Genomic DNA, 72089 nt, shown 5'->3' on the forward strand with positions numbered 1-72089 from the left:
AAGTGTTATGTTTTAATTGTTCTACTCAAGAAAGACAGTTATTGTATCCCAACATTTAACTTTTGTGTTGTGAGTAGGTGGTAAAAGATCTCCAAATGTCACATGTGTATTTTTTAGTTAAACAAGGAGATTCTTACAATTCAGTCTCGATTTTAAAGCAGTTTCATAAACATGGGACGTAGAGCAGTACCTGTACAGGTAGATTTTAAATTTTCGTATATTTTCTCATTTATTCAGTTTTCAAAGTTATTTTATATTTAAGATTATGGAAAAAAAAATCAAAGTAAACCGTGAGTCATGTCACATGTGCCAAAAAAATTCGAATTTAAAGGATAAAACAACTGGGGAAGTAACCTTTAACACTCCTACCCATACAAAAAAAAATGATAGTAATGAAATGAAAGATATATATTTATATATAAATATATATAATTTATTTTGTATCATAACTTGTGTTTTTTTTTAAAAAAAGTTTTTTTCGAAATGTTTACGCGAACATCTTAAAAAACCTTTTTAAAAAATAAGTTGGGTGTTGGCTGATCTGCACTTTGTATATGTATGTATGTATGTATGTATGCATGCATGTATAATCTTGTACTAATTATATATTAGTATCATAATGTATTGACCCGTCTTGGATTGCCTACTGATTAAAATCCTAAGCATGATATTAAATAACTTAAGCAAACGATAAAAGCAACGGAAACTGAAATCGAGTTTACAAAGAAAACCAGCATAATACAACCGGCACAAAAAATCCAAAGTGAAAAGTATTATACAACTATATCGAATAACTGTATCAAATACACTGAACAACAACAACAACTCACTGCAAACATCGGCCTGCTCTCAACCCTGTCTCAAACCTCCAGCCTCATCCAACCTCAGACCTGCCAAGTCAAATAAGGTATCGAAAAGATAACAATAAGAAAGTGACCGAATAACGCTTAGAACGTAAAGTACGAGTATATCAACCAATATGATGCATGAAAATTACTGGGTACTGGTCAACTATCAAGTCTTGCTCAGTTTAGGCGCCAATAAGTGTGTAGTACCATCTGAGGTTTACTCCTTTCGGTAAACTCCCCCACTCTTCGGGATCACCGTAGCGTCAGTCTTCATGGAATCTCCCGATTTTCGACCATATAACAAGTGTGGAGGGCGGATCGACCCACTCGAAAGGTTGTCTCGAAGGAGATGCGTCTCAACATGAATATATGCACATGCGACATAATATAATAAAGTACTAAAACATGGATCATGACACATAAAATTAAACATAAAGCATGCATACGCGTTGGCAATCTCAGTCAGTAATTACGTATCTTTCTAAGATAGTTATAACAATACAAGTCTAGGGTCCAAGCCTAAAAGCCAATATTTACCAAATCACTAAAACTAATGTAAAATTATTATCTAAGCTAATAGATACTCCTAAATTCTAATAGGGATCTCGGAATATACATGTGTCCGTCGTCATATTTTTGCTTTCGAAGGCTCCAACTCTTGGGAATGGCCCCGTTGTTACCCCAGAAGTGCCTCGCTAGTGCCCGACCCTTGTTTATAGGTTGGAAACACCTAAGAAACAACAATTTTTGAGAGATAGTTGTGAATTTTCAAGTCCGAAGTAAGCCTCGGATGGCCTATTTATAGGCAAAGTTCGGACCTTTCGAACCATGCTTTGGACGTTCCAAACTGCGTATGCATGCCACGTTCTGAACTGTTCTGATCGGAATGTTCGAACTTTCCTTTGGACGTTACAATCTCATGCATGAATTGATGTATCTTGTGAGTCGTGAAACCTATGGCAGAACCATGACTAGAGGTATGCGCTTGTTTCAAAGTACTTTTTCTTTCCTACCAATGATCTTGAGCAGCCTCTACGCGTATGGCAGATCCTACTCTATCTGAACTTCAATCAGAAGCAACATATGGGAATCATTAGCTATATATTGTCTGAGAAAAGATACTTGGAAAAGATCGTGGATACTGGAGAGATAGGGCGTAAATCCAAATGGTAAGCTATATCCCCAACTTTCTTGGGAATCTCAAATGGCCCGTTGAACCTCGGTGATAATTTACCCTTTAGTCCAAACCTCATCACCTTTCAGAAAGGTGAAACTTTTAGGGAAAAAAATTGCTCTCCAAGCTAAAACTGTATAGGTCTGTACTGCATGTTGGCATAACTAGCCTTTCTATCTGGAACAACTTTAACACTTTGTCTGATCAAATCTACTTTATCCGAGATCTGCTGAACCAACTCTAGTCCCTCTACCAGACGCTCACCAACCTCTTCCAAAACAGATGTGTATGACAACAGCGTCCATACAAAGCCTCAAAGACCAATGTTGCGATGGTAACTGTTATTATACGCAAATTCCACCTAAGGAAAATGATATTGTCAAGCTGGACCAAAATTCATCACAGAAGATCTGAGCAATTCCTCAAGAGTACGAATCGTCCTCTCAAGCTGGCTGTCAGTCCCCGGGTGATAATTTGTACTCAGACACAAAGAAGTACCCAGGGCACACTGAAACTATCCCAAAAACTCAAGGTAAACCTCGGATATTGGTCATTGATCATGATGCTCAAAGGGATTCCATGGAGTCTTACAATATCATGAATGTACAATCACGCCAATACGAACAAATGTGAAATACTGATTATACGAAAGAAAATGTGTTGACTTAGACAAGTAGTCTACAATAACCCAGATCACATCACTATTCCTGGAAGACATCGGCAAGTGGGTGACAAAATCCATCGTCGCGTGCTCCCATTTCCACTTAGGAACCTCTAAACTCTAAAGCAATCCTCTGGGTCGTCGGTACTCTACCTTGAACTCCTGACGAACAAGGAACCTTGATACAAACTGGTAAGCAATGTGCTTCAATCCATTCCACTAGAACCTCGTATGCAGAGCCTTATACATCTTCATGATACCTTGGTGAAAAGAGAATCTACTATGGTATGCCTGTGACAAGATCTTGTTTCTCAAAGATGAATCATCAGGGACAACCACTCGTCCGGATAGAAACAATGATCCATCTGCCAGAAGGTGAAAACCAGAGGTAATGTCTCCCTGTGCTAATCGAGCTAATTTCCGAGTTTTCGGATCCAAATACTGTGCTCCTTGATTTGAGTATACAAAGCTGGCTCCGCAAGTACTGAAAAGACCTGAATCCTCTATTGTTCTTCTTATGATGGAAAGTATATCCCAAAGAACAACACTCATGTACCACTCAAGAAGTTGAACTGGTACGAAGAGAACCAACATGATTAAGGGAAACCATGGTAGAACATAAACACCACTACCCTTCGGACGATCCGATCTCATGCACGCAATCACGTGCCTTGTGAGTTTTGACACCTAAGATAAATCCTAAGTTCGAACCTTCGGATCTCTAGTTCGGATCTTTCAAACTCCTATATGTCCATATATGGTTGACACCTGACACTCTGCATGTCCTAACACTAATCGGACTTTCCGAACCTCCCTTTGCTTCCAAACTTCATAAAGGGTACTTTGGTTCTTTTGAACTGGAACCGAACTCTTCGATGGTTCCGACCCTTGTTTTCTTATTACTGATCCGGTTAAACACTTGGTTAATTAGAATAATGATTCTTTAATCATTTTTAACCATTTAATATCATAAAACGAAGTGCGGGTTATACACTTGAGTATACGATTCGTGCCTAAAAAATGTAAAAATTTTATAATTTGTTAAAATAAAAATTATGTAGATTATTTTTATGTTTTTGAGGGATTTATAACAACCATGCGATAAATTATGAAAATATATTTTTTTTAAAATAATGAATGTGAAATAAAATCAGTGGATAAAATGACGGATAATGACAATAAAGAATCTCAAGTTTAATAATATAATAATATAATAAAAAAAGTATAGATATATTATACTTGCGTCTAAGAGCATGTCCAAGGGCCAAGGAAGACACACGAAGAAGTGGGATTCCTTGAGCCATTTCCTCCCTCCCTCGCCCCATCGAAGAGGAAAAGATTTCGTACAGAGATGTTATTTTTTCATGCTAGGATGTGGTGGGTCTCGCACGGAGACTCTCCTTATGGTGAAGCTCACCAATAAATTTTATTTTATTTTTAAATATTTGAATGGCCAGATTTTCTGGCCATTTGATATTAAAATAATTAGAAAATCTGGAGATTTTTAACTTTTAAAAAATAAAAAATAAAAAAAATAATGGCTAGGATTTTCTGGCCGTTGAAAAATATGAATTCTGAAAAAGTACCAACAACCATATTTTAAAAATCCAAGCATTCTATTGTAAATTAACCTCAATACACCTAAAAAAAAACTTGAATTTCTACAATTTTAATTCCAAAAACTCAAGATTATTCAATTTTCATTTCATTTTTCATCCAATTTCGAAACATAGATTTATGAAAAAAATAAGAATCTCAATAATCTTTCACCAAATACATTTTCACAGACGAGAAATGCTGAGTTTTATGTTCAACCAAAATCAGTTCTCTCAAAATCCCATCGGAGTTTCTCCTCCTAATTTTGAAATCTCATCTACTAAATCTATAAGGAAAGAGAAGAACATTTTTTGCTGGTGATGGGGTGATGATTCAAAAGAAAGGCTTGGACAAAGGCTGAAGATTAACATCTCGCAAAGGCATGGTGCAACACTTTCCCAAATTCGGCACTCGGAAATGATCAAAGCAACACACTATTTTTTGGAAAATATTGGTTTGAAATGAATATAACAAAATGTTTCCAAGTAGATGGAAACTATGCTCACCACACAACATGCTGCAACATTTCAATGATGTTGCAAGACAGGTGTTCGCATTAAAGCACTCAAAAAAATCAGATCTGCATATATGAAGGTATGAATACATAATTTTTTTGTTTTAAATTCAAAAAATTTAGAACTCGTTTTTTTAGTATGCTCAAACTCAGATGATGTTCGAGTAAGATCATAAGAATTCATGGTCCGATGAGAAATCTAGGTTAATGCTAAGGGATCAAACAAAATTTAAGATATGGTCATTCAAAAAGTTCATAAAAGGTTCAAAAAATGATATGAAGAAGCTGACGAGTGCTGGTGAATCCTCACTATCTCTATGAGAACCCGATATTTTTAATAAGAAAGGCCCATACAAATCGGGATAATGAAACCTAAGAATTTAACAAATTCGACCCATGAAAACTTATTTATTGCGGTCCAAATTTCAAAACTTGTCGGTCAAGAAATTAGAATTTGGAATGAGAATCAACCAAATATTTTGGCCTCGTGATGGCCAAATTCTAGGGAAGAGAATCAACTAAGATTTGGGAAAGATCATGCAGAATAATTTCAGCCCTTATTAGCCAAATTAAGGATGATTTATGCCTTATAAAATCTGCAAATTCGTTCCCTCTAACCCTATACTTACATGTCCAAAAGTTGCAGAAGAAACACACCAAAAAGACCACATAACAGAACTTCTGTTCGTCACTTTTACTAACATTAAAATTTGATCTCCACCGTTCATAATATTCCACACTATTTTTATACATCTTGTACAAATTTCAGTCCAATCCAATGGTTAAATTTTCCAAAAACACCTTCACAATAGGACTGTATAGATTTCACATGAGAAACCAACAGCTTCTGTTCGTCGTTGTTTTTCTGCTTCAAATGACATCCAAACCAATTGACAATCAAGATCACTCTCTCCTAAATGTGCTGAACAAATTTCATATCGATCCAACAGTTCAAATGGTTTCCGACGTTTCTGAAATGTAAATGATTTTTGGACCCCTGCAAATCCAAGAATTCCTTCCACTCTCCTTATTGTATTCTTTTTATGACCTGCGTCATATCAACTAGGAACACCCTTCATAATTTACTAGACTTTTGGGCCTAGGATTTTCCATTCTAAAGCAATATTGCTACCCAAAGTACTGTCTCATGTTTGAGCTGCCATTCTTCAACGAGGAGCTCCTGTGAAAAAGGAAATTTTGACCATCTAGGATCCTCCCTCATTTTCATACCAAAAAACTGTAAGTGGGCTTATGTATGCGTTTTAAAATCTTATGTATTTGCTTTAAAACTTTGATCGTACACCATGTGATTTATGTATTGCTATGTATAAGATTCATTCCATTCCATGTGATTCCTCATTATGATAATGTTTGCGTTAAAAGAGTAGATCGTAAATCAATTGATATAAGTCCTCTGGTAGGTATATGTTCAGCCACTCTTTTTATTCGTTTGTCATGATTTGAGTTTTTTAAACGGCACTGTTATGATTTGATTTTAAAGTGGAAATAAATATGATATGTTATGGCCCTGTACGGTGGTTATAAAATCGTACTTATGGACCTGTACGGTAGGTATAAAATTGTACTTATGGCCCCCTTTGGTGGGTATAAAACCGAAACAATGGCCTCGCCCCTGGAGTAACATATAGGGGGATAGAAAATGAACCATGAATAATGAAATGAATTTTTAGTGTCATCTATATGTTTATGTTTTGTTTCTGATATGATTTGATGCTCCGTTTTTAATTCTGTTTCTGTCATGTTTTGACTCATGTCGTGACACGTCCTAAGACATACATCCAAAATCATATTTATATGTATATGACTGTTATGAACAGTGATATGAATTCCAGAATCATGTCTATACATTCATGTTTTGTCTCTAGTATGTTTTAATGTTTCGTTTGAGTATTGTACCTATCCTGTCTTGACTCGTGTTGTGACATGTTCAGAGACATGTTACATTCGAAACCATTTTCATATATATGTATCGTCATCATTCGTTAGCCCCCTAATGTCGAAGGGCCCAAGTCTTGTGCAAAGCTTCGCTAAGATCCCAGAAGAGCTTCGCTATCGTCTGAACCGCGAGTATAAGACTAAAACACTCGAAATATACACTAATAAAATTAACCCAAACACAAAAAACACATACTAACTATGAGGATTTCTTGGCCTATTTATAGGTGGAGATCATATGGTCCACTCTAGGGTTCGAACAATCCAATCCTGCATAGCATGACACGTCTCTGGAAACCTGTCTTAGAAAGCTTATATCCTGACTTGAGAAGGTTTGATCATCTTCGGACGATCCAATCATGCACTTCAGACGTTCCGATCTCACACAAATCCCACGTGTCAGCAACACTTTGGCACCTCACTAATAGTTTTCGTTCAGACAGTCTGATCTTGCCATGTGTCAACCTCCTTTTGAAAACTCACTAGTGTACGTCTTACACAAATTTTGTAAGCTCTAAAATCTTTTAGGAATATCCCATCGCATCCTCGACTTCCGAACTAGTTCAGTTGGATCCGAACTACTGGGGTACCTAGTGGACTGTAGTGACCCGCACCGTGATCACCTACTAATCAGAACTTAAGCATGCAATTAATCAATAAAATAATCTTAATCAGACTAACTACGAAATACAAAGTAAGTCAAATACCTTGTAGCAAAATTTTAGTGGACAACTCTGCTATCCAGCCTTGGTCACCACCTAATCTTCCTGTCCTCAGGAGAACTACCTGCAACTGCCCATGGAAAAATAGGGCATCCAGCCAAAAAAAACAACCGGAAGTGAGCCTAACATGCTCAGTACAAGAGTATGAGTATATGGTATTATATGTGCATCAATGCAAATGAACTGGGTACCAAGACATGAGGTCAAGAAACTAGCTCATAGACCGGGCCCAGGGTATATAGCACGCTGCGCCGTCGCCTCAGGAGGGGGCTCATATACCTAGTGGATAATGGTGACCTAATACTAGTACATGTGTCCAACCATCACGGTGACCTAACACAAGACTTACGTATTTAACCATCCACAAACTCGTAGGGTGAGCACCCTACTACAGGATATCTCTAAGGTAAAGGCTCAATATGCTCATGTATGAAACATACAGTCATGACATGCTCTATATAAAGGCATATAAAAGATAAAATCATATAATCCATGCAAACACATAATATATGCATACTCAATATGGATATCTCGAATAATACTTCCGTACATTTCTAAGGCAGATTCTAGAAGCTCCCTCTCTAGGTCCAAACCTATCATGCAGCACTACAACATAAATAATCATGCATTACCTAGCATGCCAAACATCATCTACTAGGCTCTAAAAGCCTTAATTAAACTATAGCCTACTCCCTATTTACTATAGGGAACCAAAACCATACCTTCGTCCGTTGTCAGCCCGCTGATGTCGCATGCCCTAGAGCCTGGACATAGCCTATCTATGAACCCAGGATGCCTCGCCAGAGCTCCGCCGCCTGGATGCTATTGCGGACACTGTCCGCTATAAAAATACTATTTCCTACTCCAACTCTTAAATAAAGAGTCCCGAAGCCCTTAAAATAGAGCCATTACCGGGAGAGGAGAGGAAACTGGATATTCAAATGAGAGCCTCGGACCCCTTTTTATATGTCTGGGATCAGGCGGTCCGAACTGGGTTCGGAGGCTCCGATCTTGGCATGAATTCCACGTGTAGAGTGCATTTTGACACCTCAATCTCGCGGGGAGTTCGGACGGTCCGAACTGGGATCGGATGGTCCGAACTGCCACCTGTCCGATCCTCTTAGACACTTGGGCCCTGTTGAGTTCGGACGGTCCAAACTGGGTTCGGACGGTCCGAACTTGTTTGCATGCTCCGAACTGCTTCGGGCCTTCCGAACTCGTTTGGATGTTTTTGGACTGTCTGAGACCCCCGGGACCCGTCCTACCATTTTTGGACGTTTCGGATCTGATTTTCCATTTATTTTTACTAAATAATGACTCCTTAAACATGTTTTGATACTTTTAAAATTATATGTAATTTTTTAACATGTTTAAAATTACTTAATCTTGTAAAATAGAACCGGACTACTACATTCTCCCCCTACTTAAGATATTTCGTCCTCGAAAAATCTTAAGTATTTAATGCAGTTAACACTGAATAAACATTTTTTATTCAGGCTGAACATTTTACAAGATACATTGAACTGCAACGATTTCAAAGTAACTCTGGACAATCCTTACGCATACTGTTCTCATGTTCCTATGTGGCTTCTTTAGTGCCTTGATACAGCCACTGAAATTAGAACAAGAGGAATGATCTTGTTGCGTAACATCTTATCATCGTGACCAATAATATGCAAAGGTCTTTCCACATATGTCAAATCTGTATCCAACTGTACCTCACACGGCTATAAGATTTGAGACTCATCTACCACATACCGTCGTAACAGTGAAACATGGAACACGTCGTGGATACTCAAAAAATACGGCGGTAAAGTCAACCTGTAAGCCAAATCTCTAACACTTTCCAGGATCTCAAACGGACCGATGTATATAGGAGATAGCTTACCCTTGAGACCGAATATCAAAATCCTGCGAAATGGGGAGACTTTCAGGAACACTTTCTCTCCCACTTCAAATTTAAAAGGTCTGCGTCTGACATTTGCATAGCTAGTCTGTTGATCCTGCGTAATCTTGATTTTATTTTTGATCTGTCCAACAAAGTCAACAACCTACTGGACTAATTCTGGTTCCTCTACTTGTCGCTCCCCCATTTCCTCCCAGAATAGTGGAGTACGACACCGTTGCCCGTGCAACGCCTCAAACGGAGCCATCCCAATATTGCGATGGTAACTGTTGTTGTACACGAACTCAATCAATGACAACTAATCTTGCCAAACTGGACCAAAATCCATAGTACATGCTCGCAACATGTCTTCAAGAGTACGAATCGTGTGCTCTGACTGTCCGTCAGTCTCTGGGTGCTAAGCTGTACTCAAATTAGAGTAGTACCGATAGTGCGCTGAAAATTTCCCCAGAACCTGGAAGTAAATCTGGGGTCTCAATCGCTAACTATGCTCACAGGCACTCCGTGAAATCTATTGGATGTACAAATGTGTCATCCTGTCAAAACTATAGTCCCGGTTATAAGGAATGAAATATGCAGACTTGGTGAGTCGGTCCACCACAATCCAGATAGCATCATAATTCCTCAAGCTCATCACTAAATGGGTCACGAAGTCCATTGCGATCAACTCTCTTTTCCACCAGAACCTAGTATGCAGTCCTTTTATACCGAAAGGATTTTCATACTTAATGACTAACACTTTTCATAACACATGTGACAACATCGTTGTCCACAATTTCCGATTTCCTGAACCCTTTTATGTTCTTTTCTTGGAAATATTTCCTCTATTGATTCAAAAGTCAATTAGTACAATCCCTAGTACTAATATAATGATATCTATCTCACAACATGAGATAACACCTGAAAATGATAATACTGATTATCCTGCCACAGATAATAATAATTCCTTGCAGAATTCTGACTTGCGCCACTAGATAAACAAAACTGTTTCATTCCTCTTTGGAAAAGCTCTTAAAACAATTTAGCTAACCCCTGACTCGATCTCATCGAATCAAATTTATCAACGTCCTAACACATCCATTAGACATCCAGAAAATCATAGATAAAAATTCCGCTAGACCTGGTAACTTTAGATCTTAGCATCTGTGCTTTTTCCATGTCTAAACAATTGATGATATCCTATTAATATCCGTTGAAATTTAAACACTTGCTAGTTCAATCTCTAAAAATGAAGTCCTTGAAATATTGCAAAAACGTTTCTGAGAACTGAGTACCTGAGCATTGTACTCATTCTATCGGTTTCTTATCACCAAAAGATCTAGTATCCTTTCAAAGTTATGAAACTGACACCAAATTATACTTTAACGTAACTGTTGCAATGATCTCTAAACTGAGTAAATTTTTCATTCCTTCTGAAGTACAAAAGACTTTCAAAATATCATTGGAATTATACTCCCCTATGTCTAGTATCGATCATAGTTCACGTCTCCCAATATAAGTCATCCCAGTTTCCTGATAAAACTCATCTTTGCTTGACAACCCATCGATCAAATTCCAATTCTTACATGGAAACTTACTTAAGTAAATTCATCACTTAGAATTTCTTGTTCATCTAGTAATCAAGACTTTGATCATTAGTTATGCCTATGATAGAATCGGACAATACTGGTCAAATCTCCTGGTTCTCCCCTAGTATCACATGTGGAAGCTAACTGTCCAGATTAAACACTCGTCAAGGAATTCTTTCCAAGACTAATCCACTAAACCAAAATCCATATCTATGATGAAGTTAGATAATAACTCATCACATCCCTCGGCACTAACCCAGCACCAAGTATAATCCCAAAAGACTCAAATAAATTCTGAATATCCTCCTGATAGTTATACCCATTGCTATGACTGTACATACATTGAGACTGAGGTAAGTCTTCCTGTAATGACAAACTAGAAGAATCCTTCCAGAGTACACCAGAATAAGGTCGCATTTACTATACCATCTCAAAACCCGACAGTCATTAGCATCCTGGCATAACTTATCCCTGAGTCTCTGATAAATCATTACCGAGTAATATTCCTATCCGGACCAAAATCATTGGTCAAGGAAAACTTGCTTAACTTTACAGAAGCACAACTCAAATTTCGAGTCTGCAAACATCTGAAAAACAAACCAGTTGAATATCAATTCAACTAAACTCTTGGATTAAATCCCGTAATCCCAAATCAAAATTGAAACTTATTGGCTCAGAACGATTACTAGTCAATGAAAATCCCTCTCAAGACTAATTCTGACGCAGAACATTTGTATCTCTAACGAAAAATAGACAATAACTAAACCTTGATACCACACTTGGTATCTATCCAATCCAAGGTCATACCTTGTTGTGACTGTTGCCAAATCCCCAGACTAAGTAGCCTTCTCTATATAGACCCTGGAGCACAAAGGCTTCCAAAAAATCTCTGAAATACCTTCAGAGCAATACCGACTAAGGGTCACACTTTCTCACGTCTAGTTCTGGTCACAGTCCACAACTCTTGGTATTACTTAGTCTGGCATTCCGATGAAAATCCATCACCACACGGAAGCCACCTAAAGAGGTCAAAACAACCAATTGTTCTCAGGAAACACTCCTAGAACAAACACTCAAGCCCCTTGATAAATCGCATCACCCATGGCACTATTCATAGTCATGGATAATTTAATCTTAATTATATACAATTTAAAACAAATGACCGATCATTTATTCAATACAATTAAAATAATCCAAAAGATAACAATACTTGAACCATCAATCCAGGTTTTAATACAATCTTTATTACAATCCCATGTAATACATAAGTTAATCAAAAGATTACACTGAAAGATGTACAATACAACAATAATAGAGTATGTCAAATAACAGAAATCTTTAATACATCTGTTTACAACTGAAAAACTGTTTACAACAAAATACAGTATTAAAACTTCTGCGGAAATCTTTCATTTTGTATATTGATCTTGAACATAAAGTTTTTCGTCTACTACTCATGTCAGCAGGACTTCTTCATCGCAAGATCTAAAAGATTAAATCTCGCTAATCTAAGAGATCCTTCCAATATTGTTGGGTTTTTAATATGGTATATGAGACAAGATTCTTCTGAAAATCTCTCCAACTACTAGTGAAGAGTCTTCTAGGGTGGCTTCCTTGGTCGAAGTCGAATGGATGACTACATGTCACACATTCCATTCAACCCTGAGAAGCACCTAGAGATGAAAACTGGATCTTCTTTTCCAGCTACATCCTGCTGGGATCCACATAATACGAACTTCTGCTGCCAACCTTGGCAATGACGATCTTGGAAAAGCCTAGATATCCCGCTATTTCAATTCCTGATACTGCTATCGTCATTGAATCCAACTTATAATCCTACAAAGGATAACCCAAAATCAATACTAATTCCCAAGAAATCTTATTGCATGCTCTGAAACCATAAATGTAGTGACCTGCACCGTGATCACCTACTAATCAAAACATAAGCATAAAATTAATCAATAAAATAATCTTAATCAGAGTAATTGCGGAATTAAAGTAAGTCAAATACCATGTATCATAATCCTAGTGTTCAACTCTCCTATCCAGCCTTGGTCACCACCTAACCTCCCTGTCCCCAGGAGAACTACCTGTAACTGCCCATGGAAAAATAGGGCATCCAGCCAACAGAAAACAACCGGAAGTGAGCCTAATATGCTCAGTGCGAGAGTATGAGTATATGGTATTATATGTGCATGAATGAAAATAAACTGGGTACCAAGACATGAGGTCAAGAAACTAGCTCATAGACCGGGCCCAGGGTATATAGCACGCTGCACCGTCGCCTCAAGAGGTTGCTCATATAACCAGTGGATAATGGTGACCTGATACTAGTACATGTGTCCAACCATCACGGTGACCTGACACAAGACTTACGTATCTAACCATCCATAAACTCGTAAGGTGAGCACCCTACTATATGATAACTCTAAGGTAAAATCTCAATATGCTCATGTATACAACATACAGTCAGGACATGATGTATATAAAGGCATATAAAACATGCAATCATATAATCCATGCAAACGCATAATACATGCATACTCAATCTGGATATCTCGAATAATACTTCCGTACCTTTCTAAAGCAGATCCTAGAAGCTCCCCCTCTAGGTCCAAACCTACCATGCATCACTACAACATAAATAACCATGCATTACCTAGCATGTCAAACATCATCTACTAGGCTCTAAAAGGCTTAATTAAACTATAGCCTACTCCCTATTTACTATAGAGAACCAAAGCCATACCTTCGTCCGTCGTCAGCCCGCTGATGTTGCATGTCCTAGAGCCTGGGCATAGCCTAGCTACGACCCCTGGACGCCTCGCCAGAGCTCCGTCACCTAGCTGTTACTACGGACACTGTCCGCTATAAAAATACTATTTTCTACTCCAAATCTTAAATAAAGAGTACCGAAGCCCTTAAAATAGCACTACAACAAAAATGCTCAAACACAACACTTAAAAGACAACACTTTTTGTAAAAAGCGTTTCCTTTTTTTAAATTACAACGCTTTTAGTGAAAAGCGTTGTCTTTATATATTTTATATTAATCAAAGACAACGTTTTTTTAAAAAAGCGTTGTCTAAACGCTTTTTTTAGGTCAAAGACAACGCTTTTAAAAAGCGTTGTCTTTGAGCATTTTTTTTTCATGTACAACAACACTTTTTAAAAAGTGTTGTAGATAAATTGTTTTTTTATTTTAAATTAAATAAAACTTAAAATAAATATATACCTTACCCTTAACGTACGTTTGAAAAAATAAAGCCAAAATCCCGTAACCCTTAGCGATTTCTCTCCTTCTTTTTGCTCTCTTTCGATGCCAAAATCCCCTAACCCTTCGCGGATTTCTCTCCTTCGTTTTTGCTCTATTTTGATTCCGAATCTGCTTTTCCATCGTCGATTTCTGCTGATCTTTTAATTGACGAGATTCTTCACAGATGGATTACCTTTCACGTTTGAAAAAATAAACCCAAAATCCCCAAACCCTTGTCGCGATTTCTCCCTCTCGTTTTTGCTCTCTTTCGATTCCAACTCTGCTTTTCCATCATTCGTTGATTTTTGCTGCTCGGGTACTTGGCGACTCCGGCGACGAGGCAGTAGCAGTAAGTTCGGTCGCTTGTTCCTATCCACAGGCCGCACACTTGTTTAATTAAAATGATGAATGATGTTTTGAGGTAAAAATTATTCAGAGTGGAGAAATGTAATTCACGTTCTATTTTCTCTATATAATCTTCGTTATCACTAATGAGAGAAATCCGATTGTGCTTTTTTTTTGTTCCTTGTATTGCGATTTTTGATTTTATTTTCTTTACTTTAAGGTCATGTTCTTGTGGGTGAGCTTCGATGATTGTAAGTGATAAGGGGCTGTATTATTGATTTGCAGTAACCACAAGACCCATGCCAAAGCCAATGTTTAATACATACCCGCCTCCAGAGTATATAGCTTTTGAATGAGCCTCCGTGAGTGGCTTCTCCCAAGCCATCATATCTGCCTTGCTTTCTTTGTCCATCACCTTATCCTCAGTAAAAGTAACACAGTAGTCCAGGTAATTTTTGTTAGAGTTAGCCTTTGCATTGTCTTTTCCAGCAATTGATCCAAGAATTAATTCCACAAAATACGGGCAGTTGTTGGCTTTGGAATGTGAAATGTTCACATTTACTCTTTATAGTACTGAAGAACCTTGTCATTGTCTCTTGAATATTGAAATATGGATTTAAGCATTTAACCTTGTCATCCCTCCACTTCTCTTGCAGTACCATTGATTCTTCCTTCATGTAGCCCCACTAATTTCACGGTACTGTTTTTTTTTTGTTGGTTGCCAATTTTGTATATGTGCTACTATAGTATTTATTGAAGGATTTTCTTGACATAGGTGTGGGGGCTTCACTGCTAGGGAAGAGATCATCGATGTCATTTTCGACTGGAATGGACGTCTGTGATGATATGAACATGAGAGAGGATGAGTTATCGGACGACGAATCGCAGCTAGGGGAGAGAGAGAGGAGGCTGAACATGGAGCAAGTGAAGACTCTGGAGAAGAACTTTGAGAAAGGGAACAAGCTGGAGCCCGAAAGGAAGCTGTAGCTGGCCCGAGCCCTCGGGCTTCAGCCCAAACAGATTGCCATTTGGTTTCAAAACAAGCTCGATAAGCAATTGGAGGAAGATTACGAAATTCTCAAGAGACAATTTGAAGCTCTCAAGAAAGAGAACGATTCCCTTTAATCACATAATCAGAAACTTCATTCTCAGGTAATTTATAATTTTTCAACTTCATTTTTAATTTGTATATTGCATATTCATTTTCAGTTATTAGACTATACTGAAAATTTCTTACTCTTGAAGCATACACTAGTTAAACTTGGGCATTGCACAATTAACATAAAATAACAGTTCTTTTAATGACATAAATGATCTATTTTGGTTAGAATATATATCACATTTTGAACAGTTTCGAGAATAATTTGCAGATATTGACGCTGAAGAATTGATCTGTTTGCTCTTATGCTTTGACAGTAGGTTTAGCGCGCATGTTGCTCAGAAATTGAGTTGAATGAACTTAAATAGTAAAGATTCTGAATCTGCATTATGAATAAAACTTTTAGTGCTCTGTGTTGTCTTTGATTTGGCATTAGAAACAGGTCATTTAAATTAAAATTTAAAGAGATATGCCCATTTTTTTGAAACTGCATTGTATGAAGAATAATTTCTTGCACCTACTGTCATTTCGAAATCTGGTATTGATCAAAGCATATTTTGAGGTTGAAATTCACATAAAACTTGTAGATCATTGTGTTTTACTTGATTTGCCACAAGTTATAACTCACTTGGATGTAAAATGAATTTTATATGAATTTTCTACTGAACTTACTCCAATCTGCGAAAAACATAATGTCCGAGTTTTAGGTGTGTTCTTGCAGATAGATTTAGGCTTATTAGATGATTTTATTTGGAAAATCTTTAAGAAGATGAAATGTAGAAAAATGAGTTAGATTTCATTTCCAATTTATAGAACTATTTTTGAATTAGAACTGAATTAAATATGATTTTTACACTATCAGTTGACGCATCTGGAATTTGGTTTCGACCTTCTTGAATGTAATGCAACTCTGGAATTTGGTTTCGACCTTCTTGAATGTAATGTATGTAGAAGTTATCTTCTGCATAAACTTAGATCAAACATTCAAGTAATCATTTTCATCACAATTTTATCCTTTGATATCAATAGCAACAAATTTTGCCAAGGAGAATGAACCTTGTTAAACCTTGATTATGTGTAACATGTATTTTCCCGGAATACCAACAACCTTTTTTTTGCGGAACATGAACCCTTAAATCTTTCTTTCAATACAACTACAAATGTTTGTATGTGTACAGATTTGATGGTTCATCTTTCAGCTGGCCGTGTAAAGTACTTTCAGCTATATCCTTCTGTTTCTGCGAGCTATGGTTATTATTCTATGTTAGAGGCTGTGATGATTTATTTTTGTTTTGTTCAGCTAATGGGTCGGGCTTGGGATTATCCGACCTGTATCTTGGCTGGGCGGTCCCGAACGGCGGTGCGATGGGATGGGCTCCACTCATCTTCGCACGCAACCGGTGATCTGCAACCATGGAATGGTTGTGTTTCCTCTGCCCTCTTTTCCAAGATCTGAGCCTCCCATTTTTATTATGTTTTCTTAACATTTTTTAAAAGTTTGGTGAAATAATAATAAATATCAGAAAGATTGGTGTTTTTAAAGAAGAATAATGTTGAGCAAAAACTATATATTGGTGTTGTTTGGTTATGTATGGGGTCGAAAATTTGGCTTACTTTGAGTGTGTTGGTATTTTTTGGTTGTGTAGCTAGCATTTGTGTGAGACCTCGGTTCTAAACGACAATTAAAGGAGTAATTCAATAAGTAAGCAATTAAAAGCCAAGAGCAAATTTTTTTTTTTTTAAAGGGGACGCGCGGGCGCGCAGCTTGAGGCGCGGGCGCGCATGGTGTCCTGCCCAAGCCCTCGCGCGGGCGCGCCTGAAGCTCTGCCCAAAACTTCCAAAACGAAGTGTGGGACGCGCGGGCGCGCCACCCTAGGCGCGGGCGCGCATGGCCTGCTGAATTGGCTCAAAACAAGCCTCCAAAAGTGCAATAACATAACCCAAAAGAACTCTAACATGATCCAACAAATATATATCCAACAACGTAGCATTTAAATACATAAAAGTGAAGAACACGCATCGATGCTAGCTATTACAAGCCGAATACAGAATACAAGAGTTCTAACCACAAGCAAGACCACTTCCAATCCAAGTTCAAGTTCTTAACATGCTTCAAAACATAAACTAGATTGTCATGCTAACAAGACTTCTAAACCGAGTCTCACTTCTACATCATTCCCTCAAAGCTAACCATGCCTCTTCTGACTTGATCCTGCCCCACCTGTTGCCAAGTACACATACAAAACAAAGCAACAATCGGATAACCGGTGAGAATGATAATCCCAGTAAAAGCAACATACAAGTAATACAACAACAAACATGCTTTCAAAACAACAACGAAATCAATAACAACGTAATGAAATGCATGTCTTTAAACCGGGATATCAAATCTGATAAACGAGGGATTGCTGCTGTGCTTTTGGGATCCCGAGGGTGAGATTACGTAACGACTCACCGACTCACCCAATCGAGGTGGTGCCACGTATCCCACTCCTCTAGACTTTGAGCAACTATAATGAGTATGCTAGCACTAGGCGAAACGACTACGACCTAGGCCACTCAATCATAGTTCCCAAACGTCTAAACAAAAAGGGCGGTTCTGCCCGCTGAAAACAAGATTGGCTCAAGATGAATGCATAACAGAAACATAAACATAGCCATATAACAAAAGCTCAATCAAAACAACAGAACACAAGTTCCTCATGCTAGAACGAGTGTAGATGCAAGTATGTGCTTTTAAGGGAAACTCGAGAACCAACTTTCCCGAGTATGCTATCCCGCTATCGATGACTGCTTTTACCTTTCAATGTCGTAGATCCAACTCCGGACAAGCTACAACAAAATATTGTATCAACAACTATACAACCTAAACAACAAACAACGGTTCAAGGAAATATCTTTACCGATCTTCGTCCAACTCTTGACGAACAATGCTGCTAACACGGGCTTGACAAACTCCAAACGAATCTGTTCAGATACAAATCAAAGATCAATTACCATGATCGACTTACAAGCCAAGTTCAACAACTCAATCACGGTTCGAAATCCCCAAAACTCAAACCGACGGCATAACGGCTATAAACTGAACAAACCGACAACGCAGACAGCAGTTCAATAGCGATATCAACTCAATTCAATGCTAATACAACAACAACAAGACAAACCCAACTAAATCTCAAAATCATGATTTTCGAAAATAGCTTCCAAAAATCATAACAATTCCGAACGTCGCTCTAATTCAAAACCGACAGATAATAAACGATCAGAACTCCGCCAAGAACAAATCTAGATCGATTCTAACAATCTCCGAAAAACAAAACATATCTGATCGGAGAAATACTTACGGTATAACGGAGCTCTCACTGCAGTGATCACTAATCTGCCTTCAGAAATAATTTCTAACGGCCGGATCGAGCTCGGGAGGAAATCTGGAAGCTTGGAAAAGCTTGAAGGCGTCTTCAATGGAGGAGCTCGATTTAGGGAAGAGGATGAAATGATTTCCAAGTCAAACAAATGTGTAGATAATATATAAAAATCAATATTTGCGTTTTAGTCCCTGAAATTTCCAAAATTTGCAAAAAGGACCCTGATCAAAATCAAACCGGCTCGAGAACTCTGAAATCTCTGATTAACTCAAATAAACTCATTTAAGATAAAAACAGGGCGTTACAATTCTCCCCCACTAAGAAGAGATTTCGTCCTCGAAATCAATGAGAACCACAACTCATAAGATAGAATAAAGAACTAAAGACAGTAAGAAGAACTCACATCATCCGAATAACTCCGGAAATCGCTATCTCATGTCAGACTCTGTCTCCCAAGTCTCTTCCTCGACGCCGTGACGGCTCCACTGCACTTTCACCAACGGAATCGACTTGGTCCTGAGTTGTTTCTCCTTCCGATCAAGGATCTGAATTGGTCGCTCAAAGTAGCTCAGAGTCTCGTCTAACTCGGCTTCGTTAGGCTGAAGGATATGTGAAGGATCTGGATGATACTTTCGCAGCATAGAGACGTGAAAAACGTCGTGAATACCAGATAAAGACGGAGGAAGTGCAAGTCGGTAGGCAAGATCGCCTATCTTCTCGAGAATCTCGTACGGACCGATGAATCTCGGAGATAACTTCCCTCTCTTACCGAATCTGACAGTGCCCCTGAACGGAGAAATCTTAAGGAAAACGCGGTCTCCCTACTCAAAACTCAGAGGTCTACGTCTGACGTTCGCATACTTTGCCTGTCTATCTTGAGCTGACTTCATTCTGGTCTGAATGATCTTAACCTGCTCTGCCATATCTCTAAGCATATCCGGTCCCAAATCTGGTGACTCGGACAAGTCATCCCAAAATAGCGGAGATCGGCATTTCTTACCGTACAATGCCTCAAAAGGTGCCATACCGATACTCTCTTGGAAGCTATTGTTGTAAGAAAACTCGACAAGAGGCAAAGAATCCTGCCAACTAGTGCCAAAATCTAGCACTACCGCTCGCAGCATATCCTCTAACGTCTGGCTAGTCCGCTCTGACTGTCCATCGGTCTGAGGATGATAAGCTGTACTCAGATGCAATCGAGTACCAAGTGCCCCCTGAAGACTGTGCCAGAAGTGAGAAGTGAATCTAGGATCTCTGTCTGAAACGATCGAATTCGGCACACCATGCAATCTCACAACATTGCTAACATACAACTCAGCCATCTGATCATGACGATACGTCATCCTGTACGGAATAAAACACGCAGACTTCGTCAATCGGTCGATCACTACCCAAATGGCATCGCATCCTCGAATGGATCGTGGTAGCTTCGTGACGAAATCCATGGAAATGTGATCCCACTTCCATTCAGGAACAGATAGACTGTGCAACAGACCTCCTGGTCGCTTCCGTTCTGCTTTCACCTGTTGACAATTCAAACACCGAGATACAAACCTCGCTACGTCGCTCTTCATTCTCTTCCACCAGAACTGGTTCTTCAGATCGTTGTACATCTTACGACCTCCAAAATGAATACTAAACCGACTGCAATGAGCCTCTCGGAGAATACGTTGTCTCAACTCCGAAATATCAGGCACAACAATACGGTTATTCACGAACAAAACATCGTTTCTAACCTGGAATTCAGACTGATGACCCGATCTGACTTTCTCTACTGAAATCTGGATGCTCGGCTCAGACTTCTGTGCTTCTCTGATTGCAACAAACAACTCTGGCTCGGCTTGAATAGCAAACACTCTGATAGTCTCCCTATCTGTTTCAAACTCTAAACCAGAAGTGCAACAATCATCGATCAACTGAGAAACACCGATAGTAGAAAGAGATAAAGAACAAAGCTTTCGTCTCAAGGCATCTGCAACTGCATTAGACTTCCCCGGATAGTACTTGATTTCACAGTCGAAATCCTTCAACAGATCTAACCATCTTCTCTGTCTCATATTTAGCTCTGCCTGTGAAAACAAGTACTTAAGGCTCTTATGGTCAGAAAAGATCTCGAAAGACACCATAAAGATAGTGACGCCAGATCTTCAGAGCAAAGACGATTGCAGCTAGTTCAAGATCATGGACCGGATAACGAGTCTCGTGCGGTTTCAGCTGCCTCGATGCATACGCTATCACATGCTTATGCTGCATAAGAACACAACCCAAGCCTCGGTTAGAAGCATCACAATAGACTGTGAAACCTCCAGTACCCTTCGGAATAGAAAGAATTGGAGCACTGGTCAGTCTTCTCTTCAGATCAACAAAGCTAGCCTCACAATCTGGAGTCCAAACAAAAGGCGCATTCTTCTGAGTCAGCTGGGTAATAGGCTTGGCAATAGACGAGAAACCCTCGATGAAACGACGATAATAACCAGCTAAACCCATGAAGCTTCGGATCTCCGGCACTGAAGTAGGTCTAGGCCAATTCATAACCGCTTCAATCTTGCTGGGATCGACAGAAATCCCATCTTCAGAAATAATATGACCGAGAAAGACAACTCGATCTAACCAGAATTCACACTTAGACAGCTTGGCAAACAACTGCTCAACTCGCAAAATCTGCAGTACGGTCCTCAAGTGCTCTGCATGGTCAGTACGGTTCTTCGAGTAGATAAGAATATCATCGATAAAGATAATGACGAACTCATCTAAATAACGTTGAAAGATACGGTTCATCAAACCCATAAAAACCGCTGGGGCGTTAGTCAAACCGAACGGCATGACTATAAACTCAAAGTGACCATACCTCGTCCTGAATGCGGTCTTAGGAACGTCTTCCTCTCGCACTCTCAACTGGTGATAACCTGACCTCAGATCAATCTTAGAGTAGACAGAAGAACCCTGCAGCTGATCAAATAAGTCATCTATTCGGGGTAAAGGATACCTGTTCTTAACTGTAGCCTGATTCAATTGACGGTAGTCGATACAAAGCCGCATAGAACCATCCTTCTTCCGAACGAATAGAACAGGAGCACCCCAAGGCGATACACTAGGTCTGATGTATTCCTTGGCAATCAAATCCTCAAGCTGCTCCTTCAACTCTCTCGATTCAACAAGTGCCATACGATACGGAGCTTTTGAAATAGGTTGAGTACCTGGCACTAAGTCAATGCTGAATTTGATTTCTCGAATAGGTGGCAAACCAGGAACATCTTCCGGGAACACATCCGCAAATTCTCTAACCACCGGTAAATCTACCAAAGCTGGGCTAGATTTCAGTACATCAACTGCATACACCAAAAATCCTTCTGCACCTTTCTGTAGCAAACGAGTCATAGATAACACTGAAATCAAAGGAATTCTAGATCGAGAATCCTTACCAAAGAATTTCCACTCGTCTGCCATTTCCGGTCTGAACCTGACAACTTTCTGGAAACAATCAACTGTCGCCCTGTACTTGGTTAAAGCATCTATCTCGACAATACAATCAAAATCTGACAGTCCCAGTACAATACAGTCGAATTCTAACAAATTTCCTTCAAAACACAGTTCACAGTTCCTGACTAATCTGACAGAAACAATTCCTCCACCCAAAGGTGAAGTAACAGCTACTACTGTAGGCAACAATTCAGTTGGCAAAGCATGCAATAATACGAATTTCTCAGAGATAAAAGAATGGGAAGCACCTGTATCTATCAAGACATGAGCAGAATAACCGAAAATCGAACAGTTACCTGCTATAACATCGTCAGGTGCTGCTTGAGCCTGATCCTCTGTCAGAGCAAAAACTCGTGCTTGTTGTCTCGGAGGCTGATTTGCACTGGTACTACCTCCCTGTCTGTTCTGCTGCTGAGGCTGGAACGAGTGCACTGCAGAAGACTGCCTCTCAGGCTGAGCTGCAGGTCTAGACGAACTCCCACTCTGAGCTCTATCTCTGTTACGCTGAGGGCACACCTTAGAGAAGTGTCCCGGTTGCTGACATGTGTTACAATTGCCGAAGACCCCCACACACTGATCCGGTGAGTGTCTTCCTCCACACTTGCTGCAGTACAAGGATGAAGACCCAGAACTCGGTCCTGAACCGAATTGCTTCGAACCACTGGAACTTGACGAACTGTTCTCCTGCCTCTTGAACTGTTTACCTCTTGCCTTGTACTGATCCTTTCTGTTTCCCCCACTGTTTCCACCTTCATACCTTTGCTGCTGTTTCTGATGTTGCGGTGGCTGATTCTGATACTGAGATGGTTGGTTCTGATACTGCCTCTGCTGCTGAGGTGCTACCTGATTACCTCTTTGCCTCCACAAGCCTGCTTCTGCTCCCTTTGCGTGATTCATGGCGTCCGCAAAGTTGTCTGGCCTAGCAGTGTTCACCAAAGTGAAGATGTCAGGATTCAAGCCATTTATGAAGTGATCTGCCTTAGATTCTTCATCTCCGGCAATTAGTGGTGCAGAACGCAACAGACTATCAAACTTGGCAACATACTCTTCGATGTTCAGATTCCCTTGTCTCAAATTGGAGAATTCTGCTCCCTTGTCCTTACGGTACGAGATAGGGAAAAACCGCTTATAAAATTCAGATTTAAAAAGAGTCCAAGTAACTTCCGTACCTCTATTCTCTATTGCTTTCTTTGTCATGATCCACCAGCTCTTAGCAACCCCACGTAGCTGATGAATGACTAACCTGATTCTGCGGTCATCTGTGTAATCAATGGAATCGAATAGCTGATCAATATCATCCAACCAACTTTCACATTCAACTGGATTTTCTGAACCTAACAGCAACGGCAGATTGAAAGACTGAAACCTCTTCAGCAAGGTTTCCATAGGCGTTGCTGAAGCATCCAATTGATCAACTTCAGTGCTAGCTTGCTCAGTTGCAGGGATAATTGGCGGTGTGTTTCTGTTTATCACTCGACGAGGACCCATCTGATAATCAAAGGTTAGGACACGAGATATCTTAATCGCTACAATCAGTGCCCTTACAACCGCTTGGAATACCGAATACCAGTCGATAACAGAAACAGATATATCTCAAGTAGATCGTGCTTTATTAATTTAAATCACACAACCATGTAATTCAAATAATGCTCAAACAATAAAGCATTCTCGCATGGAATTAAGTATACAATAAAATAATTCAAACACATGCGAGGAGCCAATACATGCCGACTCGATCTACCCGCTCACTCTAGTTCGACCAAGAATCTTAACGCTCTGATACCACTTAATGTGAGACCTCGGTTCTAAACGACAATTAAAGGAGTAATTCAATAAGTAAGCAATTAAAAGCCAAGAGCAATTTTTTTTTTTTTAAAGGGGACGCGCGGGCGCGCATGGCGTCCTGCCCAAGCTCTCGCACGGGCGCGCCACCCGAGGCGCGGGCGCGCCTGAAGCTCTGCCCAAAACTTCCAAAACGAAGTGTGGGACGCGCGGGCGCGCCACCCTAGGCGCGGGCACGCATGGCCTGCTGAATTGGCTCAAAACAAGCCTCCAAAAGTGCAATAACATAACCCAAAAGAACTCTAACATGATCCAACAAATATATATCCAACAATGTAGCATTTAAATACATAAAAGTGAAGAACACGCATCGATGCTAGCTATTACAAGCCGAATACAGAATACAAGAGTTCTAACCACAAGCAAGACCACTTCCAATCCAAGTTCAAGTTCTTAACATGCTTCAAAACATAAACTAGATTGTCATGCTAACAAGACTTCTAAACCGAGTCTCACTTCTACATCATTCCCTCAAAGCTAACCATGCCTCTTCTGACTTGATCCTGCCCCACCTGTTGCCAAGTACACATACAAAACAAAGCAACAACCGGATAACCGGTGAGAATGATAATCCCAGTAAAAGCAACATACAAGTAATACAACAACAAACATGCTTTCAAAACAACAACGAAATCAATAACAACGCAATGAAATGCATGTCTTTAAACCGGGATATCAAATCTGATAAACGAGGGATTGCTGCTGTGCTTTTGGGATCCCGAGGGTGAGATTACGTAACGACTCATCGACTCACCCAATCGAGGTGGTGCCACGTATCCCACTCCTCTAGACTTTGAGCAACTATAATGAGTATGCTAGCACTAGGCGAAACTACTACGACCTAGGCCACTCAATCATAGTTCCCAAACGTCTAAACAAAAAGGGCAGTTCTGCCCGCTGAAAACAAGATTGGCTCAAGATGAATGCATAACAGAAACATAAACATAGCTATATAACAAAAGCTCAATCAAAACAACAGAACACAAGTTCCTCATGCTAGAACGAGTGTAGATGCAAGTATGTGCTTTTAAGGGAAACTCGAGAACCAACTTTCCCGAGTATGCTATCCCGCTATCGATGACTGCTTTTACCTTTCAATGTCGTAGATCCAACTCCGAACAAGCTACAACAAAATATTGTATCAACAACTATACAACCTAAACAACAAACAACGGTTCAAGGAAATCTCTTTACCGATCTTCGTCCAACTCTTGACGAACAATGCTGCTAACACGGGCTTGACAAACTCCAAACGAATCTGTTCAGATACAAATCAAAGATCAATTACCATGATCAACTTACAAGCCAAGTTCAACAACTCAATCACGGTTCGAAATCCCCAAAACTCAAACCGACGGCATAACGGCTATAAACTGAACAAACCGACAACGCAGACAGCAGTTCAATAGCGATATCAACTCAATTCAATGCTAATACAACAACAACAAGACAAACCCAACAAATCTCAAAATCATGATTTTCGAAAATAGCTTCCAAAAATCATAACAATTCCGAACGTCGCTCTAATTCAAAACCGACAGATAATAAACGATCAAAACTCCGCCAAGAACAACATACTAGAATCTAGATCGATTCTAACAATCTCCGAAAAACAAAACATATCTGATCGGAGAAATACTTACGGTATAACGGAGCTCTCACTGCAGTGATCACTAATCTGCCTTCAGAAATAATTTCTAACGGCCGGATCGAGCTCGGGAGGAAATCTGGAAGCTTGGAAAAGCTTGAAGGCGTCTTCAATGGAGGAGCTCGATTTAGGGAAGAGGATGAAATGATTTCCAAGTCAAACAAATGTGTAGATAATATATAAAAATCAATATTTGCGTTTTAGTCCCTGAAATTTCCAAAATTTGCAAAAAGGACCCTGATCAAAATCAAACCAGCTCGAGAACTCTGAAATCTCTGATTAACTCAAATAAACTCATTTAAGATAAAAACAGGGCGTTACAATTTGTCTGGCAAAAAGTGTCTATTCTATTTCATTTCAACTAAAAAATGTTGTTTCGTTGAGTTGTTTACAAGTTTTTCTTGTGTTGGGATTTGGGAACGCTTCACCGAGAGACCATCATGTATGAATTATGGTACCTTTTTGCAATTTCAGTTTTTTTATCTGATCATGTGTGTCATAGGATGAGCTCAACCTATATTGAGGGCTCCCGAGATAAAATCACATCCAAATGTATCGAATTCAATTGTGAAAGACGCCTGGCAGATATGTGTACACGAGGGAGGATCTCTCCAACTTTTGCAAAAGATCATTCCAACTGGTTTGTGAGCTAAAATTTTTCCTAGCTATTAGGTTATATTATATATCATTATTTATAACTTGTTTTCTGGAGGCGGAAAAAATGAAGGTGTGGCCAACGAAGTTGGGACTTCTCCATGATCCTAATCATCTTTGCCATCGGTGGTGCATGACTTTGGGCTATTCTCGTACTTACTTTGAACAACATCCTGTGTATGAGAAGCTCGATCATTATGAATAATATCATTCTTTTCACTACATCCAAGCCTGCATTGCATTTAGTTTTTTTCGACCTATAGACTTTACAGACATTGTATATTGGGCTTGTACTTACTGAATAGAAATCTAGAATAATTGTTCATAATTTTATTTTCTTTCCATTTAATGTTGGCTAGGGAATAGGGAAGGAAAGATATATGCATGGGAAGTGCAATATAATCCTCCCGTACTCGTTGCAAGGTCTTATTTTGCTTATTTCCTTGCTATGCATCCTTCATTTCTCTTAGCATGATATTTATAGCTGCTGTGTTTGTGTACTTATGATATGCATGCCATGTTGCTTTCCCAGGTTATCTCATGTTTCCGCTCGCTTAAATTTATTATCGTTTATATTGCATGCTTAAGCTTTGACTCTTAGTGATTCTGGGACATGTCACTACAGAATTTGTCTTACTACATTCTCCCCACCTTAAGAGATTTCGTCCTCAAAATCAAAAGAATATTACAACGAACAAGAATTTATTACAATAGAACTGATGTTAAAACTGAGGTTTAAAAAAAACAAGATATGCATTACGCTTCAAATAACTCTGGATGTTCAGTATGCGTGCGATTTTAGTTCCCAATTAGCTTCTTCAGTACCTCTCTGCTGACACTAGACAAGAAAATAGGAATAGTATTGTTTTGTAAAAACTTGGACTTCAGATCCAATATGCAAATTGGTTCCTCCATATACGTCATATCTTCGTTAAAATGGACTTCGGACGGATGCAGAATATGAGACTCATTTGCCACATACCGCCTCAACAGAGATACATGAAACACATCATGAATACTATAATCTTAATCTCCCAAACTTTCCAGAATATCTAATGGACCAATAAATCCCGGAGATAGCTTTCCTTTGAGACCAAATCTCAAAATTTGGTGAAACTATGAAACTTGCAGGAACACTTTTTCCCCTGGATGGAACTGTAAAGGTATACGTTTAATGTTAGCATAGCTATCTTGTCGATCCTGTGAAGTTTTGATACGCTTCTTGATCTGATCAACTATATCAATAGCCCGTTGAATCAATTATGTCCCTTCAACTTGTCATTACCCGACTTCTTCCCAGAACAACAATGTATGACATCACCTTCCGTACATTGTTTCAAAAGGCTCCATACCAACACCATGGTGTTAACTATTGTTGTATGTGAATTCCAACATTGGAAAATGATCTTGCCAAGCCGAACCAAAATCCATGTTACAAGACCTTAACATATCTTCAATTGTGCAAATGGTCCTCTCTGACTGACCATCCGTCTCCGGATGATAGCAGTACTTAGACTCAAAGTTGTTCCCAACTCTCATTGAAAACTCCCACAAAATCTGAAAGTGAATCTAGGATCTCTGTCACTAACAATGCTCACATGAACATCATGCAATCTTACTATCTCCTGAATATACAAGTGAGACATAAAATCATAGGTGTATTCTCGGTTTTAAGGGAGAATAAGCGCTGATTTTGTGAGTCGATCCACTAAGACCCATATTGCATCGCAGTTCCTCGAAGACAATGGAAAATGGGTCACAAGGTCCATCATGATGTGTTCCCACTTCCAACAATGAATCGGTAGACTATGAAGCAAACCTCCAGGTCGTCAATGTTCAGATTTAACTTGTTGACACACCAAGCACCTCGATACATACCGGTAAACATCGCGCTTCATGCCTTTACACCAAAACCTTGTCTTTAGATCTTTTTACATTTTCGTGCTCCTTGGGTGAATACTAAGCTTTCTCCGTGAGCTTAGGCTAAAATTTCGTCCCTCAACTCGGAATCTCTTGGAACCACAATCTTTCCCGATAAACATAAAGTTGCATCTGTCTGAAATGAAAAACCAGACGTGTTGTCTTCGTTAGCTAATCTAGTTAAATTTTGCACTTTCGGATCAAAAAAATGAGCTTATCTAATTTTGACATGCAAATCTGGTTCGTATAAAATGCTAGCTACCTGAACAATCTCCATCCCTCTTTTGTGATGGAAATGAAGTCTCAAAGAACAAAATTATTGTATCGTACTCGAAACAACACTAGTTTGTAGTGCGGATATACTCATCTTGCGACTAAGAGCATCTGCTACGAGGTTTGCTGACTTAATCTCTCAATCATAGTCCTTTAGCAAGTCCATACATTGTCTTCGGCACATATTCAATTCTGCTTGAGTAAAGATATACTTCAATCTATTGTGATCCGTATAAATCTCAAATCTTTCCCATAAATATAATGATGCCAAATTTTTAGAGCAAACACAATCGCTTCCAGTTCCAAATCATGAATGGGTGGTTTTCTTCGTGTTTCTCTAGTTTTCTGGAGGTATATGCAACCACATGTCCATTATGCATCAGAACACAACACAACCTTTGTTGATATGCATCAGTATACACAATATACTCTCCGAAATCAGATGGTAAAGCTAATACATGTGCAGAAGTCAAACGTTTACGAAGATCTCAGAAACTTTCCTCACATTATACCTCCTTCCATGTGAGTTGCGTCAAGGGTCTAGATAATTGAGATAAATTTGCTATAAAACACCGATAATAACCTGCTAAGCCTAAGAAACTACGGATCTCAACTATTGTCGTCGAATGTGGCCAATTCAATATAACCTCGATCTTGTTCGGATCAATAAAAATCCCTTCATGGGATATAATGTGACCAAGGAAAACCACTTGATCAATCCAGAATTCACACTTGCTCAATTTTTCATAGAGCTGGTTCTCTCACAGAGTTTGCAATACGATCCTCAAATGCCTCGCATGGTTACTCACACTATGTTAATAGACCAGGATATAATCGATGAAGAATAAAACGAATTTATCCAGGTAGTCTCAGAAGACACGATTCATCAAATCCATAAACACAGCTGGAGCATTAGTCAACCCGTACCTGTTACGAAATTCAGTCTTAGGAATGTCCTAATCATGGATTCTCATCTGATGGTAACTAGATCTCAAATCGATCTTAGATTAAGCAGAATTACCCTGCAACTGATCAAACAAATCATCAATACGGGGTAAGGGGTACTTATTCCTAATGGTTACCCACCCCATTCAGTTGGCGATTGTCAATACACAGACGCATAGATCCATCCTTATTTTTGAAAAACAAAACAAGTGCTCCCCACGGGGACATACTAGGACAGATATATCCCTTTTCCAATAGATCTTGTAGTTTTTGTTTTAAATCCTGCATCTTAGACGGCGCCAGACGATACGAGGCTCGAGAAATTGATGGTGTACCTTGCATCAATTCAATTCCAAACTCCACTTCCATAAATGAAGAAAAACCAAGAATCTCATCAGGGAATACAAGATATAATACATTGACAACTAGTATACTTCCAGCGTACAACCTATCAGAGATCGTGTCCAAGGCATAGATGAGCTAGCCTTCCACTCCCGAATTCAAAGCAGAACAAGATTTTAGAACAGACACTGACGGCATCGGGGGTTGCCCTCCCTCACCATAGAAAAACCAACTATCATCTCCCCTCGGATGAAAATGAACAAGTTTTTGATAGTAGTCAATAGTAGCTCGATACAGGGTTAGTACATCAATACCCAAAATGCAATCAAAATCTTCCATGGCTAGAATCATCAAATTTGCGGTCAACATGTTACCTTCGAATTCCAAAGGAAAACCCACAACTAAACGTTTAGCTAAAGTCGATTGGCCCGTTGCTGTGGAAAAAAAATTACAACATCTAAGGAGATATATGATAATTTATTACTCTTAACAAAGCGGTGAGAAATGAAGGAATGAGATGCACCAGTAACAATAAGGACAAAATCAAGTATGCCAAAGTAAATGTACATGCGATGACTCTCTTATTACCCTCCATATCTTGATAATGCTTGAGTGCAAACACCTGACTCGGTGCATGGGATCGATGACTAGATCCTCTCGCCGACTGTACTGACGGTTTCTGCTACACTGTAGCTTGAGAACCAGTACCAGATGGTTGTCTCCCACCTATCTGTGAGAATTCTTTCTAGCGATGACCAACCTATCCACAACGAAAACACGCTCCGATGAATTTAATACATTTATCAGTCGGATGGTTCTTACCACAATTATTACATTGTCCCTTATTTTGGCCAAAGCATTAGACTCCTCCCGACCCAGATGAACTAGTAGAAGAAGTAGACTTCTTAAAATACTGGACCCGCGGCACAAAGTTCCCAAAAGGTCAAGAAGAGTGCAGAGTCTTACCTCGCTGTAAGCTGTTTTCGGCCTATCAAAATTGGTTCACCAACCCCTCGTACGATGTCATATCGTCGCAGACTGGCCAATGTTCTAAAAATTAGCATGCGGTAGGCGGGCGGTCACCCACCACCTAGCGCCAAGATGCTTAGGCGGCTGCCTAGGCAGGGCCTAGACGTTTTTTTTATTTTTAGCTTAAATATCTAATTATTCTAGTACAATTCATCTTAATATTTCTCCAATAATTTTTTTTTATCTAATACACCTGCCTAAGTGGTATTTTTTCAAGTCTAAATATCTAATTATTCTTGTTCATCTTAATATTTCTCCAATAATTCCTCGTTATCAAATTCAACTCGAAATACATGACATATTTCTCTTTTTCATCCGATACAAATTTTATAGACAAATATGTCAAATAATATTTTTTTAAAAAAATTAAATTAAAAAAAATGTAAAGTATTATATTTTAATCTAGGCGGCCACCTAGGCAGATTTTGAGGCGTCTTGGCGGTGATTAGGCGGCCTAGATGGCCAATTAATCTAATTACTCCCAGAAGCTTCAACTGTGTAAAAATCAGGGTGGTGAGCAACCGCTTAGCGCCTAGGCGATCCTAGGAGTCGCCTTTTAGAACACTGAGACTGACATATGATCTAAGATCTCTTGATTAAGGCCTTGGAGAAAGTTATCATATTTTGCTTCTGAACTGGGGTGAATATGAGGATAGTACGACAAAAGCTCGAAGAACTTCTGTTGATACTCATAAACATACATATTCCCTTTCTTCAGATAAAGGAGCTCGATGGACTTGGCCTGGCGAAGTGCATGAGGAAAATACAGTTTCAAGAAGGCAGTGCGGAAATCAGTCCAAGTAACCCAATCATGTTCCTACATTAGCGGATTAGAATCAGACTTCCACCATTTACGAGCACGCCCTTCTAGAATGAAATTAATAGGTTCCAAATGTTGCTCATTTATAAACATCCCTTCATGCGTTCTAGCGAGTCAATTGGATACCTCAGTTATCTCTCCAACCACCTGTGGTTTAGGCCCTGTCTGAAGGAATATGTGCATATCGAAACGAAGATGCACCTCATGGTAGTGGTGTCGATGATCTCTATGATGTCCGCGTCCTTCATCTTCACCCCCAACGTCCCACGCTACCGTGGCTTCTCTCATCTCCATGTCTTGCCATCTACAAGATGCAACAAAATTTAACCCAAAGAAAAATTCTATATCCAAAAAATCTTATGCATGTTCTGATACCATAAATGTAGTGACCCGATCTAGAATCACCTACTAATTAGATCCTTAATCATGTAATTAACTTAAATAAATATAATAGATAACCATAAAAAAAATCAACGGTACAATTCGAATCTCTAACCAGCAATCTGAAATGTTAGATTAATACAACCAAATTGAAAAGAGTATCATACTGGGAAACCCAACTAAAACAATAGGACCAACTCAGAACATCAAACAGCGCTGCTTCACGCCTCAAGGACCTCTTCTGTCGGATCATCCAACCTAAGGTCTGCCCCGTGGAATGAGGTGTCAAGATGAAAACAATGGAAGATAAATGAAACACATAAGAATTCATACTCAACTAGATATCTCAGTCAGTACTTACGTACTTCTATGTGTCAAGTAACAGGTATAGGATCCAAGACTATAATCAAATGTATACTGTGTCACTTATAAAATTCTAAAAGCCATAAATAAGCTAATAAATACTCCCAAATGTGACAGAGATCTTGGAGTATAGACGTGTCTGTCATCAGCCCACTGATGTTGAAGGCCCCAAACTCTAGGCAGAGATTCGCTACGACACTAGTTGAACATCGATATAGCCTGGCCCTTGAGAATATGACTAAAAAGCCCTAAAAAGAGACTAGAATCGGAACTCTCACTCACTCAATTGCATTCTGAAATGTGAGCTTAGACCCTTATTTATAGACTTGGTTTCGAACATTCTGATCTGCTGTTTGGACCTTTCGATCTGCTTCGGATCTTTCGATCGAAAGATTGGACCTTCCGATCTTGTGCTCACCATAAACGTGTATTGTGATTGGACAACTCGGGCTTTTGATGAAGTTCGAACGTTCCGATCTGGGGGTTCGGAGCTTTTGATCTATGCCCCATCCATTAACCAATCAGAAACCCATGCCCTGACTGTCTAAGGGAGTTCGGACATTTCGATCTCACGTTCGGACCTTCCGAACATCTCGGTGCTTCCGATCTACACCCTTAACATCCGAACTCCTCTGGCTAGGGGTTCAGATCTTCCGAACTACTCAGGCTCCTGTGGTCCTCTGGAGCGTCCTGAATCCGATTTTCTACTTATTTTTCTCAAATAAGGACTCCTTAATCATGTTTTACCTATTTAAACATTCTTAGACAGTTTAATTACTAAAATAGAAGTCGGTTACTAAAGAGATTATTGGAGTGTAATAATTGTCCCTTCTGGTTTGAGCGATCGAACCATGAAACTTGAGCTAATGTGCGGTTTAAAATATTCTAATTGGATCATTACCACCAGCAATAGATTTTGATAAAGCGGCAAGTGTTCGGTCCTATAAAAATAGTGATATTGGGGTTTGAGTGCATGCATTGGATTCGAAATAATCGGAAGGCTAAGGCGGTGTTATGAAAATTGCTCGCAAGCGTACGAGTGTCAAGTTTTAATATAATGAATGAATCAAGTGTCGATCCCACAGGGAGTAAATTGAAAATAATCAGTGCTTGTAATTAAAATAGTCTAAACATTATCTAGAAAATCAAACAAAGAGTTATGATTTCAACTTAAAATAAAATTCAAAACTTTTAGAAAAACTCACACACAACTTCCGAATAATATTACTGAGAGAAAAATGGTCTAGAGGTTTTGATTTCACCTTGTTTCGACAACAACTACTCCTAATTAAATTATTTTCATGAATTTCATTCAATCAATAGCCAAGAACACTTAATTATATTATTTCCCTCTCCCGAGCAACAAATAATGTGTATCAACTAAGATTCAATTCCAATATCCTATTAAAAATCTAGTCTTAGTGATATGTGTAAAACGATGTTCTTCCTAAAGCTCCGTTAACGTTATACACTCTCTCGAGCTATATAAACAATTAACAGTGTAATTTCTAATGATCCTATTCAAAATCCCCTCTCCCGAGCAATGATTTCAAATAAGTATAACAATTCAATTAGTGATCAAGTAATTGGAAAAACAATCAAAGCTAGAAAAACAATTAATTTTGGAGAATTAAATCCAATAAAATTGACAATTCGTAAAAGCGTCTCAACCAGGCTACATCAAACCCCTAGACTATGAAAATTTAGTTCATGATCAAAAATAGATAAACCCAGTCATATTCAAAAGTCCAGACATCAATTCAATGATAACAAATTCGAAAGGAAGAAAACAAATCCAAATATTCGACGCCGTGTCCGGTCGACGATCTTCTCCTTTGTTCTTCAAATTCTTCACGTTGATGCACAGATTTTTCTTCTCCAATTGTCACGATCAAGCTCTCTCAATTTGTGTTGTGTTGTCAGGCGGCTCTCTCCCTTTTATGTTGTGTTGAAATCTCTTTTATATGTCCTCGAAGCCCGTCAAATAAAGCCCGACAAATCGAGAGTTTTAAATTTGCAAAAATTTGCCAATTTCTCGCACAGAGCAGCGCGGGCGCGCAATAAATTGGCGAGGGCGCACCTGAGCCTCGAATTTACACTTTTTTTCATGTCCAGGGACGGCGCGGGCGCGCCTTGCTATCGCATGTCAAATTCTACAACGCACGATAATTTTCAAAAAATCATATCTCCCAAACTAACCGTCGGATTGAGCTGAAATTTTGACAGCAGCTTCAAAACATCCTAAACTCTATTATGAAGGGTGGAGATCGGATTTTGATGAATTTCCAGTAATTTTCTGAAGTTGATACTCCATAATGCATCCTTCCACTTTTTCTTGCTACTTTTCTCCAAATCCTTACAACTCACAAAAACAACAACAAATACGCATAATATCCACTCGATACATCACAAAAGCCAAGCCAAATCATATATAAATTAAGTGCATAAAATGCACTTATCAAATTCCCCCAAACATAGACTTTTGCTAGTCCCGAGCAAAACAATAATGAGCAATATAGTCAACCTCCGAATTTTTACATTCCAAGATTAAATAAACATGTAGGCTAATTTTCTCAAGAGTTCTCGCGTGTGTCTGATTTCGCCAATCTCATCTACCCACCCAACTTTCGATAAAATCATGCAATCCGTAAGCTTCATAAATTCATTAACTCAACCCTCAAGTTTCAAAATACTATTAACCAAGTTCAACTTCTAATTTACACAGATCAAAAGGACTTTTTCGGTTAACTTTTAAGCTCAAGTATAATCAGCAGGAGATCTGTGTCCAGATATGTATCAATGGTAATCAAAGACTCGGAATTCAAGCAAAGGGAAAGTATATTTTTCAATTTGTGCAAGATTATGAGTAGCTAAAATTTTTTATTTGCATTGCCAGACATTAGTCTTAGCTTTCTTCAACTCCATACATCTCCATCTCTTTTCCTTGTATTTGAACTAGAATTTCAATCCATTTTTTTTTCTTTTCAAGGCCTCCCCTCACCTTACTTTCTCCGCCATTACTTTTCTTTGAAATTTTTAGCTACTCAATTTTTTTTGTATTTTTCATGATTTATATGACTAACAAATGAATAATGGCTAAAAAGGCTCAACGAATTCAAAAATGCCTAAATCACTTCTGTGCTCTTAAAAATCTACCTCAGTTTCAAGTAAAAATCACAAGAGTTAAGAATCAAATCCTCTAATCCACATCACAAATCCACGTAATTTCTCTAATTGCTAGGAGTATCGAAAATCATGGCATTCGTGCATGTAAGTGAGAACTCAAGATTAAATAGTGCTAACATGAACTTTTCAGCACAAAAAATTATTTTCATCATAGGCCAATCACAATTACATATTATGTCTTCAACTCAACCTAACTCATGAAAATTTTCAAATTTCACACATCCCCCCAAACTTAAATTGTGCATTGTCCTCAATGTACAGTAGTAAATCAAAACAAGGACACATACCTTGGGCACCGAGCGTCAATACTCGGCACCATCTTAATCACACAAAACTCTTCATCAGGGTTGGCTCCTAAACTTTTTCACCTACACAATTCAAAATCATTATTGATGTCTAGTTTTCTCATGATAAAAAAAAAACAACTAAAATTAACAAATAAAAATAAAGCAAATAAAAAAAAATCTTGGGTTGCCTCCCAAGAAGCGCTTAGTTTGTAGTCCATAGCCGACTATACTCTGGTTCTAGCCCGGTTCAGTCTTGTTGGAGGATTTTCCCTTTTCCTTTACCCTCCAAACATACTCAACGATCCTCTTAAACTTTGATTTGTTTTTCTTCTTCTTCTTTGAAACCTTCGGATAATTCTCTCTTCGCAATTCTACTTTTCTCTCGACTTCATAGCAGCTCTCCATCTTCTTTGATTGTTCAATGAGGAACACCTTCTCCGTGGATGGATTTTCAGCTTCCTTGAACACATTAAAAGTAACTTTCTCACCGTCTACACCTATCGTCAACACACCTTTTCTAACCTCTATCTTGGCGTCAGCAGTAGCCAAGAATGGTCGCCCCAAAATCAATGGCAAATTTTCGTCCTTCTCCATATCTAACACTACAAAATCCGCAGAAAAAATAAATTTATCTATTTTTACCAGAACATCCTCAATGATTCCAAGCGGATATGTGATAGATCTATCAGCTAGCTGCAACATGATTGTTGTGGGCTTCACCTCGCCAAGTCCTAAGCTCCTGAAAACAGATAAAGGCATTAAGTTAATGCTAGCTCCTAAATCACAAAGTTCTTTATTAAAATTATAAGAACCAATAATGCAAGGAATCATAAAACTCCCTGGATCCTTTAATTTTTGTGGTAGTTTCTTTTGCAGGATAACACTGCACTCCTCAGTCAAATTCACCGTCTCAAACTCTTCCAACTTCTGCTTCTTTGACATCACTTCCTTCAAGAATTTAGCATAATTCGGCATTTGCTCCAAAGCATCAGCAAAGGGAATGTTGATATGAAGTTTCTTAAAAATCTCCAAGAATTTGGAGAACTGCTCATCTAAAGCTTTCTTCTTGAACCTCTGTGGGTAGGGGAGTGGAGGCTTGTACATCGGTTTCAAGTCAGGTTCAGGCTCCTTCTCTTTCTCCTCGACTTTTTCCTCAAATTTCTTCTCCGCAACAATAGGGATTTGGACTTCAACTTCTTTGCCACTCCTCAACTCGATGGCCTTACACTGTTCTATGGGATTCAACTCAGTATTCCTTGGGAATTGGTTGCGATTATTATCTTTCAGTGCGTTCGCCAAATGCCCAATGCTAGTCTCCATGGATTGCAATACAGCACCCATGTTGGCCATGTGCATCTCCAAGCTGTCAAGGCGAGACTCAGTTCTCTCCATCCTCTTACCTGATTCCTGCACAAAGGTACTAACAACGTCCTCCAAAGAAGGCTTACCATCACCCTTATTTGTATTGTTAGGATATAAAAAATTTTCATTATTACGCAAAATAGGGTGATAAGTATTGGGAACAGGATAACCTCTGTAAGCTCCATAACCTCGGTAGTCATTAGGATTGATATAATTAACTTCCTCTGGGGTATGTGATCCTTCAACTCCAGTTGAATCTGCAACATTAATCTTATTCAAAGAAGCTACCTGTGTAGTTAGTGCAGATAATTGAGCGGTGATGGATGTGAGAGGATCCACTGCATACTCTCCAGCTGGCTTCTTTACTCCCATACGCTCAGATGGCCATTGAAAGCTATTGACCGTCATCTGTTCCAGCATCTCGTAAGCCTGTACATGGTCCTTTGCAAAAATAGTACCTCCAGCCGCAGAATCCACATTCATCCTTGTAGGTGCATTCAGACCGTTGTAAAACCACTCGATCTCTTCCCAATTTGCAAAATTGTGGTTAGGACAATGTCTAAGTAATTCTTTGTACCTTTTCCACGCCTCGTATAGCTGTTCAGAATACATCTGCCTAAATGTGTTGATTTCTATCTTCAGTTGGGTGGATTTGGCAGGTGGAAAATATTTCGCAAGAAATTTTTCTGTCATCCCCTCCCAAGTAGTGATGCTTCCTAGCGGAAGCGATTGCAACCAACTTCTGGCTTGATCCCTGAGAGAAAACGGAAACAAGCGTAAGCGAATAATATCCTCAGACACATCATTTATTTTTACCGTATCGGTTATTCCTAAGAAGGTCCGCAGGTGCAGGTGAGGATCAGCTGTAGTGCTTCCATTGAATTGGTTTGATTGCACCATGTTGATTAGCGCCGGCTTCAGTTCAAAATTGTTGGCGTTAATGGTCCCTCGAGCGATTCCAGAATAGTGAGCATGGATCGTCGGTCTGAAGTGGTCTCTAATTGGCACCAGAGGAGCTTGTTGTGCTTCTTCTTCAACCATGTTTCTTAATTCTTCTCTTCTAATTCTTCTTAAAGAACGTGCAGTGCGCTCGATCTCCGGATCAAACAGTAGAGAATTCGCCCTTTGAGATCGTCGCATAGACTGCAATTAAAAATAAGAAGAAATTAATTAGTAACTTAAAATAAAATAAAAAACTCTAAATTAAAATCTAGACTAATTGGTAACAAGACTAAAAAATAATCAAAATTTACTCCCCAGCAATGGCGCCAAAAACTTGTTGTGAAAATTGTTCGCAAGCGTACGAGTGTCAAGTTTTAATATAGTGAATGAATCAAGTGTCGATCTCACAGGGAGTAAATTGAAAATAATCAGTGCTTGTAATTAAAATAGTCTAAACATTATCTAGAAAATCAAACAAAGAGTTATGATTTCAACTTAAAATAAAATTCAGAACTTTTAGAAAAACTCACACACAACTTCCGAATAATATTACTGAGAGAAAAATAGTTTAAAGGTTTTGATTTCACCTGGTTTCGACAACAACTACTCCTAATTAAATTATTTTCATGAATTCCATTCAATCAATAGCCAAGAACACTTAATTATATTATTTCCCTCTCCCGAGCAACAAATAATGTGTATCAACTAAGATTCAATTCCAATATCCCTATTAAAAATCTAGTCTTAGTGATATGTGTAAAACGATGTTCTTCCTAAAGCTCCGTTAACGTTATACACTCTCCCGAGCTATATAAACAATTAACAGTGTAATTTCTAATGATCCTATTCAAAATCTCCTCTCCCGAACAATGATTTCAAATAAGTATAACAATTCAATTAGTGATCAAGTAATTGGAAAAACAATCAAAGCTAGAAAAACAATTAATTTAGGAGAATTCAATCCAATAAAATTAACAATTCGTAAAAGCGTCTCAACCAGGCTACATCAAACCCCTAAACTATGAAAATTTAGTTCATAATCAAAAATAGATAAACACCAGTAATATTCAAAGTCTAGACATCAATTCAATGATAACAAATTCGAAAGGAAGAAAACAAATCCGAATATTCGACGCCGTGTCCGGTCGACGATCTTCTCCTTTGTTCTTCAAATTATTCACGTTGATGCACAGATTTTTCTTCTCCAATTGTCACGATCAAGCTCTCTCAATTTGTGTTGTGTTGTCAGGCGGCTCTCTCCCTTTTATGTTGTGTTGAAATCTCTTTTATATGTCCTCGAAGCCTGTCAAAGAAAGCCCGACAAATCGAGAGTTTTAAAGTTGCAAAAATCTGCCAATTTCTCGCACATAGCGGCGCGGGAGCGCAATAGAGTGGCGAGGGCGCACCTGAGCCTCGAATTTACAGTTCTTTTCACGTCCAGAGACGGCGCGGGCGCGCTCTGCTCTCGCATATCAAATTTTACAACGCACGACAATTTTCAAAAAATCATATCCCCAAAACTAACCGTCGGATTGAGCTGAAATTTTGACAGCAGCTTCAAAACATCCTAAACTCTATTATGAACGGTGGAGATCGGATTTTGATCTGTCAATAATTTCCAGTAATTTTTTGAAATTGATACTCCATAATGCATCCTTCCACTTCTTCTTGCTACTTTTCTCCAAATCCTTGCAACTCACAAAAACAACAACAAAAACACATAATATCCACTCGATACATCACAAAAGCCAAGCCAAATCATATATAAATTAAGTGCATAAAATGCACTTATCAGGCGGTTTTTACGATTATTAAATTGGACTTGACTAAAGCTTACGACATAGTAGAGTGGAGTTTTCTTGGGACACTGACATAAAATTTGGGTTTTTCCTGGGTCAAAATCATCACGAGGTGTGTTACAATGGTCTCTTACTATTTTCGACTTAATAAATTTATTTTTGGATCATTATATCTGTAGAGGGGACTGAGACATGGAGATCTTCTATCTCCGTATATTTTTGTTATTTGTGTTCAAGGATTGTCACGTATACTATGTAAAGCATCAGAGCTTCGGTTGTTTAAGGGTGTGAAGATAGCAAATTCAAGTCCAACAATTTCACATCTATCTTTTGCTTGTAATAGTTTACTTTTCTTCAAAGCAACAAGAGAGGTAAATGCCTTAAGATGTATGAAAGATCTTCCAAGCAATTGGTTAATTTCGATAAATCTGCCCTCTATTTCAACCCCAGCACATCCCCTCAAATAATAAATGTAATCAAGAATGTGCTCTCGGTATTAGTGGTTGGGGGCCATGATATATGCTTTGGATCTGCCTATTTTTTCTTTGCATTCAAAACGTCTACAATTTGGCATCGGTCATGCTGAGATATATAGGGTTGATGAAAGGAGCTCAGTTATCAGCGATAAGATTTGGTATTGGATTTTTGTATGAGGTGTGGATTTAAATATGTTTGCATTTTTTCCGACTCTATTCTAGCAATTAAAGTTGTAAAGGATGCAGAAGAGGATTAAGAATGGCAAACGGGAGATATTCTTAGTTGGTTTTGTGATATTGGATCTAAAGATCTTTTGAGTTAATTAAGAGTACCACTCCTGTGAGACGGTCTCGTTCGTGAGACGGGTCAACCCTACCCATATTTATAATAATAAGTAATACTTTTGGCATAAATTGTAATACTTTTTAATGGATAACTCATACAAGAGACACGTCTCATAAAAATGACCCTTGAGACCATCTCATAGGAGTTTTTGCCGTTAATTAATATAATGTTTTATTTTAATTCAATTTACATTTTTAAAAAACTTATAAAAATTTAAAAAATCTAATTTTTTATTTTTTATTTTTTTTAAAACTTTGTAACTTTAAATTTGTACAACTTATACGGAATTATGGTGAGACTAGGGATGTAAACGAGCCGAGCCGAGCCGAACAGTATCAGGCTCGGGCTCGGCTCGTTTGGTATATGTGGAGGCTCGGGCTCGGCTCGAGCTCCAGCCGAGCTTTTGTAATAAAGCTCGGCTCGGCTCGTTTATTGAATTTGTAAGCTCGGGCTCGGCTCGGGCTCAGGCTCGGGCTCGGGCTCGGCTCATTTATCATATGAAACGAGCCTGGCTCGAGTTTGGCTCGTTAAACGAGCTCGTTTTCAAGCTCGTTGGCTCGTTTAACTGGCTCGTTAAGCAAGCTCATATTATGGCTCGAGTTTGGCTCGTTAAACGAGCTCGTTTTCAAGCTCGTCGGCTCGTTTAACTGGCTCGTTAAGCAAGCTCGTATTTTGGCTCTTTAAGTGGGCTTGGGCTCGGGCTCGAGCTCGTTTTCGAGCTCGTCAAGCTTAAATACAAAATATAAATCTCTATATAAACTAAAATTAAATTTTTCTTAAAAAAATAAAAATGACAAACATAAATAAAACTATAAAATTAATTATCAAATGTATGTCATATGCAACAGTCCACTATAACGATACACAATAACAATATAACATCATTACATTGTACATATATAAAAAACCCAAATTAGAAAAACCATTAGAAAAGTGCAAACTGCATCTCCAATAAAAATTAAATACATCCTGCAACCAACATTCTTCGTAACATCATCTCTAATAAAAATTAAAAATCATCATGCAATATAAAAAATAAAGTTAGTATCACAAAGTAATATAAGCAAGCAGAAAATTGAATGTGACGACCATTTTTTAAAATACGTTTGTAATTTTAATTAGTTGTTATAAATATCGGTAATTTTAATTAGTTGTTATAATTATCGGTAATTTTAAATTACGACACGTTTATAATTTTGTATGTATCTAACGTATCGGTAATTATTATAATTATGAAAAACAATTTCTGAAAATAAGTTGTTGTTTTTGAAGAGTTATTCCATTCGCAAATGATGTATTAAGTCGTTGTCTGCAACTAAATTTTTGAAAATATTAAATTAAGTTTTGAAAATATTTTAACAAAAACTTCAGCCTACCACAAATTTATGGACACCTATATGGTGACATAGTTTTAAAACATCATTCTACATAATAATTCTAATGATCACATATAAACATCATATTATTTAACAAGAGTGAATTCATAGTTTTAACTTTTAAGTTTTAATCATAATAAAATTTGGTTTTATAATTTGTTTGATAATTGATAAGCTTATTTTTATTACCTATACCAATGAAATGATATTATTATTCCACAAATTCTTTTAATTATATATAATGATTTAATTATACCAATGTGTGATATGATTTATATCATAATCTTTTCATCTCAATTATATATACCTAATTTTTTCTTCTCATAGATAATAATATCATTAAAAGAAAATGTATAAAATGAATGAAAAAAATTGTTCTTGTATTTTCATGGCTATATACATGCATGTATTTTTGTAAACAAAATTACTAAATACAATATAAATTATAAACCTATATACCTTCCATTTGATTAGGGTTGTATTATTTTGTTAATATAACCCGAAGTATGTCATAAAATTATAATCTAAAATAAAAAAAATATTATTTAATATTAAAATTTAAGATATTTTGTGTTCTACCTTAAACTTTTACTTGACAATCATAGACACCTAGTTGGTCAACAACTCATGTAACAATAATTGATTGAATGTACAAAGTGTTACATCAGTTGTTATTCATGTAAGTTCTTAAGATTGTTGTCCGTACGATACCAAATTTATATATAAATATATATATATATATATATAATTATTACTAAAACGTAATTACCAATAAAAGAAATAAACATAATCAAATATATGTTTTTTGGTTCAAAATTTGATATAATATTGTCACTATTTTTTATTTTAACAAGTTTTTGTGTGCAAAAATATTCACAAACGATATAGATGCATAATAATGTATCTATTTTTTCTATAAAAATTTTAAATTTGATTAAATGTTATCATTATTTTTTAATTACACTTAACTTTTTTGTATCCATATATATGTGAAAATATCCATAAATTCTATCTGTAATGAAATTATGAATTTGGTTTCACAATTTGAAATTTGATCGAATATTATAACTAATTTTTTATTTCAGTTAATTTTGTGTCTCCATATCGTGAACATTTATATAAATGAAATATATGCTAATATAAAAATTTTATTTCATATTTGATTATATGTTATCACTTATCAGCAATTTTCTATTTATTACAATGTACTAATTTTTGTTTTAAAATTGAAAATTTGATATGATGTTATCACAATTTTAATTTCAAACAAATGTTTCGTGTGCATATATATGTAAAAACAATATTAATAATTTTTACAATAATATTTTAAAAACAAATAAATTTATTATATCATATCAATACTTTGATATAAATTTCAAATACAAATCAAAATTTTATTATTTAAAAAAAACAAGTTTTTTCTAGGAATATTTAATTTAATTTTTAAAATATTATAGATTTAAATACTCAATAAGCATATAAATAACTAAACCAGCCGAGTTCGAGAAACTATATAAATTAATATATTTTCACAAGAAAAAAAAATGAGTCGAGCCCGATCCAGAACCTGAGCTCAAGCTGACGAGCCACTAAACGATCCAATCCCAAGTCCAAGCCCGAGCTCGCAAGCCACTAAACGAGCCGAGCTCGAGTCCGATCTGACGAGCCACTAAACGAGCCGAGCTAACAAGCCATTAAACGAGCCATTAAACGAGCCGAGCCCAATCCCGAGCTAACGAGCCACCTAAACGAGCCGAGCTCAAGCTCGAGCTTCCGAGCCTATTAACGAACATGTTCGCGAGCTAACGAGCCGAACATCCTTAAGATCGGGCTCGGCTCATTAAAATTTTCAAGCTCAAAATTAAGCTCGGGCTCGGCTCAATAAGCTTAACGAACGAGCCCGAACGAGCTTTTTCACGAGTCGAGCTTCGAATAGCTCGCGAACAGTTCGGTTCATTTACATCCCTAGGTGAGACGAGCGTGTGCATAAATAAGTTGTACAAAATTAAAGTGATATATATATTTGGACACAAATGCATCGGATTCACTTGGAGTGGGGTACTGTTTGAGGTCTCAAAGAAAGAGCAAAATAGACGCAATTCTTTTCCGCTATGCGTCTGACCCCCCTTTGTTTTCAGTGTTCTTTTTCTTTCTTTTTGAAGAAAATTAAAGTTAATTCATTTAGGAGAAAAGCAAAGTTTCCATTTTTGTTGCCCAGTACTCTACCCGACACTTGAAATCCAAGATTTCACCGCCTATTATTGATATTATTCCTCTCAAAATCCACCAATCCTAAATCTTTTTCACGCGAATCTTGTTTTCTCTTGATGATGTTTTGCCCAGAAACAGACACGAGGAGAAACAGCGAAACCAGCTTTCTTTCGTCAAGCAATAACGACAATTTGAATGGTTCAGCTGAGGGAGAGTTGTTGAAGAGTAGAGAAATGATGGGTATGTTAGGGAATCAGAATCAGAATCAGAATCAGCCCCAGCAGAACTGTGGGTTAGCCAGGTATCGCTCCGCTCCAGGTTCGTTTCTTGCATCCCTTCTGGAATCTAGCACAGAAAATAGCGGCAACGGGGACGAATCCGAAGCTTTTCTTCGTGCTTTAATGGAAAATGGGCCACTTGATCTGAACCAAAAAGATACCGAGGATATGCACTACTTTACCAAACAGGAAGCCCCGAATGGCAAAAATGACTTCTGTGGTGGGGAAATCGCAGGCTCTTTTTTATTGCCTACGGAGACGAATAATAATAATAATGCCTCAAATCTTGGTAGACAGAGTAGTTCTCCTGCTGAATTCTACTCTGGTAAGGTTGTTTAATTTATTTGATTTTTTTTTTTTGGTATCATTTTATCTGTATATTTTCTGTTTGGTCTAATATTTAAACTGATTATGCGGAGGTATGATATATATTGTAAGGCAGAACATTGTACTGTTGTTTGATGACTATATATTTTTGACCTGTGTGTGTTGTTAGTTTTTTTAGCAGAAGAAATTAATAGCTGCAGGAATTTAATAATTTTTTTCAAGAATTTATTATCCATTTGTTAGCAACTCATATTCCTTGGGCTAGCTGCATTTAGATGTAAGCAAGCATTTGGATTTCGAAAATTAATCTGGTAATTTTTTTTTTAATTTTGGAACTAAATTAATCAAGATATTTTAAATCCTTGATTGTTGGAGTCGTTTTAAGTTCATTGTTTCAAATGCAGCTGAAAATTATGTGGTTGTTTCCTGACACTGCTTGAACATGAAACATAAACATATACAGGTACGAATTGTTATTTTTCACATTCTTGTAAATGGTCGGAAAATTGTTTTTTGGCCTCAGGATTTGGCATAATGGGGGAGGTAGGAAGCTACAGAATCAACAATCGCAATGACACTGATCCATCCTCTAGCGGTTTCAGCAATCACATTAAATTTCCATCTCCTCCATTCTCAGCTTCTCGATTCATGCCCAGCATACCCGAAAGTGGAAGCGAAACACATAACTCTGACAATGGTGGATTCAGAAACAGCAACGAATTTGAGCCACCTTCCATTCAGGACTCATTGAATGATCATCCCCCCTTGAATGGCTTCAAGAGAAACCGAGATGGTGAACAGAAGCCTTTTTCGAATTTGAATGGATTGGGAAATCCGGTAGGCTAATTAACTACACATCCCCTTTTACTTTCAGCTGATGCTTGATTGTATTCCATCTATGTATATATATATATATATATATATATATATATATATATATATATATTTTCTGTGAAATTTGTGGCTCTGTCTTTTATGTTCTCGCATCGACTTTGCAATTTGCACGGTTACTTACGAGCCTAATCTACCCTTCCACCTAAAATGTTTTTTCGAGCACTGTCATTCCAGGAATCGGTTCCTTTCTTAATGTACATTTCTTTGCAGAAAGAGGAAATAAGCAAGAAATCTCCTGGTTTAGTTCACCATTTAAGCTTGCCAAAGTCATCTGCACAAGCTCAAATAGAAAATGTGCAAAAGTTCCTGCACTTTCAGCAAGACTCGATCCCTTGTCAAACCCGGGCCAAACGAGGTTTTGCTACTCATCCAAGAAGCATAGCTGAAAGGGTAAATATCATCCATTTCCTCCCCATTATTGTTTATCAGTTCAAATTCAAGTTTCCATTTACGGTTGTGAACTCGCGTAGAGTTTGATGGTTACAACTTTATATGCTTTGCTAATTTTTAGATGAGGCGGACCCGGATAAGTGAAAAAATGAAGAAGTTGCAAGATCTTTTCCCAAATATGGACAAGGTAATCAAATTTCGTGCAACCATTTAATAATGTATATCAAATTTTGTGTGTAGATGTTTGAAAAATAGTTAAAAGTCTGTCCTCTCAATCAATTTTAAATTTGGTTATGTTTTTTTTAAAAGAAAATTTTGGTTATGTTAAACGTGCCAAAACTGTCATTTACAATGAAATGGACATGTCACATATCAAAGAAATTTATGAAACGTCTACTTTCTGCAAACCAATGAGTGAGTGATTTTGATATGTTAATTATTTTCCCCCTTTTTTATAATTTTATTGGATTTGCATGCAGCAAACGAACACGGCAGATATGTTAGATTTGGCAGTTGAACACATTAAAGACCTGCAGAAACAAGTCTTGGTATTAAACACATCCGTCCCTTTCATACAAATATCACGTGAAATTTACTCTTTAACCTTATTTTGAAACAACCATGTCTTTTTCCCCACATTCTTGTATAGACACTCACGGAAGCAAGAGCAAAGTGTGTATGCTCGAGTAAACCAAAACCGACAAGTTGAACAACATAGCCATTGCTTCTGGAAAACATAACCATGTCGGATTTCACGAACAATGAGCCCGTGATGCTAGATAGTGTCCAAAGACAAAGCGCGCATGTGTGACTAACAAGATTAGTTTTGGAATTTCTTGAAAAAAGAAAAATGGAAACATATGATGTTGTATGTCAAAATATGCAGGATATCTTTTTTAAGTTGAGGTGTATCGTCAAGTGCATTATCTGTATGGATTTTCTTAGTTTCTAGAATAATAACATTTATTCATGTACAGAAGTGGTTAAATAAAATTGAAGTCTTATTTCGTATCATTTATTTGTTCAAGGTGGATTGCATAATATTTTTTAAGAGTTTGAAGCCTTTTGTTAAATATGAGTTATAACGGTTTTTCAGGGAGGTTTTTTGCATCCTAACATGTGAAATATCGGAAATAGACGCTTCACCCTTAGAAAAATTAAATGGGCATCATAACCCTTGTGTTTTTTTTTATAGATGTTGCACATGTGTTCCATGTCCAAACACACGGTCAAACTAGTTGAGATTTTGCTAAATTACCCTCTACTATTATTTAATTTATTTATGAGATTAAAAAAAATAATTATGAAAAATTGAATAAACTACCCCTATGATATCTCAATTTTGCTCAAATCTCCCACATAAAAATGTATTAGCTAGTAACTCCCTATGTTTTTAAATTTCGAGTTCACATATTCTTTTCAGTATTTTTTGTATCCTACACGCCAATGTTGCGAATTACCTTGGTTTTTACTAGTGTTTGTATGATTAATCGAAGCTTGTGAAATTTGTTTAGTGTTCAATTTATCGTAAATCATTGAAATTAGTATGTGCAATTTATCATTGCAAATATCTAGTCATCATATGACATTAATTCCATAATAAACCAAGTAGGTAAAACATACATCAGATCGTCTCATTGTTGTTTTTTTTAATTAAAAATTAAAAAAAATCAAAAGTAATGCAAGTGGTGGCGTTTTGCAGTACTATTGCAAAACGCCACTACCGACAGCGGATGCTGCGCTAAAGACTGCAGCGTCCGCTACAACCCTTTTTTATTTTTTATTTTTTTAATTTGTTTTTCTTTTATTTCCTATCATTTTTATTTATTGTATAAATGAGACTTGTGGGTACATACCAAATATGTTGAGTTTATCGATTTACAAGACAAATAATTTTCAAAGACTGAGATTGTCTCATTGATATTTATATATAATCATTCTCTATACTTTGATTATATTTTTGACAATAATACTTGATTTTTTTAAAAAAAAATAAAAAGATTAAACTTTTTTTTGAAGATATATTATAAAAATAAATATTTTTTTAGAAAATATATATAGTTTACAGGTTCATCACAATTTTGAATGACAAAAACTCCAATGAGACGGTCTGACGATTCAACTTTGTGAGTTAGGTCGAAAAATCGTTTCTTCGACCTAACTCAACCTAGGGAGACTAGACCAAAATCTCTCGAGAAATTACAAGATCCAAGAAACAGATCTAAAACGCATTCGAAAAATACAAACTAAATGCTGAAAATGAATAAAAAATTCTAGAATTAACTCTAATATAAGGCAAACAAACTCTATCTAGTCTGAAAATCCCCTTTAGCCTCCCTTGGATGTCCTCTAGGTGTAAAATGGTCGATCCCTTATCCAATCCTAAGTTAGCCAACTCGTCTACCGCAACATTCGCTTCTCTGTAAATGTGAGACTTACGAACCTCCGAAGAATTTAAGATCCCCTGGATTTGAGTTAGGATACTGCCGAGTGCATCAATAATAGCCAAAACCGCCATGGAATTGGTATCTTTTAGTTGTATCGCGCCCAAATTAACCCAACTCAGATCAACAAATTAAAATGTAGTAGCGAGAGTATGGATCATTCCCAAGAGAAAGGTCCAATTTATTGTGTTCTTAAAAATACTGAAAATAAATGAAAAGGGGGTTTTGGATTTGAAATTAACTATTAAAAAGTAAAATCAAATAAAAATTAAATTGTATCACTAACATGCAAGATTTAAAAATATAATGAAGAAATCAATTAAAAACAAGTCTTGGTATCGGTTGACTACACCATTGAAGTTATTCACTCGATCATCGATTCTGTAAAAATAATTAATTCCAATTGAATATTCATCATTGAGAACTAAATTTCTATCCCACCTTAATTTTAGTTAATTAGACACAAGCGTTCAAAATCAACCCTTACCAATGAATTAACCCAAATACAAGCGATTCAGATTTAAACCCAAGGTAGCATTCAAACTAGTGAAATTCATGAATCTAGACAACACAAACACAAGCGGTTGTATTTAATCTAGTCAATCGTTGTTCCTACGAATTAACAAATTCACAAACGAAAAATATTAATCATAGTTGCTTCACAAATTACAGGGATCAAACAATTAAGGATTTGATTTTTAATTTAGTTTTAGATTGTATGAGAAAATTATTAGATAGTCAGCAAATAATTAAACACACAAGCATATCAATCAATCCCAAACAACTCTTGATACTAAAATAAAAATTAAAATTTCATTAATTCTGTAGAAAATTTCATGAAAGAAAAATTAAATCTAGGAACAAGAGATGAAAACATAGCCTTCAAGTGTGTTCTTCTGTGTTCCAGCCGTCCAAAGATGATTAAAAGATTGTAATTTTTGAGTTATAAGAGATATTTTAAAGTCTCCAAATCTTCCAAAGATTATATCTCACTCGGACAAAGAATTTTCAAAATTAAAAACTCTGCACGCTCGCGCCGCTCGGTCGGTGAAAACATGCGGATCGAGCGGAAAATTCTCTGTCTCGCATCTCTTCATTATTCCGCTCGATCGGTGAAAAACTACCGATCGAGCGTCAGTTTCTCTGCCTCGCATCTGTACGCAAACCATCCTAGCACCCTTCATTATCTCCCACGCGCGATACTTCTCAAGGGCGCTCAAAAGCACTACTCCCAAGCGCTATCGCGCTTCCATTTCTTCAATAGCGCTTCAATTATTTTCTCTTGTGTATAGTTAGAGCCCTTCGTTAGAGCGATATCACTTCTCAAGGGAGTGTTCGTTAGAGCTGTTGGGTAGAGTTGTTCGTTAATAGCTCTAACGAACAGCTCTACTTCTTTCATCTTCTTTCTTTGCTCTTTTCTTCTCTTCCTATATCAGAACATAAACAATGATTAGGAACTATAAAATTAATTTAATCAATGCAAATTCTCCTAATCATACAAATTAACTCAAATAAATATAGAAAAATATAATCTCATCAAACTCCCCCATACTTAACCTTTTTCTCACCCTCGAGCAAGTCATGCAAAAACAGTATGCAAACATAAGCAAGGATGAATTATGGACATCACAGCCTCAGAGAAGTTCCAACATACAAAACAAAATTACGAACACTCTCGATTTTCCATAATGCACCATCAATCAAGCGTGAACGAGTGTATGTGTCATGTAATTACAGCTACATGCAACTTCAAAAGACATAGTTTTAAGACTGAATACCGACCTATGACACCTCAGTGTAAGTATCACAATCAGGGGCTCCTTCCTCCCAACAATCCCTAAACAAAAACACGACTTTCTTGAGATTTATTACGCACCTTTGGATTTTGCACCCGATTTTCTTAAGCCCCGATAATTACCCACAAACTTAGCTATAACTGTGATATGATTAGAATTTCAATCCCCTCGTTTATAGCCCGGATGTAGCATCAATCTCATTGAACCCGCAAACTTAGCCATGGACAATGTGATTAGAATTTCAATCGCTTTCCAGACCCGGATGAAATTGTTATTGATTTCCAAAAATTTTAAACTTTTAACCCCATCTGATCCGCATACTTATTCAAGAACAAGGTGATTAGGATTTCAATCCCTTGCTCATAATCCGGATGGAGTTAATCTTATTTCCAAAAAAATTTTCGTAAAAATTAACAGGTGCGCCCAAGATCGTACATGCAATGTTATAAAGATCATTAGGATTCAAAAACAGTATCAGGCTTCACAAACACCTATTATCGTGCAATGGTCCAACAGAAACAAACATTATCCAATACATCGCTACATTTCACTGGTCAAACATGTGTGCTTAAAATATTCACTACTCAACCTACGGTTTCTCATATCTAATCAAGAGTAAAAAAAAAGTTCACAAAAATTTAATTTTTCTAAATTCATGTCATCATCGGCTATCAATCATCATCCTACTTACTATGAGCTATAAAAAAAAAATTTCTTTCAAAAACCCGCTGAATCCTCTCAATGACTGGCTAAGTCCTCTCCCCCATACTTAAAATCTTACATTGTCCTCAATGTAAGTAAAAAAAATGCAAAATAAAAATAAATACTAAAATTGAAAAGAAAATACTCCCCTTGGGTTTCCTCCCAAGCAACACCTTTGTTTACTGTCGTTGGCCCGGCTGCATGCTTCAGTTTCTCATGGTGGTTCATATCTAGTTCCCTTGTCCACCTTCATCCACTTGAGAATTTTCACTGTCAATCTCGGTCTTTTCTTTGATTTCCTAGAGATCCTAGTATCTTGATGATTTTTCTCCTTTTCCATGGGTATTTCTTTTGCTCGATCTGGAGGAAGTTTTGGTTCAGCTTTAGGTGCCTGCAAATCATAAAAAAAATTTGCATTAGAATTCTCAGCAGGTCTTGCAACAATATTCTTCATTTTATCCTCATTCATCAATTTCTTGTTTTCTTGTGACAAGTGATCGTTAATATCAAGAGTGTTAACAACACTTTCATAATTAGGAATTTTCAGGGCATCAAAAATATTAAACTTAACAATCTCCCCATCAAATTCCATAGTGAGAGTACCATTATTAGCATCTATGATGGACTTTGAAGTTTTTAATAATGGTCTTCCTAGCAAAATTGAACTATTCAAATAATTACTTTTCATGTCAAGCACATAAAAATCAGCAGAAAAAACCAAATTACCAACTTTCACAAGAACATCCTCTAACACACCCCTAGAATAAATAGTATATTATCAGCGATCTGGATAACAATTTCATTTTCATTCAAGGGCCCTAGTTTTAAGGAAGCATGAGTAGAATATGACATTACATTAATTGATGCTCCAAAATTTAGCATGGTCGTATCGAGCTGAACATCTCCTATTTTACAAGGAATCGAAAACATATCTGGATCCTTGCATTTTGTGGGTATCTTTCTCTGAATCACAGCAGAAACCTGTTCTCCTAGTTCTACTTTCTGGCATCCCTTCAACTTTTGTTTTCTTTTTGCAGTACACTATTCTTTAAAAAACTTAGTATAGCGAAGTACTTGTTTAATAGCATCTAACAATGAAATATTTACCTCACATCTACAAAAAGTGTCATACAACCCCTTAATACTTTCATCCTTCCTAGACTCTTTCAATGCTAAGGGGAAAAGGGGTACAGGTTTATACTCAGAAAGGGGAGGAAATTTACCTCTTTGTGCTTCCTTTTTAATAGGTTCACTCTCCTCTACCTTGGATTTCTCCTCATCGTCGTTTTGTACTGGTGCTTGCACCACTTCTTCATGAACCTTCAACTCCCTTCCACTCTTTATAGTTATTTCACTCACATTTTCCTTCAGATTAGGCACTGTCTGAGATGGTAGACTGTTGGAATGTTGTGCTTCCAACCTGTTAATTGCGGTTGCCAATTGCCCCACCTGAGTGTTCAAATTTTGGATACTTGCTCTCGTTTCCTGCTGAAAATTCAAAGTATTAGTTGCAAGATCCTTAACAATATTTTCTAAAAACTCACCAGGAGTTGGAACTTGAGGACGCTGTGGTTGTGGAGGATATGATGGCCTGTAATCTTGGTTATTCGGCTGCACTTGAGATGAAGGCTGATTCATCAAAGGATTGCCATATCTGAGGTTCGGATGATCCCTCCAACCTGGATTATATGTGTGCATGATTCCGCTGTGGTGGCCCTGGAAATCCTCCTGATGCATTGACTTGCTCGACTGTTTCCTCTTGCAGTGTGGGACACATGTCAGTTGCATGTCCCCTTGCAGTGAAAATTTCACAAACCTTCACATTTTGTCCATTCCCTGCTGCCATTTGACGCACAAGAGGTGTCAAATCAATCAGTTGTTGTTCAAGGGAAGAAAAATTTATCTCATTACTCCTTGTAGGTGCAAGATCACTTCTATTGGAGCCAAATTGCTGAGAATTGGCAGTCATGTTCTCGATTAAGTTCCTTGCCTCTCGTGGAGTTTTGTCCACAAAAACTCCTCCACTGGCCGCATCCACCATGCTCTTGTCATTAGGCAACAAACCTTCATAGCAATATTGAATCAAGAGGTTTTCACTTATCTGATGTTGCGGACAGCTAGCACAAAGCTTTTTGAACCGCTCCCAATATTCATGAAGTGACTCTCCCATATACTGCTTGATGTCATAGATCTCCTTTCTGATATTCGTTGCTCTCGAAGCTGGAAAGTATTTCTCTAGGAAAATCCTCTTCATCTCTGTCCAAGTAGTGATGGATCCTGGAGGTATGTAGTATAGCCAATCCTTTGCAGCATTCTTCAAGGAAAAAGGAAAAGCTCTCAATTGAATCTGCTCCTCTGTAATGCCCTGTGGTTTAATGCTTGTGCATACCACATGGAACTCCATCAGATGTTTGTAGGGATCCTCACCTGCAAGACCATGGAAAGAAGGAAACAAGTGTATTAGCCCAGATTTTAACTCAAAAGTAACATTAGCTTCTAAAGTAGGGAAAGTAATGCATAGGGCTGGCTGCTGATTCAGATCAAGAGTGCCAACTTGTCTCAAGCTTAGATTTGCATTTGCGGCCATATCTTCTCTAGGTTATTCGAATAGAACCTCTTCTTCCTCTTCAAATATCCTTCGAGCTTCCCTCTTCCGTCGATGGAAAGTTCTATCTATCTCAGAATCGTAAGGGAATTCTTCTTCTGAAGATTCACCTGCAAGCATGAACAAACCAGAGAAGCACTGGGGGAAAGAATAGAAATAAAAAAAACAAGAACACAAATAAATTAAACGCCTTCCCCGACAACGGCGCCAAAATTTGGTATCACTTATTCATATCGCGCCCAAATTATTCCAACTCAGATCAACTAATTAAAATGTAGTAGCGAGAATAGGGATCATTCCTACGAGAAAGGTGCAATTTATTGTGTTCTTAAAAATACTAAAAATAAATGAAAAGGGGTTTTGGATTTGAAATTAACTACTAAAAATAAAAGAAAATAAAAATTAAATTTTATTACTAACATTAAAGATTTAAAAATATAACGAAGAAATCAATTAAAAACAAGTCTTGGTATCGGTCAACTACACCCTTGAAGTTATTCACTCGATCATCGATTCTCTAAAAATAATTAATTCTCATTGAATATTCATCATTGAAAACTAAATTTCTATCCCACCTTAATTTTAGTTAATTAGACACAAGCGTTATTAATCAACCCTTACTAATGAATTAACCAAAATAAAAGCGATTAAGGTTTAAACCCAAGGTAGCATTCAAACGAGTGAAATTGATGAATTTAAACAACACAAACACAAGCGGTTGTATTTAATCTAGTCAATCGTTGTTCCTACGAATTAACAAATTCACAAGCGGAAAATATTAATCATAGTTGCTTCACAAATTAGAGGGATCAAACAATTACGGATTTGATTTCTAATTTAGCTTTAGATTGTATAGGAAAATTATTAAATAGTCAGTCAATAATTAAACACACAAGCATATCAATCAATCCCAAACAACTCTTGATACTCAAATAAAAATTAAACAATGAAAATCAAAATCTCACGAAATAAATAAACTTCAAAGGGTTTGTCTTCCTCTACCAAGAATTAAAACTTAGCCACTAATATTCATGAATTCTGTAGAAAATTTCATGAAAGAAAAATTAAATATAGAAACAAGAGATGAAAACCTAGCATCCAAGCGTGTTCTTCTGCGTTCCAGCTGTCCAAAGATGATTAAAAGATTGTAATTTTCGAGTTATAAGATATATTTTAAAGTCTCCAAATCTTCCAAAGATTATATCTCACTCGGCCAAAGAATTTCCAAAATTAAAAACTCTGCACGCTCGCGCCGCTCGATCGGTGAAAACATGCGGATCGAGCAGCAAATTCTCTGTCTCGCATCTCTTCATTTTCCCGCTCGATCGGTGAAAAACTACCGATCGAGCAAAATTTTCTCTGCCTCGCATCTGTACGCAAACCATCCTAGCGCCCTTCATTATCTCCCACGCTCGATAGAGCTTCTCAAGGGAGCTTCAATAGCGCTTCAATAGTACAGTTAGAGCTCTTCGTTAGAGCGATAGCACTTCTCAAGGGTTGTTCGTTAGAGCTGTTGGGTAGAGCTGTTCGTTAATAGCTCTAACGAACAGATCTACTTCTTCCATCTTCTTTCTTTGCTCTTTTCTTCTCTTCCTATATCAAAACACAAACAATGATTAGAAACTATAAAATGAATTTAATCAATGCAAATTCTCCTAATCATACAAATTAACTCAAATAAATATAGCAAAATATCATCTCATTGGGAATCAACTTCAAGCCACAAGGGAAACAGATTATAGAGCTTGCAAACCTTCAGCCCCTTCAAAATAGCACAAAGCTTTGCCCTCGTATGAGTCCCAAAACCGGCCAATAGAATCGTGGTAAGCTAAGATTGGCATGCCTGTATGATCTTTGATAATCCTGTCAATCCCAGATTCCCCTCCACCTTTCAAGCAGCCATTCGAATTCAATTTGAAATTTCCAATTGATGGTGGTACCCATCGAACCACTCAAATATCAAGATCGAGTGATGCGATGGTCCAGGCCCATCGAACATGCCACATCCTCAAAACCCTTCCAATGTCCACCTCTCAAAACCCCTGCACGGCCAATAGATAAAATAAACTCATTAATATGCAAGATAATCTTGGCCAGTTGGATGCGAATGCCCCTATGCTTGTAGTCGTTCCTTGCCTTCCAAATGAACCAAATAATCAAAAAAGGAATAAGTTCCCTAACATGTCCCTCTTTGCGCCATTCTACTTCCACCTTCCAGTTAGAAAAATTATGGTGATTCTGAACTCCAAATAGCCGAGAAAAGAATCGCCATACATGGGGCCGTAGGAGCACTAAAAAAAACATGTTCAAATGTCTCCAGATCCCAAAAACACTGACACATCGAGACTATAGCAATTCCTCTGTCTTTAAGAATATCATCAAGTGGAATCCTCTTTTAATACCACCTCCAGCAAAAAATGGAAGTTTTTGGCCTAAAAATCTTGGACCAACAACCCTTCAACCAATCAATATCAGTATGTCTATGATGCACCAAGGCCCAGGCAGATTTAGCAGTGAATCTAGAATTCGTTGATCTTTTCCAGATAGCACAGTCCTTCAAAACAGGGTGAACAGGCACTTCCATATTATGATATGCAACATCTTGGGAACCTACAGAAAGAAGACGATCTAAATTCCAATTTCTCTCAACCATGAACCAGCTGACCAGCCTAGACTCCTGCCCCTGGACAAGAACCAAATATGATATTGGACCATCGGAAGCCAAGATTCAAACCTAAAACTAATATTCCCATCACTAATCCGCCACCCAATCTCCGGTTCTGCTCTATTACGGATCTTCATCATTCAACGGCATGTGGGGGAGATATTCTGCGTGAGCCGAACCACTGCTGGAAGAGCAATTTTGCAATATTTCAGATGTAAATAACTGCTCCATGGAAACTCCACAGTTCTGAATCTGACATAAAGTTTGACGAAAAAAACAGTGACCATTTTTTTGTGTAGTAACCCGATTCCATTTTACAAGATTAAGTGATTTTAAACATGTTAAAAAGGACATGTAATTTTAAAAGTATCAAAACATGTTTAAGAAGTCATTATTTGGTGAAGATAAGTGAAAAATCAGATCCAGAACGTCCGAAAATGGTAGGGAGCATTCCGAGGGTCAAAAACCAGTTTGGAAGCACCCAAAAACAGTTCGGAAAGCAATGCATACGGAGCTTCCGAACCAGTTTGGAGCTTCCGATCTCCAGTTCGGAGATTTCAAACTCATCCAGTAACAAATGTCAATGTGGCTTGAACACGTAGCTGCATGCGCAGATCGGAGCTTCCGAAGTGCAGACCGGAGCTTCCGATTGCAACCGATCGGAACGTGGCATGCATGCGCAGATCGGAGCTTCCGATCGTGCTCTATAAATAGGGGTTCGAGGCTCTCATTTTGAATAGAAAATTCAGTTCCTCTCAATCGATTCTTTAGTATAAATAAGGATTTCCAGCCTTCCTAAGCGTGGGGCGGAATCTTGGAGAGGCATCCAGAATTTGTAGCGGAGTTGTACCCAAGTTCTTGGGCATCGACATCAAAAGGTTGACGACGGACGCATGTATAAGTACAAATTCTGATTAGCTTTTGAGAGTAGCTATTAGATTAGTTAAGGCTTTAAGAGCATTATTAGTGATGCATGGAAATATTGGCTTGTAGGCTTGGACCCTAGAGTGGTGCTTCTAGGACCGCCTTTATAGAGGTACGTAAGTACAGACTGAGATAGCCAAATAAATATACATGTTTATGTGTTGCATGATTATGTGTTGCATTATTACATGTCACGAGGTACATGATATACTGTTCATGATTTTTATGCGGCATTTGCATCCCATGTTGAGCATGTTATTATTTTGAGATAGCCAGTTGTTCTAAGGTCGCTCAGCCCTAGGGTTTTTTTAATTGTACGATCGGGTATCGTGTGACACCCACTGGATCGACGAGGAAGCATGTGCGGTTTACACAGGACAATGATAGTCCAAGATCGGGTTCAGTATGAGTGGCACCTACTGAATCTTTGGAGTAGCGTGCGCCTACTGGAGGCGCCTATGTACTGAGCATGATTTTCAAGATATGATCCCGGTTTATCCAGAGCATTCATACTTCATGTTGCATGCATCATATAGACTTGTATATTTGATATTTACGTACTGGGTGTTAGCGCTCACGTCCCTGCTTTTATCTCGAACACCCCATTCAACGGGGCAGGTTTGCAGGTTGACCAGGAGCAAGATCAGTGTTTGTTCGGTAACCCGGGTTGGTTGCAGAGAATTCCAAAGATTTCTAGATTAAGATTTTATCCGATATTTATTGTTATTTCAGTTGGGTTTTATTTGTTTATCGGTTTTATACTTTCGGGTTGTTAGATTGATTAAGTTTCCGTAGTTTAACTCTGATTGTGCTTAATTAAGTTTAAATTCATGCTTAAACTCTTGATTAGTCGGTGATCACGGTGTGGGTCACTACACTTTGAGTCTATGAATACCCAATCCACCTTCAGAAACCAATGCGTGTTCTGCACCCCTGGTTTCGAACCCCACAGAAATTTCTCACACAACATTTCAAAATAATGCAGGACTGTGCCTGGTGGTTGCAAGACCTGGAACAAAAAAATAGGCATAGAGCAGAGAACACTTTTTATCAACACCAGCATGCTCCCAAAGGAAAGGGTTTGTGTCTCCCAACCTTGTAACTTCCTACGGGCATTGGAATTAATATCATTAAAGTAATAGCTCTTCCGATAGCCCATAAAAAGCAGAGCACCCAAATATCGAATAGGCAGTGAACCTCCCCAAAACCAGTGATAGAATAATACTACCCCTTTCTCTCCTGCGAGCAACTATTAGCAGTGATAATAACACTCTTGGCATTGCTAATGAGTTGGTCAGAGCACTGTTTATTGTGATATAAGAAATTCCAAAGATTTTTGATTCCAGGGATCGAGCCATTGCTGAAAATGATGAGATCATATGTAGTAGTCCGGTTTCATTTTACAAGATTAATTTGTTACTCTTGTTTAGATCACATTGTAATGACCCACACTCTGATCACCTACTAATCATAAATTTAAGCATGTATTTAACTTAATTAAAAAATAATTAAAAAATAATAGCGGAAACCATAACTAAATAGCTAAAATCCTCAAGGAAACATAAATATTGTTATACAGCGAAATCGAATAAAATGTATTAATCCAAATACATTACAACTGAGAGATTAGACGAATAACTCCACTGGCAACCTGCAGCCTAGTCTCTCCTGGAACCACCCGCCTCATCCAAACGCAAACCTGCCCCATGGAATAAGGTTTCCAAACAACATAGTATGATGACGTGAGAATAAAACACTTGGTACGAGAGTATGAGTATACGATATTATATATGCATGTATGCAAGTGTACTGGTTACCAAGACTCTCAAGTCAAGAAAAAAGCTCAAAGACCGGACCCAGGGTATGTAGCACGCTGCACCGTCGCCTCAAGAGGTGGCTCATATTGTTGGAACACGTTCTCGGATCATTCAGATGTGATACCCGTAGCAGCGGAAGTTTATAATTTTTATTTTCTGATCTGGAACGATTCCAGATCATGGGTATTAAATCCTAACGATTAAAACAAACAAGTAAAATAAAACAAAATTAAATTTTACCTCTCAAGTCTCAACTTGAGGTTATGGACTCCAACAGAAAATTCTGCTCTTCTTGTATATCCCAGGAACTGATGACTCGATCGATCAAATCCTGAATCAGGTCCACGAACAGAATTCTTAATCCCTCTGATAGACTGCACTAGAAAGTATATCAGAAGTTTCTACGAAGAGAATTTAACAGATCTGATCTGTTAAACCAGACTGCAATTTTCAAAAATTGCAGACTGGATTTTCGAACACAGAAGAGGAAGGGGCGGCCGAAACCCAAGGGAGAGAGCTCTCTAGGTTTTGAAATTTATGAGCTGTTGTGTCTAATTTTTGTACTGCAATAACTTATTTATAACATGGGTTGCTAACCGCTTAGGGCCCATTAGTCATAAGTTCAAGCCTGACAAGCAAAGCCCGCATGTTCAGAAATTAATATAAAATTCATCGTGACTTAAATTGATAAACCAATTTCACCAATGTGTACAAAAAACTTTTCTGCATATTTTAAAGTCAAGATAAATTTTCTGAATCCGAATTCAGTGATTTTCAAAAATGGCATCCCTATGTCATTTTAGAAAATCTCACTCCCTCTACTCTTTAATAAGAAGTCCTACTTCTCATTTGCTAAATTTAACTCATTAAATTTAATTATCTCAACGGGGATTAAAAATCTATTACTTGTGTAACCCTTAATGGTTCAGGGACACAGCTAGTCGTGGGCCCACAACTCCTTGTGACTCGAAACAAAAAATTTCGACTTACCCATCGAATCATGGTAAGAGCGCCTAGCAACATCGTCCCATGATTTCCTAGGTATCACTGATAGTGCCTGCAAGAACCATTAGGTTTTGGTTAGCGTACAGTACGGTCCCTTCATCCATATATCCCGATCGGATCAACAACCATTGGTATATTGAGAGTCGTTCGAGATTCGATAACTATGCAATTTATCTTGAAGATCAAATAGTGACATCGCATGTGCAACTAGGAAACCAAGTAACCTAAAGCACATCATGTACTCTAGCCAGAGATTTGTCATACTAATAACTCCTCAGATCGCATAGGATATCCACACTCGCAAGCGTGTGGTGAATCCTTGACAACTAAGCATCAACTCCTATATGTGTCGTAACTGTACCCAATCTCGACACCTGTTGACCTCATAGAGTCGGTAAACGAGTCAAAGTACAGTACTAGCATATAGAGTATCCATGATGTTTCAAGTAGTAAGGACTAATGATGTACAACCAAAACCGCGGACTTATCTACTCAATTAATGAAAACCACTTGGAAAGTCCGAATAAGGTAGTTCGATCATCCATCAAATGAATATCCATTTGCATGCTTTGAACATCTCTATGTTCCATACCAATGAAACATGGTACTTGGCATCGCAAATGCTAGTCTAAATCTCGAGCGATCCTTATCCTTATTTGCGGACGGCTCAATTGACTAGGAAATTTTTAGAATATACAGTGATTATAAGATGTGTTTCATGATAGTCATTCAAATCTACTATCACATCGTACATGCACTCTAGTATATTCAAGGTATTTATCTAAACATCGTATAGTTAGCCAGAACATAATAATATGATAAAAGACAAAGCAAAAGCCAATATAAAAGTGTAAATTATATTAAACAAAGATTGTTTACACATAGAGTCATAAAGGCCCTTGGCCACAATTTGGCTAACAGGGCACCCACTCTTTCAATCTCCCACTTGCCCTAAAGCCAACTAGTCATACTATGTACTCCCATTACTTCGCGATGTTTGTCAAATAATGGTCCTGTCAAGGGCTTAGTAAGTGGATCAGTGATATTGTCTGCAGAGGCCACTCTCTCGACAGTGATGTCTCTTCTTTCCACGATCTCTCGGATGCTGTGGTATTTCCTCAGTATGTGTTTGGATCTTTGATGAGACCTTGGTTCCTTTGCCAGCAACGGCACCAGTGTTGTCACAGTACACCGGGACTGGACGAACAGCTTCTGGAATGACCCCCAACTCTTGGACGAAATTCCTCATCCAAACTGTCTCTTTAGCAGCAGCTGATGCTGCAATGTATTCTGCCTCAGTGGTGGAATCCGCTGTGGTGTCCTGCTTGGAACTCTTCCAAGAGACAGCACCTTCATTGGGCATGAATACAATTCCAGAGGTTGATTTCGAGTCATCCACGTCGCTTTGGAAGCTAGAGTCGGTATAGCCTTCCAATTTCAACTCTACGTGTTAGAAAAATCTCCTCCGAAGGAAGCACTAGCTGACGTAAGTCCGGAAGAGTTTGCCAAACTTGATACATGGTGGGACCATGATATCAAGACCAAATGCTATATGCAAGCCTCGATGTCTGATGAACTCCAGAGGCGATTTGAGGACACCGTGAATGCTGCTGACATTCACGTACAACTCAAGGAACTTTTTGGGGCTCAATCGAGGGCTGAAAGGTTCGCTACTATAAAGGAGCTAATGACGTGTCGCATGCGTGAAGGGACTTCGGTCCGTGATCATGGGGTACGAGTGATTTGGCTCATACAGAAGTTGGTAACCCTTGATTTGGTGTTGGAGCATGAACTCAACGTGGACTTACTACTTCTGTCTCTTCCTTCTTTGTTTGACGGATTTGTGGTGAATTTCAATATGAACAAGATAGAGGCCTCCCTTGAAGAGATGGTCAATATGCTTGTGACATATGAATCCACATTAAAAAAGGATAAACCGGCTTTCTTGGTGGGCTCCTCTTCTTCTGCTAAGAAGGGGCCAAGTACAAAGGGTAAGAAACGTTCTGCCCCACCCAAGAAAATCGAACCCGAGAAGAAGTACAAGACAAAGGCTTCAAACATGGAAAAATCCAAGGATGTTTGCCATTACTGCAAGAAGCCCGGTCATTGGAAGCGTAACTGCAAGGAATATCTAGAGCAGTTGCGAACTGCGAAGGGTATGTTCTATATTGAAATAAATGTTTCACTTAATACTACTTCTTGGGTATTGGATACCGGATGTGGATCTCACATTTGCAATGATTTGCAGGTGATGACAAGAAGTCGCAGGCTTAGAATGGGTGAGACCCAGCTGAGGCTCGGAAATGGTTCCAGAGTTGAAGCTAAAGCCGTGGGAGATGTTTATTTAATTTTGCAGAACGGTTTTAAGTTACTTTTAAGAGATGTTTTATTTGTTCTGGATTTGATTAAAAACATTATTTCTGTTTCTATGCTTGATAGAGATGGTTATTCTTGCAATTTTGTGAATGGGATTTGCAATATTTACAAGAATGAATGTTTATTTGGAAATGGACAACTTGAAAACGATCTATACAACTTAAAACTAAAAGACGTTCCAATAAATTATGTTGATAAACCGGCAACAACAAACAAAAGGAAAATCGATAGCCAAAACCCGGCAGACCTTTGGCACGCTAGGCTAGGTCATATTTCCTCAAGGAGGATGAACAAGCTAGTGGGAGAGGGCATGTTTGATATGTCTGATATTAACTCTCTACCTACTTGTGAATCCTGCCTGAAAGGAAAAATTACTAAATCTCCTTTTAAGAGAAAACCTGAGCGTAGTCAAAATCTGTTGGATTTGATCCATACAGATGTTTGTGGTCCATTTAGAGTTGGTACTCAATATGGCCACACCTACTTCATTACCTTTACTGATGATTATTCGAGGTATGGGTATTTATATTTAATGAAATATAAGTCTGAAGCATTTGAAAAGTTCAAAGAATTCAAGGCTGAAGTAGAAAACAAGCTAGGTAAAAGTATTAAAGCACTTCAATCGGATCGAGGTGGAGAATACTTAAGTACCGAGTTTTTGGACTATCTAAAAGAGAATGGGATTCTCTCTCAGTGGACTCCTCCTATGACACCACAGCTTAATGGTGTATCGGAGCGTCGTAATCGAACTTTGTTGGACATGGTTCGATCCATGATGAGCTTCACTGATCTTCCACCTTCGTTTTGGGGCTATGCGCTTGAAACGGCGGTATTGTTGTTGAACAACGTCCACACTAAAGCAGTGGACAAAACACCATACGAGTTATGGAATGGCAAAGCTCCTAAGTATTCGTACTTGAGGATTTGGGGATGTCCTGCTTACGTGAAGCGAACAGTGGGAGATAAGTTGGATAGTCGATCCAGCTTATGTTATTTTGTAGGGTATCCGAAGAATTCAATCGGATATTATTTCTATTATCCTGCTGAAACAAAGGTGTTTGTTTCAAGGAATTCCACCTTCTTGGAGAAGGAGTTCTTATTGGATAAGAAAGACGAGATGATGGAACTCAAAGAAATTCGAGAAGAACCCGAAATACAAAATAACGATCCTACACCTCAGGAACCATTGATAGACACGCCTGTACCTAGAAGATCCGAGAGGACTTCTAGACCTCCTATTCGATATGGTCTTCTTCTTGAAGGGGATCAAGATGAACCCGATGTTGGATGTGATCCAAGAAACTTCAAGGAAGCAATTTCTGATGCGGATTCAAATTTATGGCTTGAAGCTATGCAGTCGAAAATAGATTCGATGCATACAAACCAAGTTTGGTCTTTAGTAGATCCTCCCGATGGAATTGTTCCAATAGGGTGTAAATGGATCTACAAGAGAAAGCTTGGGCCTGATGGTAAGGTATTGACCTACAAGGCACGATTGGTGGCAAAAGGTTATACTCAAAGACAAGGAGTTGACTATGATGAAACCTTTTCACCAGTTGCAATGTTCAAGTCCATAAGAATCCTTATTGCCATAGCTGCATGGTATGACTATGAGATATGGCAAATGGATGTGAAGACTGCTTTTCTTAATGGAGACATTAAGGAAGAAATCTATATGAAGCATCCTGAGGGGTACACATCCATGGGAAGCGAGCATAAGGTATGCAAGCTTCAGAGATCAATTTATGGTCTAAAACAAGCATCAAGAAGTTGGAACCAGAAATTTGATGAAATAATAAAAGATTTTGGTTTCATCAAGAATCCGGAGGAACCATGCGTGTACAAGAAAGTAGTTAAGGATGCTGTGACATTCTTAGTACTTTATGTTGATGACATCCTACTCATTGGGAATGATGTAGGGATGTTGCAGTCAACAAAGATATGGTTATCAGGTAGATTCTCGATGAAAGATTTGGGTGAGGCATCCTATATTCTTGGGATACAGATCTATAGAGATAGATCTAAGAGAATGATAGGACTCACTCAATCAACCTACATCGACACCATATTGAAACGGTTTTCAATGGATGGGTCCAAGAGAGGACATCTACCCATGTGTCATGGAGTTTCTCTATCCAAGTCTATGTGTCCCAAGACTGATGAAGAGATAGAGAAAATGACACATGTACCATATGCGTCAGCCATAGGTAGTATCATGTATGGGATGATATCTATCAGACCGGATGTAGCATTTGCTCTGAGTGTCACGAGCAGATATCAAGCTAATCCCGGTCAAATGCATTGGAAAGCCGTGAAGGACATTCTTAAGTACTTACGAAGGACTAAGAATATGTTCATGGTATATGGAGGAAGAGAACTAAAATTGGAAGGCTATACCGACTCTAGCTTCCAAAGTGACGTGGATGACTCAAAGTCAACCTCTGGATTTGTGTTCATGCTCAATGGCGGTGCTGTCTCTTAGAAGAGTTCCAAGCAGGACACCACAGCGGATTCCACCACTGAAGCAGAATACATTGCAGCATCAGCTGCTGCTAAAGAGGCCGTTTGGATGAGGAATTTCGTCCAAGAGTTGGGCGTCATTCCTGAAGTTGTTGGTCCAGTCCCGGTGTACTGTGACAACACGGGTGCCGTTGCTCAGGCAAAGGAACCAAGGTCTCATCAAAGATCCAAACACGTACTGAGAAAATACCACATCATCCGGGAGATTGTGGAAAGAGGAGACATCACTGTCGAAAGAGTGGCCTCTGCAGACAATATCGCTGATCCACTTACTAAGCCCTTGCCAGGACCATTATTTGACAAACATCGCGAAGCAATGGGTCTACGTAGTATGACTAGTTGGCTTTAGGGCAAGTGGGAGATTGAAAGAGTGGGTGCCCGGTGAGCCAACTTGTGGCTAAGGGTTTTGATGACTCTTTGTATAAACAATCTTTTGTTTAATATTATTTACACTTTTATTAATGGCAATGACTTTATCTTTCTTCATATTGTTATATTGTGATATACTATTGTTGTTTTGATAAAGACCTTGAATATACTATAGTGTATGTAAGATGTGGTAGAACATGGAGATGTCTATCATGAAACACATCTTATAGTCACTGTATATTCTAAACTGTTCCTAGTCGATTGAGCCGTCCGATAATAAGGATAAGGATCGCTCGATTTTGAGACTAGCATTTGCGATGCGGAGTACCACGTTTCATTGGTAAGGAACATAGAGATGTTCGAAGCATGCAAATGGATATTCATATGATGAATGATCGAACTGGATATCCTATGCGATCTGAGGAGATATTAGTGTGACGAATCTCTGGCCAGAGTACATGATGTGGTTTAAGAAATGGTTTCTTAGTAGCACATGCGATGTCACTATTTGATCTTCAAGATGTATTGCATAGTTATCGAATCTCGAACGACTCTCGATATACCAATGGTTGTTGATTCGATCGGGATATATGGATGAAGGGACCGTACTGTACGCTAACCAAAATCTATTGGTTCTTGTAGGCACTATCAGTGATACCTAGGGAATCATGGGGCGATGTTGCTAGGCGCTCTTACCATGATTCGATGGGCAAGTCGGAAATTGTTGTTCCGAGTCACAAGGAGTTGTGAGCCCACAGCTAGCTGTATCCCTGAACCATTGAGGGTCACACAGAGTAATGGATTTTTAATTCCCGTTGAGATAGTTAAATTTAAAGAGTTAAATTTAATGAACAAAGAAGTTGGACTTCTTAATTATGAGTAGAGGAGTAAGATTTCCTAAAATGACATAGGGATGGGCATTTTTGGAAATCACTGAATTCGGATTCAAAAAAATTTATCTTGACTTTAAAAGGTGCAGAAATGGTTTCTGTGCACATTGGTGAAATCGGTTTATCAATCGGAGTCACGATGAATTTTATATTAATTTCTGAACATGCGGGCTTTGCTTGTCGGGCTTGAACTTATGACTAATGGGCCCTAAGCTGTTAGTGGCCTACATTATAAATAAGTTATTGCAGTACAGAAATAAAAAAGAACAGGCATAATTTTCGAAATTAACTAGGGTTTTGAAACCTAGTGGCCGCCGCCCCCCTCTCCCCTCTCTGCTCGAAAAACCCAGCCTGTGAATTTTGAATTTGCAGTCTGGTTTAACGGATCAAATTCGTTAATCTCTTCGTAGAAACTTCTGATAGATTTTCTAGTGCAATCTATCAGAGGGATTAAATATCCGTTCGTGGACCTGATTGAAGAACAGTTCGTCCATCAGTTCCAGGGATATACAACAAGAGCAGAGCAATCTGTTGGTGTCCAAAATCTCGATTCGAGATTAAAGGTAAAAATTTTATAATCGTTATTTAATTTTCACACACACAATTTAATCGTAAGGTTGATACCTATTATGGAATCGTTCCATACAAAAATTTTAAACTTCCGCTGCACCGGGTATCAATCCTAATTGATCTGATCGCCGCGTTCTCCAACAGTCTTCACATCCATTTTCCATATCTCATAGTCATACCAAGCTGCTATGTCAATTAGGATTCTTATGGACTTGAACATTGCGACTAGTGAAAAAGTTTCATCATAGTCAACACCTTGTCTTTGAGTATAACCTTTTGCTACCAATCGTGCCTTGTAGGTCAGTACCTTACCATCAGGCCCAAGTTTTCTCTTGTAGATCCATTTACACCCTATAGGAAAAAATTCCATTGGGAGGATCTACTAAAGACCAAACTTGATTTTCATGCATGGAGTCTATTTCAGACTGCATGGCTTCAAGCCATAAATTCGAATCGGCATCAGAAATTGCCTCCTTGAAATTTCTTGGATCACATCCAACGATGGGCTCACTTTGATCCCCTTCAAGTAGGAGATTAAGTCGATCAGGAGGTCTAGAAGTCCTTTCGGATCTTCTAAGAGGTGGCGTGTCAATTATTGGTTCCTGAGATGTGGGGTTGCTATTTTGTATCTCGGGTTCTTCTCGAACTTCTTTGAGTTCCATCATTTTACCTTTTCTATCAAGTAAGAATTCCTTCTCAAGGAATGTGGCATTCCTAGAAACAAACACTTTTGTTTCAGTAGGTTGATAGAATATCCGATCGAATTCTTTGGATACCCTACAAAATAACATAAAGTGGATCGACTATCCAACTTATCTCCCACTGTCTGCTTCACGTAAGCAGGACATCCCCATATTCTTAAGTATGAATACTTAGGAGCTTTGTCATTCCATAACTCGTATGGAGTTTTATTCACTGCTTTAGTGTGAACATTATTTAACAACAACAATGTCGTTTCAAGCGCATAGCCCCAAAACGAAGGTAGAAGCTCAGTGAAGCTCATCATAGATCGAACCATGTCCAGCAGAGTTCGATTACGATGCTCCAAAACACCGTTAAGCTAAGGTGTGGCAGGAGGAGTCCACTGAGAGAGAATCTCATTCTATTTTAGATAGTCCAAAAACTCGGTATTTGAGTATTCTCCACCTCGATCCAATCGAAGTGCTTTAATACTCTTACCTAGCTTCTTTTCTACTTCAGCCTTGAATTCTTTGAACCTTTCAAATGATTCAGACTTATATTTCATCAAATATAAATACCCATACCTAGAATAATCATCAGTAAAGGTAATGAAGTAGGTGTGACCAAATTTAGTACCAATACTAAATGGGCCGCAAACATCTGTATGGATCAGATCCAATAGATTTTAACTACGCTAAGGTTTTCCTTTGAATGAAGTTTTAGTCATTTTTCCTTTTAGGCAGGACTCACAAGTAGGTAGAGAGTTTATATCAGACATATCAAACATGCCCTCTCCCACTAGCTTGTTCATCCTCCTTGAGGAAATATGACCTAGCCTCGCATGCCAAAGGTTTGCCGGGTTTTTTCTATTGTTTTTCCTTTTTATTGTTGTTGCAGGACTCACAAGTAGGTATAGAGTTTATATCAGACATATCAAACATGCCCTCTCCCACTAGCTTGTTCATCGTTCTTGAGGAAATATGACCTAGCCTCGCATGCCAAAGGTTTTCCGGGTTTTCGCTATCGTTTTTCTTTTTTATTGTTGTTGCAGGACTCACAAGTAGGTAGAGAGTTTATATCAGACATATCAAACATGCCCTCTCCCACTAGCTTGTTCATCCTCCTTGAGGAAATATGACCTAGCCTCGCATGCCAAAGGTTTGCCGGGTTTTCGCTATCGTTTTTTCTTTTTATTGTTGTTGCCAGTTTATCAACATAATTAACTGGAACGTCTTTTAATTTCAAGTTATATAGATCATTTCAAGTTGTCCATTTCCAATCAAAAATTCATTCTTGTAAATATTGCAAATCCTATTCACAAAATTGCAAGAAAAACCATCTTTATCAAGCATAGAAATAATGTCTTTAATCAAATCTGGCACAAATAAAACATCTCTAAAAAATGGCTTAAAATTGTTTTGCAAAATTAAACAAACGTTTCCCACAACTTTGGCTTCAACTCTGGAACCATTCCCGAGCCTTAACTCGGTCTTACCCATCCTTAGCCTATGACTTCTTGTCATCATCTGTAACTCATTGCAAATGTGAGAACCACATCTGGTATCCAATACCCAAGATGTAGTATTAAGTGAAACATTTATTTCAATATAAAATATATCCTTTGCAGTTCGTAACTGCTCGATATATTCTTTGCTGTTGCGCTTCCAGTAACCGGGTTTCTTGCAGTGATGGCAAACTTCTTTAGACTTGTCCAGCTTTGCATGTAACATTTGGCCTTGAGATCATGGTCCCACCATTTCTCTAGTTCGGCCAACCTTTCCGAAGTTACATCAACCGGGGCTGTTTTTGGAGGAGCCTTTTCTAGCACGGAGAAAATTTTCTCCGAACTCAGGACAATTTTAACTTACGGAACCAATCCGTATGGTTTGCGCCAGTCATTTTATTTTGTTTGAGAATTGAAACATGTGGATTGCGCGAATTCATCATAATGAAATATTGAAAAGAAACAGACAATAATCAGTGAATGTTTAATTAATTTACTAATGCATAAAATAAGGCGAGATTAATTTTATGAATTACATTCCCACTATTTTAACGATTTCACCACCCTCTAGTGAAAACGAGAAACTGGTTTCCTTAGTGGGAACATGGAGTCCAATTGACAAATCATAGTCCCAAATAATATCAGCCAACCATAATTTTTCAAAAGATAGAGCCCATTTGCTTCCAAAACAACCCCCATGTTTTTACCTCATGTCCAATAAGAGCCCAATAATATGACGCCGTTTATTATGACATGTCAAGATGACCCACCAATATTAAGTTGTGATGGACGGTCGCCGTATGGATCCCCCAATAATATGAGCCAATCCCACGGGAGTTCCACCCAACTTACAATATGTGTCGATCTAATGTAGAGCTTTCCGACGAACGGGCCCCCCCAATAATATGAGACGGACCATGCCCGCGGGTAGCATCTCATAAATTGATCGTTGATGGAAGGTATGAACATTTAAACAATATTTAAATTCCTTTTGGTTAATCTTGATATCAATTTTAAATCATATTTAAAATGAGGGATTTTAATTTTGAAAAATTTGTCTCATCATTTAAAAATTTGTATGCTTGCGGGATTTATGCAATTTAGTCTAAACATGCATATAACAATAATATCAAATATTATATAAAGGATGATCGATGCCTAGATCTACTAGACCCGTGGTTGCCAATCACGAGTCTAAGTCCAATCCTAGGTGATATGCAAGTATGCAATGCAATCCTATTACATTAAGCTTTCAATTTACATTTCTTCGGTCTTCATTGTCTGCTGGGCCCACCATTTTCTTCAAATCTTTATCTCCCACTAAGTTTAATAAATTTACAATAAATTTCGATGACAAGTAGGGAATACATATTTAAGGGTGAGAACGGGCCATGAACCAGACCCACTTTTATTACAAATGATAAATCAAATTGGGCCATAAACCAAGCCCATTAATAAAAGCCAACAATAATAATAAAAACCAAATGTAAACAACCTAACATACACCTAAAAACTTGGTCATGGCAATCGATCATCCTTTTATCCAATTATTTAATTCAATTAAATGATTGGATAACATGAAATTCAATGTGGCAATAATTGTAAATAGATAAAATCATATTTCATACATAAAATCCTATTTTATATATAAAATCATATTTTATCTAGTTTATCCATAAAATCATATTCTATATATAAAATCTTATTTCATATATAAAATCATATTTTATAATCAATTGTACTAAAATAATTAATTTTAAAAATTTTAATTTATTGGATTAAATTTATAAATTTCCAAAATTCAAAATTTATCCAAAAAATTAATTTTCTTAAAATTTTGGGCTCAAAAAATTTTGACCCACTGCCTCGTGGACCAACTAAAAAATTTTTCAATCGGACCAAAAACTGGGCCCGACAAAAATTAACGGGCCGAAATTCAAAATTTTAAAAAATAAAATTTTTAATTTTTCTGGGCTGCCCGGGACCATCCCGGGCAGCCCCCCTACTGTCGGGCTGGGGAGTGCGGCCCAGCTGCGCACAGGGCGATGGGCGCAGACAATCTGCAAACAGGGCAGCTTTCGGGCAGCGGGCAGCCTCCCGAAAAAAAATATTTTTTTTTGTTTTATATTTTCTGAAAAATCGAGGCTTTGTACAATCGAAAAATTTTAATCGTTTGATCTGATAACATCCTGTCTCTGACGCCACTGTTGGAACACGTTCTCAGATCAGTCAGATGTGATACCCGTAGCAGCGTAAGTTTAAAATTTTTATTTTTTGATCTGGAACGATTCCAGATCATGGGTATCAAATCCTAACGATTAAAACAAACAAGTAAAATAAAACAGAATTAAATTTTACCTCTCAAATCTCAACTTGAGGTTATGGACTCCAACAAAAAATTCTGCTCTTCTTCTATATCCCAAGAACTGATGACTCGATCGATCAACTCCTGAATCAGGTCCACAAACAGAATTCTTAATCCCTCTGATAGACTGCACTAGAAATTCTATCAGAAGTTTCTTCGAAGAGAATTTAACAGATCTGATCTGTTAAACCAGACTGTAATTTTTGAAAATTGCAGACTGGATTTTCGAACACAGAAGAGGAAGGGGCGGCCGAAACCCAAGGGAGAGAGCTCTCT

At 37.9% G+C, this 72089-nt stretch overlaps 1 protein-coding gene across 1 annotated transcript; it reads left to right on the forward strand.

Annotated features, from left to right (window-relative positions):
• Positions 1-44549: 44549 nt before the first annotated feature.
• LOC140883240 (transcription factor bHLH130-like) lies at positions 44550-47583 on the forward strand. Its single transcript, XM_073289624.1, has 6 exons — positions 44550-45294; positions 45820-46133; positions 46401-46580; positions 46702-46767; positions 47060-47128; positions 47230-47583. Exons 1-6 carry the CDS (start codon positions 44808-44810, stop codon positions 47287-47289), a joined length of 1176 nt encoding a protein of 391 aa, XP_073145725.1. The 5' UTR covers positions 44550-44807; the 3' UTR covers positions 47290-47583.
• The last annotated feature ends 24506 nt before the right edge of the window (positions 47584-72089 follow it).

The sequence above is a fragment of the Henckelia pumila genome, chromosome 2, assembly GCF_033568475.1.
Source record: "Henckelia pumila isolate YLH828 chromosome 2, ASM3356847v2, whole genome shotgun sequence".
NCBI classification, from domain to species: Eukaryota; Viridiplantae; Streptophyta; class Magnoliopsida; order Lamiales; family Gesneriaceae; genus Henckelia; species Henckelia pumila.

What these genes read in the sequence shown, in the direction of transcription:
- LOC140883240 (XM_073289624.1), top strand. Translation starts at nt 44,808, where the DNA reads ATGATGTTTTGCCCAGAAACAGACACGAGGAGAAACAGCGAAACCAGC. An exon ending in TCCTGCTGAATTCTACTCTG is followed by an intron (nt 45,295 to 45,819) that starts GTAAGGTTGTTT and finishes TTTTGGCCTCAG; the next exon opens with GATTTGGCATAATGGGGGAG. An exon ending in CAAGAAGCATAGCTGAAAGG is followed by an intron (nt 46,581 to 46,701) that starts GTAAATATCATC and finishes GCTAATTTTTAG; the next exon opens with ATGAGGCGGACCCGGATAAG.